At 32.6% G+C, this 72,089-nt stretch overlaps 3 protein-coding genes across 4 annotated transcripts in view; 2 read left to right on the top strand and 1 right to left on the bottom strand.

The window, feature by feature from the left end:
• Positions 1-27,132: 27,132 nt before the first annotated feature.
• Positions 27,133-27,588, top strand: LOC107952209 (uncharacterized). The gene has a single exon (XM_016887484.1). The coding sequence runs from the start codon at positions 27,133-27,135 to the stop codon at positions 27,586-27,588; it is 456 nt and encodes a 151-aa protein (XP_016742973.1).
• Positions 27,589-50,552: 22,964 nt separating this feature from the next.
• Positions 50,553-52,180, top strand: LOC107951150 (NAC domain-containing protein 43-like). Its single transcript, NM_001398470.1, has 3 exons — positions 50,553-50,883; positions 50,954-51,228; positions 51,309-52,180. The coding sequence occupies exons 1-3, from the start codon at positions 50,700-50,702 to the stop codon at positions 52,029-52,031; spliced, it is 1,182 nt and encodes a 393-aa protein (NP_001385399.1). The 5' UTR covers positions 50,553-50,699; the 3' UTR covers positions 52,032-52,180.
• Positions 52,181-69,618: 17,438 nt separating this feature from the next.
• LOC107951149 (uncharacterized protein At5g39865) overlaps positions 69,619-72,089 on the bottom strand; it is a 3,369-nt gene continuing 898 nt past the window's right edge. The window contains exons 1-2 of one of the 2 annotated variants that reach the window (XM_041085791.1): positions 71,655-72,089; positions 69,619-71,334 (exon numbers count right to left, since the gene is read on the bottom strand). The exon at positions 71,655-72,089 is cut by the window's right edge and continues 898 nt beyond it. In XM_041085791.1, coding sequence (XP_040941725.1) covers positions 71,264-71,334; positions 71,655-72,089 — 506 coding nt within the window. In that variant the 3' untranslated portion in view covers positions 69,619-71,263. Of the gene's footprint in view, positions 71,335-71,558 lie in introns of those variants that run through there. The other variant, XM_016886083.2, reaches the window with a different exon arrangement.

Here is a 72,089-nt window from a genome sequence, read left to right as displayed (position 1 = left end):
TTTTTAAATTATCCACTATAATTAAAAATTGTTTTTTAAATCGAATTTTTCTAATACCCCATTAAATTAAAATGTATATATGAATCCATATCAAATAATTATTAAATAAAAAACTATAACTAAAATAATATAAATGAATCTCTCTCCTCTCTCTCTCTCTTTATATAATATATATTATATGAATGCTTGAATAAAAGTTGGGGCGCCAGAAAAGATTTGCAAGAAACTTTGACAACTCAACCCAACCCAACGAAATTTCACATCCAAATATTGATGATGTTGAATAAATTCTCTCTGGTCCTTACACATATACTTTCCATATATAAAATTAAATGTGTTTTAAAAGAGAGCTGAAGTCTTTCTTTTTATTATTTTGATAAGTTCATTCCTTATACATATTTTTTTTTTTTATTTGTGGCTCTCTTGGGCTATTGGAATCAAATCACTGCATCAACCATAACGGTACATCTTATGCGTTAAAGACGGATTTGGAATTTTTTTTACTATTTAAATATATTTATATTTATATTTATATTTATATTAAAATAAAATAAATATTTTTTGGTTATTAAAAAATTATGACCGACCTAAATCTAAAATGTCACATTTAAACCATGTCAAAGATCATCAAACCGAACAAATAACCTAACTTCTATACATGCATCATTCATTAAGTTTCTCCTCATTAAAAGCTAATTATGGTTGCGCTGTCCAAGATAGAAAATGACTGAATTTGGAATTTATACTCCCCCATGGAAAACATATATGTATTAAATCTAAGGAATCACGTAATTATCAAGGTCAACCACGATTAAAGAAGATTTATCTATAGAAAAGGCTTGCATATTTGTATATGTTCTTTACATGAATCGTGAGTTGAATTAATTAAGGTTTACTCATTTCTCTAGTTACATCTTATAGAATCCTTTAGATATCTATAATTGATAGTTGAGTCAAGTTTTATCTAAGTATATGTAAGTAGAGCATTCAATAACTTAAGACGCTTGTCTAGAAGAGAGATTACATCATATTCGTTTATATAAATCTCACTATACTTAGACTTTGTTCATTCTCTACAACTCTATGAACCTCTATAACCTTCACTAACTACTCTCAATATAACCATGTGACATTGATATTCATTAGTTATATTGAACTTTTATTAAATTCAATATCAATTTAGATTAAATCCATAAACAAAAAATAAATTTTCTCAATATTATTTTCTCCACCAAGAAAAATCAAACTCAAAACATTGTTTAAAAAACATCAAAAACTCTCTCCCAATCTGCCCCATAAACGTTACTTGCTCCCTAAGCTTGTTTGTCCAAATATAAGTCAGATATCTGAAATTGCCCTAAAGGGAGGGTTAGCCACACCTTACATCAATAAACATACGTATTCAAACAATAAAACGTGGCCTAATTTTTTGTGCTAACCCTGTCGGGTAAGTGTTTGCGGACTAATTTCATTGTCCTTTCACAAGGTTCCTAAATTGATTAGTTTTTAATATGTTGCATCATCTTTATACCATACGTCAACCTATGATATAATACCTAATCAATTTTTTTCTTATTATTTGCTTAAAACTGGTAGTGTTACCTGTCCAAATCTAATTTATTCTTGCTTATGTACAAGACTTCTAACTATCATTATTATCATGTGAGTAATTGGTTACTAATTATGGTCTTAATGATTTTTTTTAAAAATAATGAAAAAATTAAATAGAAAACTAGTAGAAAAATAACTTTGGGCATTTATTTCAAACATGTCAAGAACTTGGGAAGACATTCGATAACTTGTTCAATTTTCTTTTTTCCTAATGAAGATAAGAAAATCTGATGATAGATTTATAAGATAAAAATAATTGATGTGTTGTAAGTAATATAATTATTGTGAATGCCCATTAAAGTAAGATAAACATTTCATATTTCTAGGATATATCATTTATTTATCAATATCTTTTACTCCTAAACCTAACAACAACAATAATTACATTATCTATAAATTTATTTTAATTTGAAGGCCATAAAGAAGTAGAAGTTTCATCATACATAAATGTCATTCAATAGGGTAGAGGGAAAAATTTTGAGAAATTGAAAATCAATCTAAATTGTAATATTTTGAGGGGTTTTGATTCAAAAGTTACCTTAACCAAACCAAAATCTTTTATTACTTTATAATTATTTTTAACTTTTTATGATGTAAAAATTATTGTATATTTAAAAGTGTTATAATATTATAAAATTTATTTATTCTATCACGATTTTATGCATATTTCATGCTGAATTTTACGGGTAAAAGAATTAATGGTCCAATATATGTTACATTTTTTAAAAAAATTTAGGTTAAAGTGGCAATTTGTTACCATATTTTATTTGAATATTAAAACTTGTCACTATATTTTATTTTAATTGATATTTTTTATTATACATAAGAAAATGAGTAAATGTGTCATTTAGCTGTTATATAATTGAATTTTGCCATCAAACTTTGAATTTTATTGAATTTTATCACCAAACTTGATTTGTTTAATTAAATTTTATCACCCAATTTTGATTTTGATGATTTAATACAAACTCAACAAAAAATTATTCTTTCAAAATTCTTTTAATATTTAATAATAATTTAATTTATAAATATTAAAAAATAATAAATTAACTTAGAATTCGAATTTAGTGGAAGAAACACTTGAAAAGGTTAAAAAGAAAGATAAGTTTTTTTATAAAACAATTTTTTTTTTGCTGAAACCAAGACTAATCCTCTCGTCATGAGCACTATTTGAAGAGGTAAACGGTAGATTATAAAATGTACTCCATTCACATGAGTGGGGATCAAACCCTCAACTAAATGTTAAGGGTTAATGTGAACAACCACCACACCACACCTCATGGTTATTATTTTATTATTTGAATATCATATTACTGTTGTGAAATAATAAAGAAATAATAAACTAAAATGTGATAAAAGAAAGAGTGTAGAGAGAATGTAGAAGAGAGAGTATATCCTTTTTTTTATATATATATTTTTCATGAGTACATGAGCCCCATATATAGGGGTTCAAAGTAACTCTCTAATTATTATAGGGTATGTAAAGGGTCATGACCTTTTATCTCCCATAGTAATGGAGTATAGGAAAAGTCTCATAACTTATGGGGTATAGGAAGAGTTTTATAACTTATGGGGTTGATAATGACATCCACATAAATATTTCATAACACTCCCCCTTGGATGTTCATTATCTAATTATGCCTCGTTAAAACCTTACTAAGAAAAACCCAGTAGGACAAAAACTTAGTGAAGGAAAAAGAGTACATAATTATACGCTTGATATGCTGCCTCATTAAAAAAACCTTACCTGGAAAACCCAGTGGGATAAAACCAAGGTTAAGGGAAAATGAGTACAGCGCGTATTAACTCCCCCTAATGGCTACATCACTTGAGATCTCGAAGGTGACACATTCCAATGTAGTAAACAAGCTTCTGAAACACTGATGTAGGAAGCGCCTTAGTGAATAAATCTGCAAAATTCTCACTTGAACTGATCTGCTTAACTTTTATCTCCTTAATCTTCTGGAGGTCATGAGTGAAGAAAAATTTTGGTGCAATGTGTTTTGTTATGTCACCTTTGATGTATCCACTATCAAGCTGATCAATGCATGCTGTGTTGTCTTCAAACAAGACAGTTGTAGCTTCCTTTCTAGATGGTAAACCACAATTATTCCTTATATGCTGGATCATAGATCTTAGCCATACACATTCACGACTTGCTTCATGGATTGCTAAGATTTCTGCATGATTAGACGAGGTTGTTGCAATTGTTTGCTTCATTGAGCGCTAAGAGATTGCAGTACCTCCATATGTAAAAACATATCCAGTTTTTGATTTTCCATTATAAGGATCTGACATAAATCCTGCATCTACAAAACCAATCAACTCTGTCTTTGATTTATTAAGGAAAAATAGACCCATATTCTTTGTGCCTTGGAGATAACGAAATATCTGTTTTACTCCAGTCTAATGTCGCCGAGTTAGGCATGAGCTAAATCTTGCTAGCAAATTTACAGAAAAAGATATATCAGGTCGGGTATGGCTAGCAAGATACATTAATGCCCCAATTGCACTGAGGTATGACACTTCAGGACCAAGAAAATCTTCACTATCTTCCTGAGGACAGAAAGGGTCTTTACTTGGATCAAGTGATCTTACAACCATCGGGGTAGTTATTGGATGTGCCTTATCCATATAAAATCTCTTTAGCACCTTTTCAATATACGTTGATTGATGCACAAGGATTCCTTCTTTTAGGTGCTCAATTTGTAACCCCAAACAAAATTTCGTTCTTCCAAGGTCTTTCATAATTACATATCTAGATCCAAACCTCTTAATGAAAATGCATGGGCAAATTGGATCATTCTTGTATCCTTCTTTTAACAAATACTCGCTTAGGCGATTATACCACATGCGTCTGGATTGTTTCAATCCATAAAGGGATTTGTGCAATTTGATCGAATAATGTTCTCTAGAACCTGAACTCACTGCTTCATGCAGTTTAAATCCTCCAGGGAGTTTCATATAAATGTTAGTATCCAGTGGGCCATACAAATAAGCTGTTACTACATCCATTAGGCGTAAATCAAGCCCTTCTCTTATAGCCAGACTTATTAAAAATCTAAATGTAGTTGCATCCACCACAGGAGAATATGTCTCCTCATAATCAATTCCAGGTCTTTGTGAGAATCCTTATGCAACTAAACATGCTTTATCCCTTACAATTTCACTCTTTTCATTTCTTTTACGCACAAAAACCCATTTATATCCCACTGGTTTCACACCTGTAGGTATACGGACTACAGGTCCAAACACTTCTCTTTTCGTTAGCGATTTCAATTCATTTTCAATTGCTTCTTTCCATTTTGGCCAATCATCTCTTTGTTTACATTCCTCAATCGATTTTGGTTCATAATCCTCTTTATTATTTATAACATCTAGTGCTACATTGTATGCAAAAATATCATCGACATCGATTTGATTTCGGTTCCATTTTATACCGGACATGACATAATCAATTGAGTCTCTTCATTGTCGGGTACCTGATTTTCTTCTGAAACTATTCTTCCAGTCATGTCTATAGTCTCTTCAGGAGATCCCGATATAATTATTTTTTCTTTGATTTCGCCATCATTAATCTTTGCTCCTTTCTTTTTTCGAGGATTCTTATCTTTGGAACCAATTGGTCTATCACGCTTCAGGCTTGTATTAGACTCAGTAGCAACTAGATTTTGTCCTTCTGGGACATCAAGTTTTATTGGAGCATTCACAGCTGGTATATGTGACTTAGTCACTTTCTTTGGGTTAGAAAATGCGTCTGGCAATTCATTAGCTAAACTTTGTAAATGAATAATATTTTAAACTTCTAAATCACATTGCTTAGTTCGAGGATCAAGATGAGCTAATGACAACTCTTTCCAACTAATTTTCTTATCCAGCTGTTTGATTTCTCCCCCTAATGTTGGAAAATTTGACTCGTCAAAATGACAATCTGCAAAACGAGCCGTAAATAGATTTCCTGTAAATGGTTCTAGATATTTAATTATGGATAGGGATTCAAATCCAACATATATACCCAACCTTCTTTGAGGTCCCATCTTAGTTCTATGTGGTAGAGCAATTGAAACATATACGGCACATCCAAATGTTCTTAGATGGGAAATATTTGGTTCCTAACCATGAACTATTTGTAAGGGGGAGACTTTATGATAACTTGTTGGCCTGATACGAACTAATGCAGCTGCATGTAAAATTGCATGCCCCCAAGCAGTGATTGGGAGTTTTGACTTCATAAGTAATGGCCTTGCTAACAATTGAAGTCGTTTTATTAAAGATTCTGCTAGACCATTTTGTGTGTGAACATGAGCTACAGGATGTTTAACACTTATTCCAATGGACATGCAATAGTTATTAAAAGACTGAGAAGTAAATTCACCAGCATTATCAAGATGGATGGTCTTAATAGGAAAATCTGGGAAATGGGCTCGTAATCGAATCAATTGAGCAAGCAATCTCGCAAACGCCAGGTTGTGAGTTGATAACAAAGATACATGAGACCATCTACTCGATGCATCGATTAAAACCATAAAGTACCTAAATGGTCCACATGAGGGATGTATAGGCCCACATATATCCCCTTGAATTCGCTCAAGAAAAGTAAGTGGTTTGTTATTTATCTTAGCTGGTGATGGTCGGATTATTAATTTCCCCAGTGAACATGCAGCACATGTAATGTTTTGAAGAATCTGTTGGCTCTTCAATGAATGTCCACATGAATTTTCAATTATTTTTAGCATCATTATTGAACCGGGATGGCCTAACCGGTCATGCCAAAGAACAAAGTCAATAGTAAACTTCTGGTTTACTATAGCATGTGTTTCTATAGAACTGATCTTTGTGTAGTACAAACCAGTAAAGAATGCAGGCAATTTCTCAACAATTTGTTTATTGCCTTGAGCAATACTCATAATTTGAAGGAATTCACAATTTCCTTCGTTTAAAGTCTCAATATGATATCCATTTTGGAGAATATCTTTAAAACTCAATAAATTTCTTTGAGACTCAGGGGAGTATAATGCATTAATAATTTCAATTTTTTTTCTCCTTGGTAATAAAATAATTGCTCTTCCAGAGCCTTCTATAATAGTTGTACTACCAGATATAGTGCTCACACTTTCTTCTTTCATTATTAAATGAGAAAAATATCTCTTGTCTTTCAATATAGTGTGAGTAGTTGCACTGTCTGCTAGACATATATTTTCACCATTCATAGCTGATTGCCTTTGCGAGATAATGTTCTTCAAAGAAACAAAACAACCACAAAATGTCACATATAATGGTGAAAACAAGTATTCAAAGTTCAAATTACTAAAAGGTCTATAAAATAAAATTATCACATAAAACATAGCACTAGTAAAGGTTATAACATCATTATTAAAGTTGCTAAATGAAACATAGAGTAGTAGAGGTTTATTTTATTATTTATCGAAATTTATGACCTTAATAATTTCCTTCAGGGGTAGAAAGAAAATCAGCCACTTCTAAGTGGGTTGCATTGCCATCATCAAAATCACCTTTGCCATCTTTATACACAAGATTGGTTTCTACTTTCTTTCCCTTATGTTTTATGGACTGCTGATAAAGATCAACTAGATGCTTTTGTGTGCGACACACACGAGACCAATATCCTTTTCCTCCACAACGATAGCATACATTAGTCACATTTTCACCTTTTTCTTTCTCTTCCCTGTTACCATTTTTTCGATCCCACTTTTGGTAGGAATGTGAATTTTTAAAATGACCACCTCGACCATATCCATTTTCTTTCTCTTCCCTGTTACCATTTTTTCGATCCCACTACTATTTGCATGGAGTGTTTCTTTTAATTCTTGCCCATTGTGTAAACTCACATTTGCTTCAGGGAATGGAGCAGAGCCAGTTGGGCATAATTCACGATTTTTCATTAGCAGCTCGTTGTTTTGCTCCGCCACTAGGAGACAAGAAATTATTTCAGAATATTTCTGGAAGCCTTTTTCACGATATTGTGTCTGTAGGACAACATTATTTTCATGGAAAGTTGAGTATGTTTTTTCTAACATTTTTGCATCAGTAATCTTCTATCCACATAAATTCAATTGTGAAGTGATTCTGAACATGGCCGAGTTATAATCACTAATAGACTTAAAGTCTTGCAATCTTAAATTCAGCCACTCATAATGAGCTTTAGGCAAAATCACAGTTTTCTGGTGGTCATATCTTTCCTTTAGATTGGCCCAAAGAATTTGAGGGTCCTTAACAGTCAAATATTCGGTCTGTAGACCTTCATGGAGGTGATGGCGAAGGAAAATCATGGCCTTGGCCTTATCTTGTGTACTTTCTTCATTTCCCTCCTTAATAGTCTCACCAAGACCCTTTGCATCTAAGTGAATTTCAGCATCTAGTACCTATGATAAATAGTTATTTCCAGTGATGTCCAGAGCCACAAATTTGAGTTTTGTAAGATTTGACATTATAAAACTATAAGACAAAATATACAAGTCAATAATGTAAAATAAAGCATGTTAATATGCAAATGAAATAACACACATGCAAATGAAATAGATCAACTTGTTACCCTTACTTCACCTAAGCGTCCTTCGGCAATCTTTAAGGAAAAATTTGTTGGCCTTGATTTCTTGTATTAGAGACTCGTGCTGATAACGTGTTGTGAAATAATAAAGAAAGAATAAACTAAAATGTGATAGAAGAAAGAGTGTAGAGAGAATGTAGAAGAGGGAGTATATCTTTTTTTTATATATATATTTTTCATGAGTACATGAGCCCCATATATATAGGGGTTAAAAATAACTTTCTAATTGTTATAGGGTATGTAAAGGGTCATGACCTTTTATCTCCCATATTAATGGGGTATAGGAAAAGTCTCATAACTTATGGGGTATAGGAAGAGTTTTATAACTTATGGGGTTGATAATGACATCCACATAAATATTTCATAACAATTACTTAATTTATTATTTTTAGATGTTAAAATAAAATATTAAAAATGATTTTTAATTTAATTTTATCTTCAAATCATTTTAAATTGAAATTGAAAAGCAAAATTCAAAAAATAAAATTAAAAATGAAAATGAAATTTTGAGTATATAATTAAAGTGTAACCGTATATTTAGCTGGCATAATGTCAAATTTAACCCTTAATGTATACATCTTTTGTCATCTTGGCAATTATTCTTTTTTTTTTAGCTAAATTTGGTCATTAATTTTCAAAAAGAGTCAAATTGCTTCTTCTTTTTTAAATTGAAATATTGACTTAAACATTATAAATATTCAAAAATTTTAAGTAGTTCAAAAAAGTAACATAGATACATGTGAATTGTCATGCAGATTGCTATATTTAAAAATTTAAACATCTTAATTAGTATTTTCATTAAGAAACAATATTTAGACTCTTTTTAAAAGGTTAATGATCAAATTTGACTCTTTTTAAAAGGTCGTGGGCCAAATTTAGCTTTAAAAAATAGTAAGGGTTAAATTGACAAAAGATATAAATGTTGAGAGCTAAATTTGACATTATGCCAATTCATTTTTAGCTCAAAAGTATGATAATCAATATCAATCAAAATAAAATAGGGATAAATATCAAAGCTATACGTGAACTTTGATCCAATGGGTAATGTCAAACATGAACATTGATTTTGTGCAATTTTCTACTTGAAATTTTAATTTGATTTAATTTTTACATCACTAACAATATTATAGAATTAGTAACATTTTACATTGATATATTGTATGTAAAGCCTCAAACTTTTAAGTTTATGAATTGCAGGAGTTGGTCAAATAATTTATTTTGGTTTTGTGGGCTGGAGTTGGGTTTATGTGGGTGAGGTCCCGAGTTCGAGTTTTGTTATTTTAAAAGTGAAATTTGTTTTTTTTTCATTCGTTGTGGCCACCCGAGCATTGTTTTGCTGGATGAATTTAAATTGTTAGTAGTTGGATTAAACATTAAACAGTCAATTCGATTTGATTGTATTTATCTTCTTTTTCTTTTTTTTTAAAGGGAGAAATTATCTCAACAACCTCCCTTGCGTGTCGTCCCATAATTCCACTTTTTCTCATTTGTTTTTTTGATTTTTGGACTCTTTGAAACTGTGAAGATTTTTATTCTCTCATTGTTCTATTCCTTGCTATTATTCAATTTTTGTTTCCCCTATTCTAGTCAATTTACTTTTGTTTTGTTTGCTCTCCATTTTCGCGTGTGTGACAGCCCAAAATTGACCCTAGTCGAGAAGTGGTTTCGGGACCGCTAAACCGAGTCACCAAATTGTTTGAATATGATATTTATTGTCTAAAATAAATGTGTGAAAATTTTAAGCTTCTATTTAGTAAGATGCATGTGAATTTAGTCAATAGGACTTATGTGTGACATTTTTGAAATGTGATAGATCAAAACATAAGGACCTATTAGTGCATGTTGAAAAAGGGGGGGACTTGCATGTCAATTTTTCCCCCCATCTAGTAGTGGCCGGCCATGACATTAGGATGGACAAAGGGTGATGGGCAAAACATGTCATAGACATGTTGTGTTGGTGCATCATGGGAGGAAAAAATAAAATAATGAGCATGGTAATTAAATAATGAAAGGGAGGAGTGATGAAAAAAAAATGGTCTCATCCATGCCCCCCCCCTTTGCCGTGAATGGAAGAAAGAAAACAAAGAAAAAAAATGTGTGTTCATCCTTGAACATCTTTGACCGAAATTCAAAAGGAAAGAAAGGAGGAAATGTTAAAGAGGTTCGGCCATGCATGTAACTAGGCTAAGGTATGTTTGAGGTTGCTCCATGAGATTCATGTATATTTTAGTAGTTAGCTTGAGTTCTAACTAGCCCATGGTTCAAATCTTTACTATGTTATGGAGATGATATTCGGCTAAGGTGGATTTGTGATGATATCATTTGCATGCTAAAAGTGAAGCTTTGTAATGGTGCATGTGATGGTGGATTGATGATTCTTGAATCTTCTTTTTAGCATTTTTGAGTGAGACATTAAGTTCTTTGTTTAACCATGACCAAAAATTGAAATGGTATGGTGTTGTGATGCATTCGGCCATGGTAGGAAGTAGAAGGGAAAATATGGTTGTTGTTAGATGAAATAGAGTCTAACGAATGAGCACATATGTGCATTAGTTGCTAGATGGAGAAGAATCGGCTAGCAAGTTGTGTGCTAAGGCCGAATATAATTTTTGTATATTAATGAGTAATGCATGTGTTGAATTGATGGAAAGGGAGAGGATGCTTTACTAGTGTTTATATGTGTATGGGCCAAGTTTTGAACTTGAAACAAAATGGTGTTTAGTCAATACAAGTGACCATACTTGTAGAATGTATTGAGTGTTGCAATCGGCCTCAACATAGACATGTATGTTCGGCCACATGAATGAGTACATAAGTTGATGTGTATGTTCGGCCATAGGTAAGCATATTGATGGCTTTATCTTGACTTAGAAAATTCGGCTAAGGGGAATATTAGCTAATATGTTGAATTCGATTCGTGATTTCGTACATATGCGACTCTAATGTCTAATGTATATATGGGCTAAGTACCTTGAGCTTCTCTTTTGATGTTCGAATGAATTGTATTAAATTGCTTGATGTGATTAGAAATGCGTATGACCATTGTGTATTTGAGCTAAAAGGTGGCCATATGACCAATCAAACTCCTTGTCATATTCGGCCACAAGCTAGCATAATGAGACTTTAATAAGTTAAATTTGTTTGACTTAGCTCAAGAGCTTAGAGGACCACAGTTGGATAAGGGAAAGGAAAAAGTTATCGAATAGCCGCTGAAAACGTTCGACCACATCCAAGGTAAGTTCTTGAGTAATAGAGCTTAAATTATGATTTGATTAGATCATGTTTTAAGCAAATCAAAATCATGCTCTTTGTGTGTGGCTATTGAGCCGAAATTGCAAGAGTAATAAGTGTCTTGTGTTTGAGTTTTGCTAATGAAAATGAAATACGAATGTGTCATGATTTATTGTTAAATGTGCATGGTTATTCGAATGATGTCCGGGCTAAGTCCCGAAGGCTTTGTGCTAAGTGACCATATCCGGACTAAGATCCGAAGGCATTTGTGCGAGATACTAATTCCGGGCTAAGCCCGAAGGCATTTGTGCGAGTTACTAAATCCGGGTTAAGTCCCGAAGGTATTTGTGCGAGTTACTATAACCGGGCTATGTCCCGAAGGCATTTGAATGAGTAGCTATATCCGGTTAAATTCCGAAGGTACGTGATTTGGGAATGAATGATCTTGCTGTAAAAATTTCAGTTAATATGCTTGTAACATCCCAACATTGAGGTATGTTTCGTATGTGCTTTGAATTAGTTGAGCCCTTACAAATAAGTATTCGCTCAGTTGATAAATGAGCTACCGGCCTTTGGCTAAGTTGATCTTTGTGTATGAATAAAAGGGTTGGTAATGTGAAGTAAGTATGATATTGAAAATTTGTGCATATGAAAATTATCCGTTTAGCTACATGAATGCTATACTTTGGTTGTGTCTAAATTCTTTGCTCAAAACTTACTAAGCATTTAATGCTTACTCCGTTTCTTTGATTCTCTGTTTTATAGATTTTGGTTCTTCAGCTATTGGACTCGGGATTTTTGGAAGTCGAAGTCTCCCACACTATCAAAGCCCCCTTTTGGTACAATTTTGGTTGAACTTTGAAATGGCATGTATAGGGCTACCCTTTTGTTGTCGGTCATGTACCCTTCGGTTTTGTGTAAATTTGGATAGCCATGCGAAGATGGCTTAAATATACTTTGATCATAGCATTATAATCGTTTTGTATGTTGTCCGTCGAGAGGTATGGAAATGTTGGTAACGGTTAGCCATGGGAATGGTTATTCATGATCACTTTTAGAATATGTAAGACAAACTCTAGTTGATCCATGGAGGATCATGAAATAGGTAAAGTTTACCTTAAAAATAGATGTGGGCAGCAGCAGTGATGTGGATGTGAAAAATCACTAAAAATAGTAGGAATGGAATTAAATAGTGAATAAATTATGTAAACGAACCTTGATGAATCTATTTTCATAGGAAAGTAATGAAACGATCATATGAACAGTATGTTAAGAGATATTCAGGTTTTCGTGAGACAGGGCTAGAACGGTTTCTGGATTCCCTATTCCGACTTTGGAAATTCATTATAAATTAACCAGAGATAATTAGAAGTCATTCCATATATGCATAGATTCCTTTTTGAGTCTAGTTTCTATAGAAACAAACGGCATCAGTATTGAAGCCCTGTACAGGGAGATATCCAAGTCGTAATGCGGAAAGGTCAGTGTAGTCGATCCCTGTAACATGGAAGACTTTGACTAATAAACTATACTAATTGGCCCAACCAAAAATTCTAGAAAAAATTTGTAGATGCATATATGAGTCTAGTTTCAGGGAAAAATCACGAAGCTGATTTTCGAGTTGTGAAACTCAAGATATGATTTTTAAGGTGACAGTGACGCAGTTAGCCAGCTTGCCTGGAAAATTTAAAATGGATTGTGCAAAGAAGTGATTTAAGTCTGCAAACCCCTCGTGTCCGACTCCGGCGACGGACTCGGGTACAGGGTGTTACAATTTTATTGGTATCAGAGATACGGTTTAGTCGATTCTAGGACTACCGTAATACGTTTGGGTCTAGCTATACATGCCATTTTGTGATTATTTGATAGTGTGGGATTTCTGACGATTGAAAATGTGTTTATTTATAGTAATGGATCCCGATCCCGACCGAGCGGTAGCTGATGATCTTGAGAGTGTGGCGCCTGCTCCCGCACAATGGACAGCTCCGGCGGACTCTCAACCGATTGCTAGTAATCCGAATGACAAAGCTAGACAAGCTTTCTATAGCGTAATGAATGATTGGTTCAACCAATACATTCGAACTAATACGGCTGTTCCACAACCTCCATTCCCAACTAATGCCACCCCCGCACCTACAATACCTCTGGAAACTGACCAAATAAGGTCAAATAAACCCCCAGTTGACAGAATCCGAAAACATGGGGCTACTGAATTTAAAGCTACGGACAGCGATGATGCCGAGCAAGCTGAATTTTGGTTGGACAACACTATCCGGGTACTCGACGAGCTATCTTGCACACCCGATGAGTGCCTAAAGTGTATTATCTCCTTGCTACGTGATTCCGCCTACTATTGGTGGAATACATTGACTTCTGTTGTGCCTAGAGAGCAAGTAACTTGGGAATTCTTCCAAACCGAGTTTCGAAAGAAGTATATCAGTCAGAGATTCATTGACCAAAAATGGAAGGAATTTCTTGAACTTAAACAAGGTTCCATGTCGGTTACCGACTATGAACGAAAGTTTGTAAGGCTTAGCCGGTACGCACGAGAATGCATTTCCTCAGAAGCCGTAATGTGTAAACGTTTCGAGGATGGATTGAATGATGATATAAAGCTGTATGTTGGCATTTTGGAAATCCGAGAATTTGTGGCACTTGTTGAGCGAGCTTGCAAAGCCGAGGAGCTTAGTATGGAGAAAAGAAAAGCTGAGGCGGGAGCAAGGGGGTTTCGTAAGAGGTCTTCGGGGAAGCCCTTCCCATAGTCATCGAAGAAATTTAGAGATGGCTTAGGCCGGTCTAGAGACACTTCGGGCGTTTCTAGACGAGATCACGATCGACCCCTTTCGAGTGCACGAGTCACTCCGGTCGCCAGTGTGGGAAATGATCGTCGAGATAGAACGGAGTGCCAGTATTGTGGCAAATGGCATTCTGGAAGTTGTAGATTCCATGACCGCTCCTGCTACAAGTGCGGGTCAGTTGACCACTTTATCAAAGATTGCCCGAGATTGTCTGAACAGAATGTAAATCAGAGTGGGAAACCGAGTGCTACCACTGCTCGAGGTAGACCATCTAGAAACACGAAAAATGCTAGTGGTGGTCAGAGAGGATCTAGAGATGCTGCGACCAGATCTGAGGCTCGTGCTCCTGCTAGGGCTTATGCTATACGCGCACGCGAGGATGCTTCCTCGCCAGATGTTATTAGCGGTACTTTTACTCTCTTCGATACTAATGTGATTGCTTTGATTGACCCTGGTTCTACTCATTCATATATATGCGAAACCTTAGCATCCAGTAAGACTTTACCTATTGAGTCTACTGAGTTCGTAATTCAGGTGTCAAATCCCTTGGGTCGTTACGTGCTTGTCGACAAAGTGTGTAAGAAATGTCCCCTAGTAATTCGAGGTTCCTGTTTTCCGGCGGACTTGATGCTTTTGCCGTTTGATGAATTTGATGTAATTCTTGGTTTGGATTGGTTAACCGTGCATGATGTGGTTGTGAATTGCAAAAGCAAGGCTATTGATTTGAGGTGCGCAAATAACGAGATAATCCGAGTTGAGTCTACGGACTTAAAGGGGTTGCCAGCTGTAATATCAGCAATGTTGGCCCAGAAATATGTAAGAAAAGGGTGCGAGGCATACCTTGCATATGTACTTGATGACAAAGAATTAGAAAAGAAACCCGAATCTGTGCCGGTGGTTTGTGAATACCCGGATGTTTTCCTGGAGAATTACCGGGTTTACCACCTGTTCGGGAGGTAGAGTTTGGTATTGAGCTTGTACCTGGAACTACGCCAATTTCGATAGCTCCGTATCGTATGGCACCAACCGAGTTAAAAGAATTGAAAGCTCAGTTGCAAGAGTTGACGGATAGAGGTTTCGCTCGACCAAGTTTCTCACCTTGGGGTGCACCAGTATTGTTTGTGAAAAAGAAGGACGGAACCATGAGGTTGTGCATTGACTATCGTCAGCTGAATAAAATGACGATAAAGAATAAATATCCGTTGCCGCGTATTGATGATTTGTTTAATCAACTAAAGGGAGTTTCAGTGTTTTCAAAGATAGATTTGAGATCGGGTTATTATCAATTGCGAATTCGCGATTCGAATATACCCAAAACTGCTTTCAGAACGAGATACGGCCACTACGAGTTCTTAGTGATGCCGTTTGGGCTCACTAATGCCCCTGCAGTATTTATGGACTTGATGAATCGGATCTTCAGACAGTATTTGGATCGGTTCGTAGTTGTGTTTATTGATGACATCTTGGTCTATTCAAGAGATGAGACCGAACATGCTGAGCACCTGAGATTAGTGTTGCAAATTTTACGGGATAAGCAGTTATATGCTAAGTTCAGTAAGTGTGAGTTCTGGTTAAGAGAGGTTAGCTTCTTGGGCCACGTGGTATCCGCATCGGGTATTCGAGTTGACCCGAAAAAAATTTCAGCCATACTTAACTGGAAGCCTCCGAGAAATATTACTAAGGTTCGGAGCTTTTTGGGACTCGCCGGTTACTACCGACGGTTTGTAAAAGGTTTCTCGATGATAGCCACACTCATGACGAAGCTACTTCAAAAAGATATTAAGTTCGAATGGACAGAAAAATATCAGAAAAGTTTTGATCAACTGAAAACTTATTTGACTGAAGCCCCAATTTTAGTGCAGCCCGAATCAAGCAAAGAGTTTGTCATCTATAGTGACGCCTCCCTACTTGGGTTAGGTTGCGTATTGATGCAAGAAGGTCGAGTTGTGGCCTATGCGTCGAGACAATTAAAGCCACATGAGAAAAATTATCCGACCCGTGATCTCGAACTAGCTGCCATCGTATTCGCTTTAAAAATATGGCGACATTACTTATTTGGTGAAAAGTGCCATGTATTTTCGGATCACAAAAGTCTCAAATATTTGATGACTCAAAGAGACTTAAATCTGGGACAAAGACGTTGGCTCAAGTTGTTAAAGGATTATGAGCTTGTCATTGACTATCACCCGGGAAAGGCTAATGTGGTTGCGGACTCCTTAAGCCGGAAATCACTGTTTGCTTTACGAGCGATGAATGTACACTTGTCTGTTCTACCCGACAATGTGTTAGTAGCTGAATTAAAGGCCAAACCATTATTGATTCATCAAATTCGTGAAGCTCAGAAAGTCGACGATGAATTGGTTGCAAAACGGGCTGAATGTGTTCCGAATATGGAATCCGAATTTCAAATTGATGATGACGATTGTTTGAGGTTCAGAATTCGGTTGTGTGTTCCAAGAAATTCAGAACTCATTTCGATGATTCTGAACGAAGCCCATTGTAGCCGAATGTCAATTCACCCGAGGAGTACGAAAATGTACAACGATTTGAAACGTCGGTTTTGGTGGCATGGTATGAAACGAGATATCTCCGACTTTGTTTCAAGATGTTTAATATGTCAACAAGTGAAAGCGGAACATCAAGTGCCTTCAGGATTACTTCAGCCGATCATGATACCCGAGTGGAAATGGGATCGAGTCACAATGGACTTTGTGTTCGGACTGCCATTGTCAGCAAGTAAGAAGGATGCGATTTGGGTTGTTGTTGATAGACTGACTAAGTCAGCTCACTTTATCCCCGTGCGTACGGATTTTTCATTGGATAAACTAGCTGAATTGTACGTTTCTCAGATTGTGAGATTACACGGGGCACCTATTTCTATCGTGTCGGATAGAGATCCGATATTCACCTCACGATTTTGGAAGAAATTGCAAGAAGCTTTGGGTACCAAGCTGCATTTTAGCACTGCTTTTCACCCCCAAACCGATGGTCAATCCGAGCGGATAATTCAGATACTTGAGGATATGTTGAGATGTTGCATCCTCGAGTTCAGTAGTTCATGGGAACGGTATTTACCTTTGATTGAATTCGCTTACAGCAATAGTTTTCAATCAAGTATTAAGATGGCACCTTACGAGGCTTTGTACGGTCGTAAATACCGTACACCATTGTTTTGGACCGAGCTCGGTGAAAGTAAAATTTTCGGAGTTGATTTGATTAAAGATGCCGAACAGAAAGTAAAGGTAATCCGTGAAAGTCTGAAGGCAGCCACAGATCGTCAGAAATCGTATGCGGATTTGAAACGAAAAGACATTGAATATCAGGTGGGAGATAAAGTGTTTCTTAAAGTTTCGCCTTGGAAAAAGGTACTCAGATTTGGCTGTAAGGGCAAGTTGAGTCCGAGATTCATTGGGCCGTACGAAATCTCCGAACGAGTTGGTCCAGTTGCGTGTAGATTGATTTTGCCCCCTGAACTTGAAAAGATTCACGACGTCTTTCATGTTTCGATGCTTCGACGTTATAGATCCGATCCGTCACATGTGATTAATCCCTCAGAAGTTGAAATTCAATCTGACTTGAGTTATGAAGAAGAACCGATTCGTATCCTAGCTCGTGAAGTGAAAGAGTTGCGAAACAAAAGGGTTCCGTTAGTAAAGGTGTTATGGCTCAAACACGGAGTCGAAGAAGCTACTTGGGAAACCGAGAATGCCATGAAAGAACGTTACCCAAACTTATTTACCGGTAAGATTTTCGGGGACGAAAATTTCTTAAGTGGGGGAGAGTTGTGACAGCCCAAAATTGACCCTAGTCAGGAAGTGGTTTCGGGACCGCTAAACCGAGTCACCAAATTGTTTGAATATGATATTTATTGTCTAAAATAAATGTGTGAAAATTTTAAGCTTCTATTTAGTAAGATGCATGTGAATTTAGTCAATAGGACTTATGTGTGACATTTTTGAAATGTGATAGATCAAAACATAAGGACCTATTAGTGCATGTTGAAAAAGGGGGGACTTGCATGTCAATTTTTCCCCCCATCTAGTAGTGGCCGGCCATGACATTAGGATGGATAAAGGGTGATGGGCAAAACATGTCATAGACATGTTGTGTTGGTGCATCATGGGAGGAAAAAATAAAATAATGAGCATGGTAATTAAATAATGAAAGGGAGGAGTGATGAAAAAAGAATGGTCTCATCCATGCCCCCCCCCCTTTGCCGTGAATAAAAGAAAGAAAACAAAGAAAAAAATGTGTGTTCATCCTTGAACATCTTTGACCGAAATTCAAAAGGAAAGAAAGGAGGAAATGTTGAAGAGGTTCGGCCATGCATGTAACTAGGCTAAGGTATGTTTGAGGTTGCTCCATGAGATTCACGTATATTTTAGTAGTTAGCTTGAGTTCTAACTAGCCCATGGTTCAAATCTTTACTATGTCATGGAGATGATATTCGGCTAAGGTGGATTTGTGATGATATCATTTGCATGCTAAAAGTGAAGCTTTGTAATGGTGCATGTGATGGTGGATTGATGATTCTTGAATCTTCTTTTTAGCATTTTTGAGTGAGACATTAAGTTCTTTGTTTAACCATGACCAAAAATTGAAATGGTATGGTGTTGTGATGCATTCGGCCATGGTAGGAAGTAGAAGGGAAAATATGGTTGTTGTTAGATGAAGTAGAGTCTAACGAATGAGCATATATGTGCATTAGTTGCTAGATGGAGAAGAATCGGCTAGCAAGTTGTGTGCTAAGGCCGAATATAATTTTTGTATATTAATGAGTAATGCATGTGTTGAATTGATGGAAAGGGAGAGGATGCTTTACTAGTGTTTATATGTGTATGGGCCAAGTTTTGAACTTGAAACAAAATGGTGTTTAGTCAATACAAGTGACCATACTTGTAGAATGTATTGAGTGTTGCAATCGGCCTCAACATAGACATGTATGTTCGGCCACATGAATGAGTACATAAGTTGATGTGTATGTTCGGCCATAGGTAAGCATATTGATGGCTTTATCTTGACTTAGAAAATTCGGCTAAGGGGAATATTAGCTAATATGTTGAATTCGATTCGTGATTTCGTACATATGCGACTCTAATGTCTAATGTATATATGGGCTAAGTACCTTGAGCTTCTCTTTTGATGTTCGAATGAATTGTATTAAATTGCTTGATGTGATTAGAAATGCGTATGACCATTGTGTATTTGAGCTAAAAGGTGGCCATATGACCAATCAAACTCCTTGTCATATTCGGCCACAAGCTAGCATAATGAGACTTTAATAAGTTAAATTTGTTTGAATTAGCTCAAGAGCTTAGAGGACCACAGTTGGATAAGGGAAAGGAAAAAGTTATCGAATAGCCGCTTAAAACGTTCGACCACATCCGAGGTAAGTTCTTGAGTAATAGAGCTTAAATTATGATTTGATTAGATCATGTTTTAAGCAAATCAAAATCATGCTCTTTGTGTGTGGCTATTGAGCCGAAATTGCAAGAGTAATAAGTGTCTTGTGTTTGAGCTTTGCTAATGAAAATGAAATACGAATGTGTCATGATTTATTGTTAAATGTGCATGGTTATTCGAATGATGTCCGGGCTAAGTCCCGAAGGCTTTATGCTAAGTGACCATATCCGGACTAAGATCCGAAGGCATTTGTGCGAGATACTAATTCCGGGCTAAGCCCGAAGGCATTTGTGCGAGTTACTAAATCCGGGTTAAGTCCCGAAGGCATTTGTGCGAGTTACTAAATCCGGGTTAAGTCCCGAAGGCATTTGTGCGAGTTACTATAACCGGGCTATGTCCCGAAGGCATTTGAACGAGTAGCTATATCCGGTTAAATTCCGAAGGTACGTGATTTGGGAATGAATGATCTTGCTGTAAAAATTTCAGTTAATACGCTTGTAACATCCCAACATTGAGGTATGTTTCGTATGTGCTTTGAATTAGTTGAGCCCTTACAAATAAGTATTCGCTCAGTTGATAAATGAGCTACCGGCCTTTGGCTAAGTTGATCTTTGTGTATGAATAAAAGGGTTCGTAATGTGAAGTAAGTATGATATTGAAAATTTGTGCATATGAAAATTATCCGTTTAGCTACATGAATGCTATACTTTGGTTGTGTCTAAATTCTTTGCTCAAAACTTACTAAGCATTTAATGCTTACTCCGTTTCTTTGATTCTCTGTTTTATAGATTTTGGTTCTTCAGCTATTGGACTCGGGATTTTTGGAAGTAGAAGTCTCCCACACTATCAAAGCCCCCTTTTGGTACAATTTTGGTTGAACTTTGAAATGGCATGTATAGGACTACCCTTTTGTTGTCGGTCATGTACCCTTCGGTTTTGTGTAAATTTGGATAGCCATGCGAAGATGGCTTAAATATACTTTGATCATAGCATTATAATCGTTTTGTATGTTGTCCGTCGAGAGGTATGGAAATGTTGGTAACGGTTAGCCATGGGAATGGTTATTCATGATCACTTTTAGAATATGTAAGACAAACTCTAGTTGATCCATGGAGGATCATGAAATAGGTAAAGTTTACCTTAAAAATAGATGTGGGCAGCAGCAGTGATGTGGATGTGAAAAATCACTAAAAATAGTAGGAATGGAATTAAATAGTGAATAGATTATGTAAACGAACCTTGATGAGTCTATTTTCATAGGAAAGTAATGAAACGATCATATGAACAGTATGTTAAGAGATATTCAGGTTTTCGTGAGACAGGGCCAGAACGGTTTCTGGATTCCCTGTTCCGACTTTGGAAATTCATTATAAATTAACCAGAGATAATTAGAAGTCATGCCATATATGCATAGATTCCTTTTTGAGTCTAGTTTCTATAGAAACAAACGGCATCAGTATTGAAGCCCTGTACAGGGAGATATCCAAGTCGTAATGCGCAAAGGTTAGTGTAGTCGATCCCTGTAACATGGGAGACTTTGACTAATAAACTGTACTAATTGGCCCAACCAAAAATTCTAGAAAAAAATTTGTAGATGCATATATGAGTCTAGTTTCAGGGAAAAATCACGAAGCTGATTTTGAGTTGTGAAACTCAAGATATGATTTTTAAGGTGACAGTGATGCAGTTAGCCAGCTTGCCTGGAAAATTTAAAATGGATTGTGCAAAGAAGTGATTTAAGTCTGCAAACCCCTCGTGTTCGACTCCGGCGACGGACTCGGGTACGGGGTGTTACAGCGTGGATATTAGTAAAGGTATTGGACTTCAATTTTCTTTCTTCTTTTTTTGATGTTGTTCCCCATTTTCTTGTGCGAATTAATTTTGGTGCTGGGTGTTGCGTGGATATTAGTTGTCTCTTGCGCGTAGTTATTTTTTTTATGGTTACGAATTATGTTTTTAATCATTCGGATCTTTTAGGTGAAGTCCATGAGACAACTAATTTTTTGGCAAGTTAGAACTTGTTTGTGGGTGACTATCTTCATTGGGGTAAATGGTTATTCACTGTGTTGGGACTGTGTTTCTGTAGTGACATTGTATGAAGTTGATTTCGTCGATTTTGATTATTGAATTAATGTTTGGGGTGGAGGAATTGTGTTAATTATTTCATGTATATGGTTAATTTAGGTACTAAATACTTGTTATTGAATCAACATTAGAAAATACTCAAGTGTGTAAGGAGAAACCCAAAAATCAGTGAACAAAAAAATTGAAAATCAATAATACCAACAACACACAGTCATGTGCTAGGCCGTGTGCAAACTATTGAGCCACTTGGTCTAGGCCAATTGGGCCGTGTGGGCCACATAAGCGTGTGGGCTCAAAATTTTAAATTTTTCCTTAGGGTCGTAAACAACGTTTGGATCGAATACTTGTTCGCATGTTTGAAATGAAATGTTATGAATAAAATCTGTAATATGCTATGTTTAATCTGAAGAAAACGTTATGTATGTCCTATATCTGTCTTGATAAGCATGCATATCGTAAATATATCTAATATCTGTTAGCTTTGCATTTGCATTTGGAATGGGAAATATGTACTAGAGGAAGTGTAAATAGTTAATTATCTGCCGTAACTGGTGGCACAGCCACATCTATTTCTGTACATGGCAATAATTCGCTTATTGGTTTGGCAGTTAAGCTACAAATATCCTAAAAGTGTCATACCAACACTAAGTGGTGTGTAAGGTTGGATGGGTGTTTCATACCCTATATGGTGTGTTGGGATGGTCGGAGTTAGTGTGTAACAAATAAGTGTAGGATTATACTTTTGCATCTATATTGCTCTAATGTGATCAAAATCTGCTATATATATTTGATTAAATTCTATTGTTTGAATTATATGTTACATACCGAGTTTTAAAAACTCACTCTCTGAATGTTTGTCACTTTCGAGTAACCCTCAAACTTAGGCAGCTAGATGCCACGGGAGCTCGGTTATGATGTCTTATTTTGGGGGGGATTTTATGTGGTTTGTAAAATTTGGATTGTTTTTGGCCATTTTGGGACTGTTTATATTTCTGGACCTTACTTTCTGTTTTTTAACTATTTTATTGTTTTTGGTGGATTTACAACTTGTTTTGCGAAACATTGATTTTTAAATTACAAACCATATTTTCAAAACTAAACTCAAATAAGACTTTCCGTTGTAAACTCGGATGTTTTTAAAATAAACTTTTCTATATAAATAATATTTTTGATAATCGATTAAGAGAGATGGGCTTCCAAAAAATCAAATTTTAAGTAATGAAAGCTAAACGATGATTTTTCAAAAACAAATGAATTTTATATTTTCAATCGATTTATGGTATCATCTCCAGATCTGGCTATAACTTCTAAACCGAGTTTGGGGTGTTATATTTGTGGTATCAGAGCTAGGTTGTAAAACTCAGGCTGTGAAATTTTGGATTTAAAATTTTAGTGAAAATTATTTTCCAGACAAAACCAATTTCTGCTTATATATGAAAAAAATGTCTATAAAATACAGAGTCCCCAGCCTCGATGTTGTAAGTATTTCTACGTAGTTAAATTGCTAACTTAAAAACAAAATTGTAGTATTAGAAATACTAATACTCTAGTCCAAAACTATAGCACTTCTGAAAAATACTTTAATAAGACTTTTTGACATAAAACATTTGATAAGAAAATTTTGAACTGATACATAAAATTCTGTAATGTAGATACCATAATGAGTACACGTGGAACTCGTGAATACGGTACCCGTGGGTGCAGCAGACGCGGAAGTAGGGCTCAGGCTGAGCTGTACTCGATGGGTAATATGCCCAATTTAGATACAAGTAAAATACTAAGGATGCCTACTAGTGAGTCTAGGTCTCAAACTCAGACGCTTGGGAAGACTCATTGTCCCAAGCCATGTTGAGGGTTTTTGAGAGGGTCGTTGGGCCCTATTCTGGATCTGGGAGCCGAGGGTTGGTAACTGAATGACTCCAGTCCAACGGTGCAGAACTATTTCAAGGCGTCACTAGAGTCTCCCCGACTTTGGCCAAGTATTGGTTGGAGGCCACAGAGAGGATCATGAATGATATTGAATACACTTTTGAGAAAAAATTAAATGGTACAATATTCTTGTTTCGCGATGAGGTAAACCGATGGTGGTTGACGATTGAGAAGGGTACTCAGCCTGATTAGATTTTATAGGGTTATTTTAATAACGCCTTTCAGAGAAATATGTATGGGCGAGTTATGTGGATGCTCATAGGTACAATGCTTATAGAAGCGAGTTTATGAGCCTTACTCAGGAAGTTTGGACCGTAGCAGAGTATGAGGCTAAATTTTTTAGACTGAGCATATATGCTCGTGGGCTAGTGTCGACCGATTATGACAAGTGTATTCGTTTTGAGGAAGGGTTGAGGCATGACCTCAAGGTTTTGATAGCTCCGCAAAAAGAGCAGATTTTTGTCGTCTTCGTGGACAAGGTAAAGATTGCTAAGGAGGTTAAGTGTACTGAGCGCTATAAGAGGAACTAAGAGAGGAGTAAGAATAAGGGGATTCAGAGGCTTGAGAAACAGACCAAATTTGATGGGCCTTTGAGAGTTGAGGCACCTGTTACTGTCACTAGAGTACAGTCTTGTGGAAATTATTGTAGACACCATTTGGGCAAATGTGGAGGAGGTTGGAAGCTTCCTTACATTGTGGGTCTATGGACCATCGCATCAGAAATTGTCCACGGTGCTTTGATCAAGTGCAAGTTCTAGCTTCGAGTTTAGTTCAACCTTAGCGAGTAGTTCAGAAGTCGCCTAGGGGTCATGATCCGTCGAGGGTGGTAATGGTATGGGTAAAAGTTAGAGAGAATCGGGCAGAGGTGCTAATCAGATTGAGGCCAGGTAGCCTGCACTCGTATAAGCTACTAGGCACCGCGGGGACAGAGACGCCGCATGTGTTATCATTGGTATATTTTTTATTAATACTACTCCATACTTTATATTGATAGACATAAGATCAACACATTTCTATAAAGCTAGTTCTACTTTTGTGAATCTGGGCATTTTTGTTGAAAGCACTTCTAGTGAGGTTATTGTAATCGGTCTACTAGGTCAGTCAGTACGGGTTAATAAGATTTATAAGAGAGTGCCGTTGGAGATACAAGAGGTTGTGTTTCTGGCTAATTTGATGGAATTGTCATTTTGGGAATTTGATCTAATTCTGGGAATAGACTGGCTTGTGGATCATCGAGTCAGCTTAGACTGTGCTACGAAAATAGTGGTTCTTAGATCTTAGAATGGTGTAGAGGTGGTTATGATCAGCGAACATTGAGATTAACTCTCCAATGTGATCTCCGCTCTTATGGATGTAAAGTTTATTCGTAAAAAAGTTTCCATATGTCTTTCTTGAGGAGTTATCGGGGTTGCCTCTAGATAATGAGGTCAATTTGATATTGAGATTCGACCAAGTACAACTCCAATGTCAATTGCTCCCTACCAGTGGCATTTATGAAATTAAAAGCTCAACTTCAAGAACTTTTCAATAGAGGTTTCATTCAGCCTACTGTGTCTATGTGGGGAGCACCAATTCTATTCATGAAGAGAAAAGATGGTATAATGAGGATGTTTGTAGGTTACCTCAATTGATGACTTGTTCGATCAATTTCGTGGAGCCTCTATGTTCCCCAAGATAAATATCTATTTTAGGTACCATTAACTTAAGGTTAAAGATGGTGACATTCATAAGACTGCTTTTAGGACTTGTCATGGACATTATGAGTTCCTAATCATGCCCTTCAGCTTGACGAATGCTCCACAGCATTCATAGATCTTATGAATGGAGTTTTTCAGCCATATTTGGATCAGTTCGTAGTAGCCTTCTTCAACAATATTCTGGTATACTCTAAGACTGAGGATGATCATGAAGGACATATTAGAGTAGTTTTTCAGATGCTCCGTGAAAAGAAGCTCTACAATAAGTTGGGCAAATGCGTGTTCGAGTTTATCCTAAAAAAATCGAGGCTGTGCTTGAGTGGAAAAAACCTAGCAATGTTTCTAATATCCACAGTTTCCTTGTGTTAGCTAGTTATTATCAGTGATTCGTTGAGGGGTTCTCACTTATCACAGCTCCTCTAACTAAATTGTTGCGTAAGAACGTGCCATTCTGATACTGCCTGACTTTGGAAAAAAGTTTATGGTTTATAGTGATGCATCACACGTTGAATTAGGTTGTGTTCTGATGCAAGACGGTAAGGTAGTGGCTTATGCGTCCCGACAGCTTAAGTAACACGAAGGAAATTATCTCATACATGATCTTGAGTTTGGCTGCAGTTGTTTTCACTTTAAAAATCTAGAGGCATTATTTATACGAAGAGAGATGTATCGTTTACACCGATCATAAGAGCCTCAAGTATCTCCTTACTCAGAAAAAATTGAACCTTAGGCAAAATAGATGGGTTGAGTTGCTTAAGGATTACAGCTGCACTACTGAGTATCAACCCGATAAGGTCAATGTAGTGGCCAATCCTCTTAATCAAAGATCAATGTCTAATTTGAGGGTGATGTTATTCGATTATAGGAGTCTGTTGCTGAGTTGTAAGTTAAGCCGACTTGGATTGATCATATTCGGGTTAAATAGTTAGGGGATGATTCTTTGGTTTTGCGTTTCCATCAGGTTGAGGAAGGTAATAATTCTAATTTTGGGCTGAACAGTGATAGGGTTATGTACTTCCGATGACGGGTTTGTGTACCTAATGATTCTGAGGTGAGGCAGTCCATTCTGCAGGAAGCGCATAGTAGTCCTTATGTTATGCATACTGGTAGGAATAAGATGTATCTGGATCTCTGTGAGTTATACTAGTGGTTTTGTTTGAAACGAGAAGTAACAGATTTCCTCTCTTGGTGTGTAACATGCCAGCAAGTTAAGGCTGAGCACCAACTACCTTTGGGTTTACTTCAACCCGTTAAGATTCCCCTTTGGAAATGGGAATGAGTGACTATAGACTTCATTAGTGGGTTGCCCTTAACACCCATTAAGAAGGATTCTATTTAGGTCATCGTGGATCGTTTGACCAAGTCTAACTATTTTAATCCTGTTAGGACAGACTACTCCCTTCAAAAACTGGCTAAGTTGTATGTTTCCAATATCGTTAGACTTCATGGAGTTCCTATCTCGATTATTTCTAATAGGGATCCTCATTTTACTAATTGGTTTTAGAGGAAGTTTCATGAGGCTCTAAGTACCCGATTGGACTTCAATACTACGTTCCATCCTTAGACAGATGAATAATCTGAGAGGGTAATTCAGATATTGGAGGATATGCTACGGAGTTGTGTCATCAATTTTTGAGGTAGTTGGGAGGAGTTTCTACTATTAACCGAGTCCGCATATAATAATAGTTTCCAGTCCAGTATTCAAATGGCATCTTACGAGGCTTTGTATGGTCGTAAGTGTCATACCCCTTTGTGTTGGACTGAGTTGAGTGAGCGATGAATTTTGGGTCTTGAGTTGATTTTTAAGATTATGGATAAAGTTAGACTAATTCAGGATTATCTTAAGACGGTTTCTGATAAGCAGAAGTCATATTCGAATATGAAGAGGAGAGATATCGAGTATTCTGTGGGTGATAAAGTCTTCTTTAAGGTATCTCTGTGGAAGAAGGTAATTCGGTTTGGACGTAAGGACAAATTAAGCCTTAGGTTCATTAGGCTATATTGGATTCTAAAATGTGTGCGTCCAGTCGCCTATCATTTAGAGCTACCTCTAGAGTTGAATCGTACTCAAAATGTGTTCCATGTCTCTATGCTAAGGTGGTATCGGTCGGACCCATCTCATATCGTGTCTGTTGATGAGATTGAGATAAGACCGGATTTGACTTTTAAGGAGAAGTTAGTTCAGATTCTGGATCGAGACGTTAAGGTCTTAAGAAGGATGTTTATTGCGTTAGTTACTTGGGAACCTGAGGACTCGATTCAATAGCAATATCCACATCTGTTTGAGTCAAGTATATTTCAACGATGAAATTTCTTTAGGGGGAAAGTTGTAACGCCCTAAACTTTTAGTTTATGAATTGGAAGAGTTAGTCAAATAATTTGTTCTGGTTCTGTGGATTGGAGTTGTGTTTGTGTGAGTGAAGTCTCGAGTTCGAGTCCTATTATGTCTAAAGTGAAACTTATTTTTATTTTTTCTTTTCTTTTCGTTCGTTGTGGGCTACCCTAATATTATTTTGTTGGATGAATTTAAATTGCTAGTAGTTAGATTAAAGATTGAGCTGTCGGTTGGATTTGATTATATTTATCTTGTTTTTCATTTTAAAACAATAAGGGAGAAATTATCTCAACAACCTCCTTTGCTTGCCATCTCATAACTCCACTTTTTTCTCATTTGTTCTTTTAATTTTTAGACTTTTTGAAACTGCCAAGAATTTTGTTCTCTCATTGTTCTATTCCCTGTTATTATTCAATTTTTATTTCCTCTATTGTGGTTGATTTACTTTTGTTTTGTTTTTTTTCCCTTTTCACATGGATATTAGTAAAGGTATTGGACTTCAATTTTCTTTTTTCTTTCCTTGATTTTGTTCCCCATTTTCTAGTGCGAATTAATTTTGGTGGTGGGTGTTGCGTTAATTATTGATAACTCGGCTCTTGACATAAGTGACATTATTTCCATTACTAAGGTTTAGTTGTCTCTTGCACGCGGTTATTTTTTTAGTTGTTAAAAATTCCATTTTTAATTGTTTGGGTCTTTTAGGTAAAGTCCACGAGATAAATAATTTTCCAGCGAGTTAAAATCTGTTAGTGGGCGACTATCTTCATTGAGGTAAGTGGTTATTTGTTGTGTTGGGATTGTGTTTTTTTAGTGACTTTGTATAATGTTGATTTCGTCGATTTTGATTATTGAATTAATGTCTGGAGTGGAGGAATCGTGTTAATTATTTTGTATATATAGTTAATTTAGGTACTGGACTACTTGTTATTGAATTGACATAAAAAATACCCAAGTATTTAACGAGAAACCCAAAAAGCAGGAAACGGAGAAAGCCAAAAATCAGTACTGTCAACACCACACGGCCGTGTGCCGGGCCATGTATGAGTTGTTGAGCCACACGATCTGGGCCAATTGGGCCATGTAGGCCACACGGGCTGACCATTTAGGCCATCTGGGCCAAAAATTCTGAATTTTTCCCTATGGCCATAAACAACATTTGGATCGAACTTGGGCCTTCTATAGGGTCAGTTTAAGTTACAAAACATGAATTCTGGTCATCTGTTAGTGTAAAATTGAATATTTGTTCGCATGTCTGAAATGAAATGTTATAAGTAAAATCTGTAATATGCTATGTTTAATTTGAAGAAAATATTATGTATGTTTTGCTTTTGCCATGATAAGCATGCACATCGTAAATATATTTGATATATGTTAGCTTTGCATTTGCATTGGGGATGAGAATTATGTACTGGGGGAAGTGTAGGCAATTTAATTATCTGTCGTAACTGGTGGCACAGCCACATCTCTTTCTGTACATCGCAGTAATTCACTTATTGGTTTGGCAGTTAAGCTGCAAATATTCTAAAAGTTTTATGCCGACACTAAGTGGTGTGTAGGGATAGATGGGTATTTCATACCTTATATGGAGTGTTGGATGGTCAGAGTTGGTGTGTAGCGGATGGGGGTATGATTATATTTTTGCATCTATACTGCTCTGATATGATCAACATCTGGTATACCTGTTTGATTAATTTTTGTTGTTTGAATTATATGTTACACACTGAGTTTCAAAAACTTGCTCTTTAAATGTCTGACACTTTTAGGTAACCCTCAAACTTAGACGGATCGATGCGATGGGAGCTCAGTTATGATATCTTACTTTTGGGGGGGAGGAGGATTTTACATGGTTGTAAAATTTAGACTGCCTTTGGCCATTTTGGGACTGTTTATATTTCTGGACTTTACTTTCTGATTTTTAATTGTTTTATCATTTTTGGTGGGTTTACAACTCGTTTTGTGAAACGTTGATTTTTAAATTACAAACCATGTTTTCAAAATTAAACTCAAATAAGACTTTCTACTACAAACTCAATTTTTTTTAAAATAAACTTTTTTATATAAACAACATTTTTTTATAATCGATTAAGAGAGATGGGCTTACAAAATCGGATTTTAAGCAACGAAAGCTAAACGATGATTTTTCAAAAACAAATATTTTCAATCAATTTACGGTATCATCTCCAAACCTGGCCATAACGTCTAGGCCGGGTTTAGGGTGTTACATTGTATACACAAACAATTATATTAATCCAACATAAAAATAAATATATACATTTATTTCTTTAAATGTGTATAATTGAATCAAAATTAAAGTTTCAAATATATATATGAACTGAAATTTAAATTTTATATGTATAATTACACTAAATCAAAATTTATATTGATATTTATCTCAAATTAAATATAATGACAAAATTATATATAAACAAATTAACTCATTTTTTTTTTTTGAAACCGTGGATATTGTGCTATTATAATAGCAATTTCTATAATATATATGAAATCTACAACATATAATAGCAATTTGTGTGTATGGAAAAAAAGGGGTCCCATTAATCTATAATCTTTCATCTGTAAATAAATGATTCAATAATAATTGCCCTATCAATGCCGCTTTTGTTTAAAGCTGCTTTATTCAAGATTCTTCTTCATATATATATCACTGTTAAATTTGTAGAAATTTAGTGGTTGTTAAATCATCTTTAATCAAAACTTTTATTTAGGTTAAAATGGGTCCTTAATAATATACTTGTCAGCTAGCTGTGACTGAACTGAACTAACACCTCTTTTATTTTCCTGCTAATCCATGCCAAATATATATATATATAAATCATATAAATGATGCATGTCAAATTTGATATAAATTAAATGTTTTAATTATTTAATTTATATAAAAAATTTAAATCATTCAATAAGTATTAATATAGATAATATTTTAGATCAATATACTAGAGATATCAAATCGACTATAAAATTTACATGCATGACAAGTACAATTATATCGATAAATTTAACGTTGAATTGTTAAATTATTAATCGTATAAAAATATATAGAAAAGTATAAAACTAATATAATTTTACACCAATATAAATAAATTATTTCCCTTTGATTACATAAAATTTATGCATCAAAATAATATTTGAATCTTGACAGGAGAATTATCAAACAAGCGTAAGTCTTGAACGTTGGGGAAGACCATATTTGCTAAGGTGATTTTTTGTCTCTAGGAAAATAAATTTACGCTATTATTAACGTGAGAACCACTTTGAATATAATTAAAAAAGAAATATTTTTTGAGCAAATAAAGTGAAGATTTTGGTATGGAAAGAAGTAAAAGTTTCCTAAAATACTTCCTTTATATTTTTTATATTAGATTAGATTTCTTAATATAATACGGAAACTAAACATATTTAACTACTCTTACTATTGTTTTATGGAATTTAATTATAGAATTAATTGGGACCTATTAATTTTAATATTAAATTCACTAAATTTGTTGACGTGTCCATCATTAAAATATTATTTTATTTTAATTCATGTCAATTTTATTATTTTTATTTTTGTTAAAGTATTTCATATCCTATAATTTATTTATAAATATTAGTAGTTCATATCATATGATTTATTAGATACATAAAATTGATTTGAATGAATATTTTGAATTGAAGGTAAAAGCACCATAAAATTCTATGTATTATATCTTGGATTTGCATTTTAATCCTTCTATTGAAATATGGGTAGATTAGTCCCTGTAAGTTAGATGAGTGGGCAAAAAAGCCCTTTCGCTAAAAATGTGATGTTTGTATATAAAATATAGTAACAAATTTGGTCCTCAACATTTACACATTTAGTCAATTTGACCCTACTCTTTTATAGAAGTAAATTAAAAAAAATAAACTAATAAGGCTAAAGGGTCAAAAATGCCCTAGTAACAAATTAAAAAAAAAAGCCAATTAAGCCCTTTTAAAATTTGAAAATCATAAAAATTATAAAGAAAATTTACTAAAAAAAGTTACAAATTTTTTTATTAAAAATAAAAAAATACGGACCCATTAAATCTAATGGCTATAAAACTTTTAAAAAAATTGACTTCTAGTCTTTTATTGGGTTGATATTGTTATTCTTTAATAAAAATTTTATAATTTTAAATTTTTATAATTTTTTATTATTTTTTAAAATATTTTAAAATTTTAAAAGGGATTAATTGATTTTTTTTAAATGTGATACTAATGCCTTTTTAACCTTTTAGCCTTGTTAGTTTCAAAAATTTCTAATTTACGTCCAATAAAAGAATAGGAGCAAAATTGAATAAATGTGTAAAAGATTGAGGGCTAAATTCGTTATTATACTTTATATATAAACACTAAAAAATTGAATGAATTGACTGTTTTACTCATTAATCTAATGCGCAAAGGCTAATTTACTCATTTTTTAGTATAGGAACTAAATTATAATCCAAAGTATAATAGAGAGGGTTTTATTATAGTGAAATTAAAAATTCTTAAAATTTAAAAGAGAATCAAATTTTAATAAATGCGAGTGAAAGTTTTTTTATGCATACATAATGTAATACCAATTAATAAATTGTATTAAAAATTAAGTTAAAAGTTTTTTATCCATAGTTATACAAAATATATGTTTGAGAGCAGTATTAAATTACACATGGTATTGCACTGTTGAATCATTTACCGCACATTTCTATTATTTTATTTTCCAAGTAATTAATAGTTTTAGTAAATTCCAAATTAAAAAAAAATCATAATAACGACATGAATTACAATAATTCTCCTCTACTGTAAATGTGGCTCATTATGAACATTTGTTATTTCGAGAAACCAAGTACTCTTCAATAAAACCATATTTCATTAACACAAAACAGCTCATCAAGACTTTTTGGAGGTCATCTGTAATGAATAGCTAATTAAAAGGAAAAAGCCCACATAATTTTTTTAAAAAGAAAAACTCATGTTTATCTCTTTTTAGGTATAATGTTGGTTGAAAGTAAGTCATTAAAGGCTTTGCAAGAAGGAAAGTAAGTTATGGTACGTTAAAGTTTGTGTTCAATACATAAACAAGTGAGAAGCAAGCAAACAATGGAGTAAATTTATTTTAATAGAGTAACGGTTAAGTGGAGAAAATGACCAAGAAGACGGAGATACCTAGCTTTATTCTTGACTAGGAGGTTGTATTGGGACCATCCTATCGCCCATTAGTGTGATGAGATTGGTCAATTCCTTTTATCCTTAGCCAGCAAGTTTATCATAGTTGTATGCATATTAGTACTAGCTTGCCACATATGTTGGCGGTTGAAAGCTACGTGCTTTAGGCCTTATGAACCATGTGATCTTTGGGTCTTTGGCTATTTGTGTAGTGTTACTATAACAATAGTTTCTCCTGTAGGTCCGAGGTAAGTTATTAAGTGGTCTAGTGAAGAAATATCTTGTGGAGAGTAATCTTGAGGTTGCATCAAATGTTTACCCTTATGAAGATGGGAATGGAAAGTGTCAACAATTTTTTTTTATTTGTAAATATAAACAACAGATTACATGGACAAATTTATAGCTAGATTGTCTCTAGTGTTTTCTTCTTATAGAACTTCTTGAATCTCTAAAGGTGGATCATAAAACATGTGCAATACTTCATCATTCAATAGGGCCATTTTTGCTAATGCATCAACAATCTTGATAGCCTCTCTAGGGACATATCTCAACGACCACTTCTCTTCTTTAGCTAGAATCTATTGAATCCTCCTAACTAAAATAGAGGTCGATCCTTCAAGTTTACTATCACTAATGGTATAACGAACCTCGAGATTATTTGATTGGATGGTGACTTCATCATATCCTTGTTTTTGTAGTAGAAGTAGGCCATCCAATATACCCCAAAGCTTAGCAACAACGACCAAACACTTTCCCAAGAAGTAGTTGTAGCCCAAGACCCAATTTCCTTTCCCATCACGTATTACTCCACCTACAGCAGAGAAACCAAAAACAAAATTAATAGCATCATCAGTATTAAGGGAAAAGCGCATACCTGATTCCGCATTTTTAGAAGTCTACTACATCTCCATCACTAAAGCTTCACTATAGACTTAAGAAAACTGTTTCACCCAACTGCAGGAAACTATAATAATTTCCTCCAGACTCATTGATTTTCCTTGGAAGATGAATAAATTATGGTTTTTCCAAATATGCAATAGAATTAAGCTAAAGAAGCAAGCCCAAGTTGATTCTTTTATATTATTGTCCGATTGGTCTTGCAAATTCGAAAGTAGCCGCTACAAAATATTTCCTTCAAAGAACTGTCTAAATTGATTCGGAGGAATTTTGATTTCAAATGCCCCTTGCCCAAGGCAAGTCCCTAAGAAAATGCAAAGCATCCTCAACGTTATGACTATAAAGTTGACAAGATTCATCTTGTCTAATTCCCCTTCAAACCCTTTCAAAGTTAGTTAAAAGTCTCTACGTCAGAATTAGCCAAATGAATTATCTAACTCTTTGAGGGCCAGAGACTTTCCAAACAATATTCCAAGTACCATCCTTCGGACTCCAAAACTCCTCCTTGAGCATTCAATAAGCGCTTTTAACTAAAAAGATACATGTCGTAGTCTTAAACCAAGATAGAGTATTTGGGCCTACTGATTTCATGGGAGGTGGAATACTAATGATGCGTTAGACGATTTCTTCTGGTAACTAAACCCGAAATAAATCAAGGTTTCATACACTATGCACCATTCCCCATTACCATCTCATGCACTTTACAATGAGGATAGATATTCGCATCCTGAAGAACATGGTTAAGTAAGGGTCCCACATTATGAACCCAAGAATCCTCCCAGTATCAAACGGTTCATCCATCACCCACTGACTAAATCATTTTGCTACACAATAAAGGCCAAACCTTGGCTACAGATTTCCATATAAACAAATATCTACTCCTCATAATACAATCCGAAAAACCTTTAGTAACTCCATATTTTGCTCTAAAGACTCTGACCCATAAGGCTTCGGCCTTAGTGATAAGACTGTAGCCAATCTTCATCATAAAAGCTTTATTGTAATCACCCAAACGATAAAACTCGAGACCACTACATGATCTAGGCTGACAAATATTATCCCAACCAACTAGGGTCATTTTCCTTTTCTCATCAAAAATACCCCAGATGAATTGCCTTGTCATTGCTTTAATTGAATCACAAATGCCCTTTGGAACCAAAATAGATTGCATAAGATAATTCGAGATAGTTAATAGAACAATTTGTGCTAATGTGACTCTCCCTGGAAATGAAATTTGTCGGCATACTAGATAATCGACTGCGGACTCTTTCTACCAGAAAATCCAATGTACTTTAGTCACTCTTTTGTGAAAAAGAGGAACCCCCAGATAATGTCTCAGACCATCAACTTTTTGAAAGCCAGGGATGTTGTTGATACCCCTCCTTAAATATTATTTAACACCAGTAGATAAAAAGACGTTGATCTTTCTAGTATTAACCTTGTGACTCGAGAGTTCACAGAAATTACCTAGGAAATTTTTTAGAAGACCACTGTGTTTCAAATCAGCTTTACTGAAAATGACTAAGTCATCTACAAAAAATAAAGGAGAGAGATTCGACCATGTGCATGATAAACGAATAGGTTCCCATTCTCCTGAAGAAATAGTTGAGTGGAAATAATGACCCAACCACTCCATGCAAAGGACAAAAAGGTAAGGGGACAGTGAACATCCTTGTCAGATTCCCCTTACAGCTTGAATTTTGTAGTTAGAGCTCCATTCATAAACGTCAAAATAGCATTCATAATAACATTTATTAAACAAGAAGTAATATGTGTTGCTTTAAATGACACTTCTATGAAATCCTACTGCACTTTGTCTTAAGCTTTCTCTAAGTCCATCTTGACTGCAATCCATTGGAGATTCTTCTTTGTTCTTATAGAGTGTAAGACTTCCTGCACAATAACTATATTATTAATGATGCTTCTTCCCGTAATAAATCTCGCTTTCTCTTTATCTATAATATTCGGGAAAATACTTTTGAACCTATTCACAATGACCTTCATAACCAAATTATATAATACAAATTAGAGGCTAATGGGTCTAAATTGTGAAAAGTTTCAGGATTGGAAACTTTGGGAATTAAGACAAAAAAAGTATTGTTAAACTCCGAGTCTATAGTCTTACCTTCAAAAATCTTTCTAACCCATTCGCAAATTACTCCTCCTAAATTATCTTACTGATTTTGAAAAAACAAAGCGTGAAATCTTGTGTATAAAATTAAAATATGTTAAGGTATTTATACAAGAGGATGATAATCTAACTAAGGTAACAAGCAAAGCTACCGAGTGAATATTACATAATGAAATCCCTAAAAATAAAAATTAAACTCGTTGAAGCTAGTAGCTAATATTGCACAATCAGTTGTTAAAGCTTCTCTATAGTCAACACAACCCCTCAAGTTGTTGCATAAATATCATAAATGCTTAACTTGTAGACCATATTATGATAAGTTTTTTATTTTTAAGTCTTTTGGTAATGACAATAACTAGTTGTTTGCCTAATATCATACGGACTAAGTTCAAATCGCTAGTAGTTAACTTTTCTTTGATAAAATGTTGATTGATCTCAGCGTGTTTCATTTGATCAGGTTGAACTGGATTTTGAGCAATACTGATGGTAGCTTTACTATCACAATACAAGGATAATTTTAATCCCTCTAGTAATTTCCATAACTATAGTAGCTCACGAACACCTTGAGCCATGACTTTACATTCTACCTTTGCATTTGATCGAGCAACTATACTTTGCATATTACTTCTTCAAGTGACAAGGTTTCCTCCCACAAGAGTGCAATACCCATATGTAGGCCTCCTATTATCCAGAGAACCTGCCCAATCTACATCTATAAAGGCTTCTATCTAAAGGTGACCATGTTTAGAGAAAAAGAGACCTTTTTTTTTAGTAGGCTTTAGACAACTTGCATGTGATATTCTCAAGGATTATGCATGAATTGGCTTACCAAGCTGACTACATATGTTATGTTTGATATAGTGTATGAGAGATAAATTATTTTTCCAACCTATCCTGGATACCTCTCCTTATCAACTAACTCTCCAATCCCAACTTTTAGCTTATGATTGCTCTCTATAGGTGATTCTACTAGTTTACATCCCATTATACCAATTTTTGCCAAGAGATCTAGGATATACTTTTTTTTAGAACTGAAGATCATTTTTTTCTAATCTAGTAACTTCAATTCCCAAAAAACATTTTAGCTTTCCAAGATCTTTGATTTCAAATTTCTGAGTCAACAATCTCTTTAGTTTAAGCATTTCTTCTCTTTCATCACTAGCTTATGATTGTTCTCTATAGGTGATTCTACTAGTTTACATCCCATTATACTAGTTTTTGCCAAGGGATCCAAGATATACTTTCTTTGAGAAATGAAGATCATTTTTTTTCTAATCTAGCAACTTCAATTCCCAAAAAATATTTCAGCTTTCCAAGATTCTTGATTTCAAATTTTTTAGTCAACAATCTCTTTAGTTGAGACATTTCTTCTCTTTCATCACTAGTCATTACAATGTCATCAATATATACTATAAGAAGAGTGGCCTTACCCTGGTGATGTTTTATGAAAGAACTGTTCCATTTTCATAAATCAAATAATGACAACTGACCCATAGTAATATAACCAAAATATCAATTTTTATCTCACTACTTTGAGAGCATAGCTTTTCAATATATCAAAGTACATAAGTCATTCACACATAATCATTCACTTGCTCAAGATTTAGATAAGTTACACTATAAACATCATATGTGAATTAATATAATAACGAATTTAGGAAAATCAACTTGCTTCTAGATAATCATATCATAGGCCTAATATGAGTCAATACAGCTCCGATAATCAAGACAAGATATCTCCCAAATTGGACTTATAAATAACATAATAGTCCTAACATGAGACATTTCCTCAATTTGACCCCTATGAACTCTATACTATTTAGATTACATACTAATATAAGTTGTCCTATACATTACGATCGATCCATATAATGCAACTTAATATTAGTTAAACCTTAGGTAATTAATGAAATAATATTAGTTCAATTATCTAATGGATGCTAGGTCCCCCTCCAAAATATAATAACATATAATGTGTAACACCCCAAACCCGGCCTGGATGTTATGACCGAATTTGGCGATTTCACATGAGAGTGTTTTTGAAAATGCATTGACCTTCAAATCGTTCCAATTATTAACTTTTACCTAGTTTGGAGAAACCGTGTTCTAATTGATTTGATTTAAAACATTTCTTTTACACGAAAGCTTTTGAAACCCAAATAATTTTTGAAAACCATTTCATTTATGAAAAATCTTAGTTTATTTTATGGAAAACCATACTTTGCTGCGTTGCAGCTTATAAATCCATAAGCAACAGTTCAAAATCCCAATTTAAAAACCAAACAGTTCCAAAGTCAATCATACATAAAATACTAACAAGAAATAAGCGATGTAACCGTAAAAACTGTATATAAGCAGTTCGATAGTGGTGGTCACAATTGAGCCCTCCGCTGCACCGATCCGTCAAGTCTGGGGATTACCTACATAGATTAAACAGAAAAGGGTGAGTTTTCGCAAACTCAGTGTATAATCCCCATAGAAGATATACAAAGTAGCAGAAGTCAGCTATATATCTAAATAATAGATAATTCGGGCCTGAGCCCTTTACAGAATCGGTGTGAACCTTAGTCCACTTAGATACAGAATCAGATACGAACTGGACCTTAGCCCATATCAGATATCACATGCATAACAGATCAGAATAACATAATCATGCCCACCAGCCCTACACACCAACTTCGTCGAACCCAACACACAATATGGGGATAAAATCGACCCACCCATCCCAACACACCGTGCTATACCGAAATGCGGCACATAATCAGATAATTGTAACTGTGCTGCCAGATATCAGGCTTAAGAGCCTTTTAAAACATTCCCTTCATTATAAGACCAAGTCCACGCCGATGCAATGCATCATACAAACATGGCATGCTATAATGCAACTTAATAGATCATACAATTGGTCATATATACATGCTAAGAGTAACATGCTTAATACATACATCACATAATCAGATCACAGAATCAGGGGTCTAAGTAATGCTTACCGACCCTACGGTAGGTCACAATCGACTTGGGCGACTCGTGCAACCTTACAGATTATTTCAGAAAAATGGGCTCACACGCTCATGTAGCCTGCCCGTGTGGGCTCACATGCCCTGTGACCCATACGGCCTATATTGGCTTTGGCCGTGTGGATCACATGGCCTGGCCCAGAATTCCTTACGCTCGTATGGTTCACCCGTGTAGGTCCACATGCTCTTATAGCCCACAAGGCCCTATTGGTTCGATTCTGTGTGTTGCACACGACCTCACCTGGCCATTACACGGCTGTGTACTACTACACGGCCTACCACACGGGCAACCACACAACCGTGTGGCGTTGACAGAATCATTTTTCGACTTTCGTTGTTTCTCATTTTTTGTGTTTTCGGGTACACACCTGGTTCATTTTCGATGCGTAATCACTCCCGAGCAAAACCCAAGCCTATAATTGAACATATTTTACTTAGTTAATCTCTTAAACGATCGAACTGAACCAAAATCCCAAAACAGATTAGACATTTCCTGAGCATAAAACCCTTACCTTGCGAACCACGAACGCTTCCTACTACGATTCGGCACTAGAGCAACCTCTCACACCAGATTTTCAACTGTCAAAATAGTTAACAAAAAAATCCCAATTATTAACTTAAAAACCAAAACTTCAAGGCAACAAAACCACTTACCGAATTTGCATGATACTCGATTGGACAATAAGGAACCGTTGTGAACAACAAAGACGAAATCAGGAATGGAAAAAATGAAAGATAGAAGAAGAAATTTCAGCAGAGATGAAAGGGAGAAAGGCAACTAACGTTAGAACTAAAAGAGAATTTCGGGAAAACTAAAGTTTGAAAAAAAACAGAAACTAAATCGATTTGGTAAATCCCTTCAACCCCTTAATTTCCTCCACTAGACCCATCTTTGGTAACTACTCAAAATTCTACTACCTTTGGAACTCTATTGCAAAGTCGAACAAAAATAAACCTCCATCACTCGCATAGGGTTCGAACTCCAGACCTCCAACACACTAACACACGTCTTAACCACCAAACTAGCAGGCCCATTCTGATATGAAATTACAAATATTTTAATATAAGCTTGCTGACTAGAAGTTAAGGCTTAATTCAGGAAAAAGCCAAAATTCACCAAAGCTAGGGCTTGAACTTGGGACCTTTCATACATACCCAGAACACTTAACCACTGAAGCAGATACACAGTTGTGTGTCAAAACTTACAGAAAAAATTAATAAGATTTGGGGCGTTACATTATGCCTCATTCTTTGTAGATAATTGATTATGTGCTTCATTTCTTTGCCAACACCTAGGTCTAGGATTCATCTGATGTTGACTCACCTGTAAGAAAACTTCAATTCAGTTGAGCTATGTAACATTAGAGCTTTGTGCTCCTAGATGTTATCTGATGCTTAAGCAAATGAGGAGCTTAAGGAAAATAGAGGGAGTAGCGATATTTTAGGAGAGTAACAATTAAGTGAAGAAGATAAAGGTAGATACCAAGCATTATATCCTACTTTTAGGTTAATTTAGGGTTGTTTTCTAACCCATCAGTGTGAAGGATTTGGTTAACTCTTTTTGTCCTTTGTTGACAAGCTTGGTAAGGTTGTGTGCATGTCAATCCCGACCTACAACATATATTAATGGTTAAAAGCTTTATACCTTAGGCTGAGTTATTGCCGATTGCCATTCAGCAATGTTCTAAGTCTTGTGGACCATGCAATCCTTAGACCTTTAGCATATCTGTGAAGTGTTAGTACAACAACCTACATGTTAAAAATTAAGTTTTAATACTAATAAATATTGGTGTAGTGATAAAATACATTACACTTCAAAAAAGAAACTCATGTGGAGAAAACATGATTGAAAAAGATAACAAACTTCAAAAAATTAATCTTCATGAGCTATATAAAATGAAGATAAAAAATAACTTAATTCCACTAAAATATTTAATATATTGTTTTTTTTTCTTTAAATCTTGTAATTGCAATTCCCACTACGTCCCTACAAAGTTCACTTCGAAAAAGTAAAATTACAATAAAAGTCATAATTTTGAAAATTTGAAATTATTACAAAAGTTTAATATTTCGATATTTCAAGTTATAATTAAGGTAAACATAATTTGTATTCTTTACAGATTTTGTCTAGGGTTAGAATGTTCTACACATGGTTTGCTTTTTTTTAATATTTTATTTTTGGTAAGGCACAATGCTTGCCTAATACATGATGTGACAAGCAAAAACTCCAACGTCACTATAAACTACATTTCGTCACCATTACCTTACAAAGCTTTTAAACCATGTCTTTTGTTTCTTAATCACAAGATTTTCCACCTTATATGTATTTATATATTAGTTTTAAACTATAATTCTGATTTTCAAAGTGCTACTTAATTTCGTGATAGAATAATCAATATTTTATGATTCAATCAAAAGACTTAAGTCAAATTAATTTTAATCACTGAAAATTAAAAAAAATCATAATTCCTAGAAATTGAGAGCAATGGAGAGTATTTTTTATTAATAAATATTTAAATAAATTTTCAACAAAAGTATTATAGAGGGCCTTATACTAGGAGTTAGATAGCATTCCGCATCATCTACTAAAAAAAGAGTAAATTAATTCATGTATGTTATATCAAAAAGTAAACGATCCTTTTGTTAAAAGTTTTCATCAATTTCTATTGTTAAAACAGTCCATGTAAGTCGATATGAGGTATATGTGACATGCCATGTGTAATTGTTTGATTATTGCGTCAACCAAGCCAGTTTTTAATAGTAGAAATAGATGAAAAATTTAATTAAAAAGAATATTTTACTTTTTTAATTTAATGTACACGGACTAATTTACTATTTTTTGAGTAAATGAGACAAAATATAATATAAGTCCTAACATAAAAAAAACCCTTTAATATTTTTACCATAAATTTTCTAAACATCCTCACTTTATTCAACAATTTATTAAAAATATACCATTCTAAATATTTTTTAAAAAAGATAAGTTATTAAATATTGAAGAGGGTATATATATTAGACAAAAGCAATGGGTTCTTAAGACTAAAAAGATTGCTTCTCATGCAAACTTCAATATGACCTACCAAAACTTTGCCATACAAAATCATTTGGTTGGTCATGCTATATGTTATATATAATGAAAAATAAATTAAAATGGCAGTCGCTGCCGTCACAAAAGACGTCATTCACAACCATAACGACATGGAGCAATTGGCAACTAAGGTCGTAAATAAAAATGGAATTTCGTTACTCTTTAGATTAAATATTAAATTATTAAGGTTTATAAATATAAACAAAATATTCGACCACGTTACCAAATTACAAGGAGAGATTTGATGTGTGAGTGCAGGTTAGTAAAAGAAGTGGTTGTTCCATCAATCGTTGCCCCTCAAAAATAAAATCATGATTAGCCATGGAATTTTGTGAATTAACCTTCATGATTAGGGCTACGACACTAATCTTCCTCCCATCACCCATAACAGATTATATGTAGTGCTACCGTTATCAACAGGAAATATATATATCAATTACCACCTACTTTTTCATACATCTACAATTTAACTAAATTTCATTTTCATACTCCTTTTTAAATCAGATCAAATTGGTCCATTAAATTGAAAATTTATCGATATATTAATATGGAGCAAGGTAAAAACTTATTTATCCTGTAAATTAGTATAAATCAATTGAGCCAGGTTAAAAATTAGTTTAATCTAGAAGTTATGCTTTTAAAATTTTTATTTTTTAATAGTGGACAGATTGGTTTAATCAAATTAAAATTGATGATTTAATCAGTTCAACCACTCGTCTGGTTCCAAAAATATTGATAATAAAATTTCAACATTGAATTTTGAATGCTAAAAAAAAAAAGGCCACTTGTTTGTAGAATTTAATTAAATTGATTCTTAAAATTATTTTTAATGATAAATTAATTTAGAATTTGAATTTTTATAATAAAAAATGAAATTTTATTAGCTAAAGTGTTGCTGACATGTTAAAAATAGGACTGTTATATGGTTTTACTATGGTATTTTTATAAAATTTTGCTCTATTAAATAAATTAATTCATTTGAATAATATTGGTCAATGCTAAGGTGACACAATAGTATAGAATGGGATGGAGATATGTGTCAAAAATCACAGTCACTATTAAGTTAAATAATTAAAATTTTAAAAAAAATAAAATAAAATATGAAATTTATACATAATTCAAAAATATTTCAAACAAAATGCGTGAACTTTTTAAATTTATGAAAATGTTTTATTATATATAAGTTATAAAAAGTCAAAATAATAAATTTTATGAAAATTTTATATTATTTTGTAATATGATAAATTATAAAAATTCAAACAAAATTAAAAATTTTATCGTATACAAAAAGCATTTAAAATCCAAATATATATATAGAAAAATATAAAAAATATTTTCTGAACTTTGAAAAATTTTATAGTTTTCCCATGTTATTTTTTACAATATAAAAGTTATATAAAATAAAAAAAATGAATTTTCTAAAATTTATTATTAATCCACCTCATTGACTAACACATAGAATCAAACAAAACAAATAATTTGAGATGCCAAAAACAAGTGTTTAATGAAAGAAGTAGCGTTTTTCTATAAAGAAATGGATGCACACTTTTTCATTTTCAAATTATATAATACAACATCTCTCAAGTGCTGCTCACATGCGGAGATTGAAAAACTTTTTAGTGCCCACTGGCCAAGGTTGTTAATATGGGATTTGACTTCCATACATATATTTATAAATAAAAGGGGCCTTAACTTTACTACTTTTATCACATACTATACAATATATTATAATCTTTTGTCCTCAGCTGCTCCAAATCTTGGTCTCTTCTTTCTGTCTTTTTTCTTTTCATAAATCTTCTTTTTCATCTACATTTTTGGTAATCACTACCACCAATACTTTTAATATTAGATTATATTTTATTCGATCTACTAAAAAAAAGAAAAAATTTGTCATTGTACATTATATTAAAAAATAAATTAATAATTTTTGTTAAAAATTTCATCCATTTCCACTAGTTAAAGAAAATTGAATAGTGAGATGTGACATGCTATGTGTACCTTATGCTGACATACAAGGATCAATTTGTAACAGAAAAAAGTAGATGGAATTGTTAACAAAAGGACCAAGTCTGGTCTTTGATGTAACATATAGAGACTAATTTGTCTAATTTTTTTAAATAGATAAGTAAAATAGAATCTAACTCTTTGTATTTTTATAGATATTTTTATAATATGAAATGTTGGAGTGATGTGGTAAGATATATTATATTTTTAAAAAGAGAATTATGGTTGAAACCCTAAAAATAAAATAAAATTGTTAAATGATTAGTTTTGCGTTAAGAAATATAAAAAGAGAAGGGATTGGTTTTGGTAATGAAATTCAGGTGAAACTTTTACAAAAATGAAATAATATTGATTTTATGTTAGGTGGAAAGTTGAATAAATGTATTGTAGCAGGAGAAAGACAATGCATGTAAATAGAATGATGTCTTCAACTTCACAATATATCTGTATCAACCCTAAATTGATTTAAAATTTTAAGTACAAGGCAACAACTTTTTTTTTTTTTTATTGTTGTTAAGAAAGGTTAATTTCCCCTACTGTAAATTTTCTATCTTTCTCAAAACTTCTCAATTATAGGTTATATTCTCACTATTTCGTCTCTAAATTATACTACTCAATTCAATATTTAAAGTTTTAATTTTGTTCACCAATTTTAGCCACGTCACATTTTTTTCCTATCTAGTATGATGTGATTTTCGCATGACTTAAAAACTTTAAAAAATTATATATGAATTATAAAAATAACAATTTTTTAAACATTTTACAAAAATCCAACAAATATATAAAAATAGAAAATAAAAAATTTATTAAAATTTCTCGAAAATTAAAAAACACAAGTATATAAATTCTAAGAAGCTCAAAGTTATAAAATTTTGGGAAAAATATATATTCTAAAAAAATTAAAAATCTACTGAAATTAATCAACGATGATAATAATTTGATAAACTTTGATCAGTGTTGATACCAATCAAAATTTAGTCAATAACCAACGCCAATAAAAGTCAATCAAACTCTAGTCAGAATCCGATCATTCACAGTTTAACTTTTAATTTTTGTAGAATAATCTTTTTTCTTTTTTCTTTTTTTAAATTTTTCTAAAAGCACTTTTTTCCCTAAAATTTTAACTTTTTTTAAAAAATTTATATATTTATTTTTAAAATTTCTATAATGTTTAATTATTCTTTATATATCCGAATTTTTATATACTTTTTGGTTTTAGATTTTTCTAAAATATATTATTAAATGTTTGATGTTTTAAATTATTTAAATATTTAAATAATCTTTATTTTATACATTTAAATTTTTTTATATATTTAATTGAATTTTTATGGTTTTTTTAGGTAACTTTTTTTTTATAGTTTTTTTTAGAATTTATATATGTAGATCTATATATACATATATAATGTTTCTGCCTGAGTTGATGTCACTCATAATTAATTCTAACTTAATTATTAAATTGTCAAAATATCTGTATTTTAACAAAGTAATCAATATTAATTTGAGTCTATTTCTTTTTTATTTATGAAATCAAAATAAATAAATACTTCTAATCAAATTTGAATCCAAAACATCATAACATTTACTTTCTTAATTTTATTATTTCAACCAAAGTATTATTTAATAATCATTTTAACTTAATTGTTTTTTATCCACATTGTGATGTGCTATGAACTAATATTTTTTAAGGTTTTGAATCCATGTGGATACCACTTTATGTTGGAATAGGAAAAAAAACACTACGCCACGTGTTTTAATAGAACTGATATTTTTCTATATATATATAATTATGTTCATTTCAGAGATTAAATCTATAGACAAAATTAAACTTTAAATATCAAAAAAGAGGAAAAAAAGTTCAATATCAAAGTTAGAAAAATTGTACAATTTAAGGATTAAATAGTAATTATATGCAGAAATTTGTCTAAGATTTTAATTAATAGCATCATTTATGAATCTAGTGAGTCGATTGGATAATTATTGATTTTCTTAATTCTAATGTATACTAATTGTGACTATAAATATAGAAATTTTATTCTTCCACTAAGAGGTAAAAATGTGCTAATAAGTGTTAACTAATGTCTTGATTTGAGAATTTATGATATTCCCTTAAGATGATCAAGATAGAGATTCTACAAGACAGTATTGGTGTTCTTATTATGGCTAAATGTATTTTAGCTTCCTCATCTACTAAAAAAAATAATAATGAAATGCCCCCATAGCAATGCTGCCAATTTTTTTTTTTTTTTACTTTAATACAAGTTATATTTTTTTTTCTTTTGTCCAGTCGTTTTATGCTATGGCAGGAAATCATGAGCAACTTCCTTAATTTGTTACCATGTTGGACACCATTTTTTTCCCGCAATTGTTTGTACCAAAATTTAATCTTAAAGAAGCAAAACTACCTATTTCAGTATTTTCTTTACTCTATTGAAATTGAGTTGCACCCAAGAAAGAAAAAACTGCAAATAAAATCATCTAAAATTTGATTCATTTTGGGAACTGAAGCAGCTGGTTTCACCTACGGAACTATACTCATGCGTCGTCAAGCTTTACTTCTACAAAATAATGACTATTCCCTTTTACTTTTCTTTCTTTCAAAAATGACTCTATATAATTTTTTCTCTATTTTTGTACATAAACTTGGTAACTAAGTCAATATTAATCCCTAAACTTGAAAAATATATAATAGTTCAATGACATAATACTCTAAAATTATATCCTATAATTACTTAAAAAATTAATTTAAACTAATGATATGACACAATTTTAAAATATCATGTCATCAAACTGTTACATTTTTTTCAAATTTTGATGTCAAGATGGATCTTATTTTTAATTTTATGTAGTAAAATGAATAAAAAATTTATATATTAAATTCAAAAGCCAAAAAATACATTAACTATTCTAAAATTAATCTCCATCTTTAAATAGAAAATGATTTGATCTAGTGATAATATATAATTTTACATCGAGAATGAAGCAGTCTTCTTCACCTACCCCTCGTGGGTTCTTCAAACGCCATTGGAGAAGTGGGTTAGGGACAAAGTATAGCTTGGTGAAAGAGGTTTAACGAAGTTGTCTGTGTTGATGTGGGACCATGAAAGCTCAGTGGCTCCGACCCCATCATCTATTTTTTTTCTTTGCTATCTTGTCGTTGAGGTAGTTGCACTAGTAAAACGAGTTACAGTTTTGTAATAATATATAATGAAAAAAAAAAAGTGAGATTGTTTTAAGGGATAGAGATTAGAGAGAGAAAGATGGTTTTGGAATAGATATATTAAGGTCGAGAGTCATATAGTTGAGATGTGAGCCTGCCCCCCGCTACCCTCTCCCTCATTTAAGCTCCCCTTCTTATTTTTCAGGGGTTCTTTTTTACCACCAAATTGTTGTACCTACATTCCCCATATGTTCCAAATTCTTTTGGAGGATTATTTTTATTATTTATTTTATGTTATATGTTTGGGTTAGATTATCGCTCTCAATAATATTATGTCTAAATTTCGAATTTACATTATCTTTTGAGATTATAATGTGCTTTACTGTTATTGAAAATTAATGGATACAATTACTTTTACAACAATTAAAAAAGTGTACATTTATACACGTTTAAATACATATTCTCTCCTTATTTAAAAACGAGGAGTGATTACTACTATAAATAAGCCTACAAAATTGTCTACTTCTATATATCCTAATAAACATCATTATCAATACATCATTAAAAATAAAATAAAAAATTAAAATTTATTTTTGAATTTTAAATAAATCCAAATTTTATTTTAAAGAGAATTGAAATGTGGGATTAAAAATTGAAAATAATACAAATGGATGATCCAAACAAAGATCGTATATATATTCAAAAAGGAAAGAAAAAGAGAGATCCTCTGCCAAAAATTGTGTCTGCTTTATATTCTAGGAATCTTTTTGGACCACGTGAATATCATGAATGTTATAATCTATGTATATAATTTGACATCTAGTGCTTTCTTAATTTATTTTTCTTGGATAAATTCCATTAACTATCCCAAAATAGTTGTGTTAAATTATAAATTGTTTCCTCAACTTGAAAATATTATAATTGAATCCTTAAAATATTAGAATTGTATCAACAAAATCCTTTTGTCACTCTAGTTGTTAACTTAAACATCAGATACTAGTCCAGATCTGTCATGGAGTATATCTTAGACACGCAAATCAAATTAAAAACATGTTAGTATATATTACATGGAAAACTTAAATCTTATGTGTTAAAAAATAGATTGTATCAATAAAAATTAGGGAGACTATTGTTTTAGTATGATAGATTCAAGTTATTAATTAAATAGTTAAGCCTTGTATTTATAATTTGATCAACGTGTTTTAAATATGTTCCACGTTGGATTTGAAGGGCATTTAACGATCAAACTAAGGATGAGGGAGACAAAAGAACTTGAGGTGATACAATGTTTATATTTTTACAGATTTATTCAAAATCTTTTGAAGTTGGAAGAAATAATTTAAAATTTAAGTAAAATGAAATCAATGTTGTGCTTGTTTATTTAGATTACACAAATTGAAGTATAAGTTCATTTAGAATTTATTTCTCCTATATGAATGGAGTAAATTGTGTAGAAAGGGAGATTAAAGTATGTGATTAGACAATTCGAGTCTAAAGGTCATAGGATTAGACATTTTCATAAATTGCATTGAAATGATATTAAAAGAATAGTAATGGTTTCAGCTTTTACGTCGACAATGAATTGGTCAGCAATTTGTTTTAGGAAACATCTGACATATCTAGAATTGACCCTCAAACTCATACTTGTTGTCTGCAAATCTGTTAGTAGTAGCCGAGTTTCAAGGTAATCAAACCTTTATGCAGCTATGTTCTCTTCAACTTTGTCTAATTACTCACAACAATATTATTAATACAGAATACACTGAGAAAGAAATTAAATAATGCTCACAATAATTAGTGATCACAACAATATTATTCTATGTATTGTTCCACTATTACTAAATATTTTAATGTAATACATAAAAGATTGATTGAAAGCACACTTTTTATGATAATTTTTAATACTAAATATTTATGAGCTTGCAAGTTATATCTACATTAACCTAAGTGCTTCTTAAGGGAGGCAAATCTTCCGAATGGGACAATACTTTTTTTAAGGGTCCGATAGCCAACTCTCTCATCACTTTTATAATAAATTTGTAGATAACAATAAAATAAAACAAAACCAAAAAAAACAAGCAAAACTAGGAAAAAGGGAACTATTAGCTTGAGATGTATATCCCTTTTAAAATGACTTGAAATGTGGTGTTTGAATACATAAAACGACATGGTATTCGGAAAGCAAAAAGTGGCAAATATTTTTTATTTCGTCAAATATACTATTATGAGATGCTTTTGCCTCTATACCATCTTCAACACTCCATACATAATTTATATCACTAAATTTCTTTCTCCTAAGTATTTTTGTTTTTGTAAAGTAATTTAAATCTACAAATATTTAAATTCCACTTAAAACATCAATTTCATCATTTCTAACTAATATCTTATTTATTTTTTACATAAAACTTTCACCTAAAAATAACCTTCAAATCATTGTGGAATTTACTTCTTTAATCAAAACAATATATTTTTAATAGCTATAAATAAGTTACAAGCAAAGGACAAACTTACAAATTAAAAACTAATCTTAATTTTTTTTTAAATTAACTTTTTACATATTTATTATTGTTCATATTTATATTATGCTCTAAATTTTAATTTCTTAAATCAAATCATTAACCCAGTGACCCGATATTCCTTGATGGTTCATTATTGCGAGCTAGTAATTGCATTGGATACAAAAATAAAAATGAAAAACTTTAAAATGGTTTAAGTTATATATATATATATATTTTACATTTGGAATTTAGCTTTTTTATTTTTATTTTAAGGAATTTAATATTTCTTAATTTTTTCTAAAAATATAAATCTAATTGTTATTGCTATTAAAATTCTTTTGTTAAATTAAAAATTATTATAATTTTTTTTCGTTATACAACAATCTATATATTATTTCTTTATTTTAAAATGTTATACTAATAAATTTAGCATAAAAATTTAAATATTTGAAATTCGTGAAATAGAAATAAATTAATTTCTAAAAATAAAAATAATAGACTAAATTCTAAATATATAAAGAATAAATGAGAATAGATGAAATTTAGAAACTTCTATGTGTTATGATTTAGAGTTGTTATGCCCTATATTTATCTAATACTAGAAGAATTCATTGGTAAAAGATTTAAAATTTTAAAAAGTTATAAACAAAATAAATTTCATATTGAATTAGTATTAAAATTTGGAGTTTATAAATAAAATATGATGTATGTGAGTGTATTGAATATTAAAAATTAATTTTGTTGTCTATGTAAATATATGGATGTAGGGTGGTTTAGTTTTTAGGTGGTTGGGTCTTATCAATGGCATAAAACCTCACGCTAAGTACATCAATGGCCATGATACCCAAACTTTTTTCATGCATATTTGGAGCATTCCATTCCCTACCACCATTATAAATTATCATGACTGCATTACCCTTTACGCACCCTTCTCTCTCTCCTTGTGTTATTGCTCTTCCTTTTTTTCTCTTTCTGTTATTCTCTCTCTTTCCCCTCTGCTCTTTACCTTTAATTTCTATGATTTAAAGCTATATACATACATATATATATATATCTGCAAGGAAAAGCCAGTTTCTTTCCTGTTTAGCTAATGTCAGAAGACATGAATCTATCAATAAATGGGCAGTCTCAGGTCCCTCCTGGTTTTAGATTTCATCCCACAGAGGAAGAGCTCCTTCACTATTATCTTAGAAAAAAAGTGGCTTACGAAAAGATTGACCTTGATGTTATCCAGGAAGTTGATCTCAACAAGCTTGAGCCTTGGGATATTCAAGGTACATACTAGTCAACCTAACCCTCTCTTTTTAATGCAATTTTTTGGTCTAATTTGTGGGTTATATGCAGAAAAGTGTAGGATAGGATCCACTCCACAAAATGATTGGTATTTCTTCAGCCACAAGGATAAGAAATACCCGACCGGGACTCGAACCAATCGTGCTACCGCTGCCGGATTCTGGAAAGCAACCGGCCGTGATAAGATTATATATAGTGGATTTAGGAGAATTGGGCTGAGGAAAACATTGGTGTTTTATAAAGGCAGAGCTCCACATGGTCAAAAATCTGATTGGATTATGCATGAGTATAGACTTGATGATAACACTACCACCCATGACTCTAATGTAAGCAAGCTATATTTCTCTTTCAATATTTCCTATATGTATGTATGCATGCATAGTATAATAATATTGAATTGGTCCAGGGTTCGAACCCCATCGGAGATTCGGTGACGGAAGATGGGTGGGTGGTTTGCCGTGTGTTCAGAAAGAAGAATTATTTGAAAACCCTAGAGAGTCCTAAAAGTAATTCGTCCTCCACCGGTCATGATTTAAAGACACACATGCTTAGCTCAGGAGGCAACGATGGTGTCTTGGATCAAATCCTTCATTACATGGGAAGGACTTGTAAGATGGAGAGTGATTCATTGAACAACATCAACAACATGCCCATCCCCAACAACAATCCGAGGATGCTTGTTGGAAACAACGCAGGAACCAACGATGGGTTCCATGACCATGAAAGGTTCATGCATCTCCCTAGGCTTGAAAGCCCAACTCTCCCTTCGCTTTGTTACCAATCCATCGAAGACATGCTGACCGAAACCGAACACCAAGGTGGAGGTTGTGGCGGTGGTGGTAATAATGAGACCAAAAATGGGGTAAATGACTGGGTCACACTGGACCAACTGGTGGCATCCCAGCTAAGTGGTCAAGTAGAGACAAGCAAGCAACTATCATGTTTTAGTGACCCTAATGCGGTTTTTAGTCTTTGTCACGATGATGGTATTCAATTATCGCATTTAAACTTACAGAGATCAAATCAAAGCTCACAGGTCTACAGCAACAACGACAATGATCTATGGAGCTTGACCAGGCCATCGTCTTCACCGTCTTCATCTGATCCCTTATGCCATCTGTCGGTATAATACAAGTACATGTCATTGTCAAAAACAAGCCTTTTGTTTCATTGCTCAAGTACTCTCTTTAATTAGGTATATGTTGACATATTATATATATATATACACACACATATGTATTTTGCATTAATAAGTATGAAATATGAGATGGGATGGCATTGTCAAAGTCATTACACTTTACTTAATAACGATGCCATCGATTTAATCATCTTAGGGAAAGGTTGTTTATATATATATATAACTATCTTGAAAAGCTTTGATTGATCATAGCAAAGTGCTGACTTTTAGGGTATGGAATCTGGGGGTCATGTGTCTAATGGGGTCTCACACACACAAACAAATAATGATAATCCATTTGGTTGGAATCACATGGAAAAGTGGTGAATGATATATATCGTTAATTTGTAAATTAAAAACAAAAAATAAAATAAAAATCAACAAATCTTTGAATGATGGTGTCGAGGAAGATTGAGAATTGTATGTTACTGTTGTCTTCACCTAACGTACGAGCGCCTATCATGGTTTTTTTTTTTTTTTTTGAGGGAAAAAAAAGGTGGCCATCTTCAAGGAATTAGGATAAGATGTGTTGCACAGAAAAAGAAAAGCACGTACCATCCTTGGGCCAATTTCAATTTTTTATACACTGTATTTCTTTTGTCCTTTTCTTCTAAATATCTCAACTTCAACTCCAATTAATTATTTTCATTATCTTTCTAATAGAAAGAAAAATAATATTGGTTAAGTATGTTTTTAAGTGATTAAGTTATCGAGGGGTTGTCTTATTTAAGGTTACAACTTACTACTGGTGTAGACAGGACGGCCCAATGCTTTTTTTTTTGGACTGATCTGAAAAATTATTTATTATATTTTAGTAAAATATAATAATATTATGTAACTAGCTAGGCTTTGGTAAAAAAAAAAACATTTACTTTGTTTTACATCACATTTATATATTATAATAATAAGATTTATGATTAGTTTGCTGTTGCATCTTTTCACTTTAAATGCCAACTTTAATGACTTTCCTAACACATAAATGTCATCTTTTAAAAAGAAATAATAATTTAACACAAGTTGAAACACATGCGGTTAGAGAATGAAATTAGTGTAGAGATGTTAATTAATTTCACTTTAATTTTCTTCTAATTAACTAATTATTATCACTAATATAAATACCACCATTCAGTTTTATTTGTATGCAAGCAATAATGTAGTACTAATTCACACCAATATATATTATAGGGTGACGAATTTCAAATAGAACCTTGAAAAAAGCTGGTGATGGATTCAAATGGTTGGTTCATGCGGCATAGCAATGATGGATGTACCAGAAGTGATTTTTTTTTTTTTTGGAATATGAGATAGCACAAAGTGTTATAGTTATACTAATTATCAATTGGAATGATCCACACGAAAATTTAAACTTAAATTGTTATAAAATAAAGCAAAGTATTTTAGATCTTCTTTTTCTTAAATAAATCTTATTTTTGGTAGAGCAATGGTTTGAAGATGATGGCTCCTGTCTTCATCTCGTTTAAAGATTCATTAGGCTTTCCTTCTCTTCTTTTCACCGTTATTTGTTCTGTTTTATCAAGTTTGAAAAGCTAGAATCAAATTACAAAAAAAAGAAAAGAAAAAACAATCTGCAAAATGGGTACACCACTCATATCTAACTTCGGGAGGCGGCTATGTAAAATTATCAATTTCACTGTGGAATTTAGAGACGTCTACTCCCTCCACTATTGGTTGAAGTAATACAACGGTGGAAGTGCTTCTTTGTATGATGTGGTGACATTAGCTTTTTATTCAATATTTGGGACACTGGATCATTCTTGGTGGAATTTTATCGGGTCGTTGCTTGACATTTTTGTAAAATCTTGTAGTTGTTTTTGTTGATGTTTCTTTGAATTGGATCTGAAAATTTCATGTCGTTGTAAGTCGAAGTATAGATTAATCGTCTTCTTGTTTCTAGATACCTTACTAGCACTAATCATTCAATATGAAGTCTCAAATATCTAATTTACAAAATTAAATATCTATATTTTGAGTTAGTGATTATCAAATTTAAGTATGTATTGAAATCTAGAATTGATTAGTCTCTTAACTTAGTTTTGCTAAAAAATAGTTATATCCACCAAAAAAATCTTAAAATTTTCATTATATCTTGAAATAAAATCAAGTTAAAAATCTTTCAATATGCACAAGCATAACTTTCTTTGACTTTTTGGTTTAGGTTAACTAATTCTGCTAGAGTTTATAGCAGATACTACTCTATGTATGTGTATAAGTACTCTACCTTTGTAATCATTCAGATCAAGCAATAATAATCAAGATTATTCAGTGTTAGTTTAGTTTCTTTTCTATAGTTCTTTCATATCATTCTTTCATCGTATCAGCCGCTTCCTCCTGGTGTGTTTTCGCTCCCTTAGATGGATACATCGTCGCCCATTAAGTCTGCCAACGATGGAACGTCCCCAAGAGCCTTTGATCTTGGTCACAGTCCCACATCACCATGTCTCTCCGATGGTGAAAGATTTTCTCGTGTGATTCATACGTTTCCTAGACATGACACAGTCAAGCTCGATGAGAATAATTCTGTGCGACGGCAACATCAGTTGAAGCTAATCATTGATGGCTACGATCTTACTGATTATGTTAACGGTACTCTTCCGGTGCCACCTCAGTTTCTGCTGGACCAAGAAGGGAAGTTACTCTCAAATCCTGACTTTGTTTTTTTTCGTTAACAAGACAAACTGGCTGCTTCTTGGATTTTATCCACCATAAGTGGCTCCCTTTTGTCATGTCTTACAGTTGCTAACACTGTTCATGATGTGTGGAGCACGACGTGTCGCTTATTTGTTGCAGCCTTTGGAGCCAAAGTTTCTCGATTAAAGCTTGAACTTCACTTACTAAAAAAGGGTTACCTGTGACCTTCTTGGTGCTTCTAGTCATCTGATCTCTGCTGCTGAGCAAGTTGATATCGTTATTGTGAATCTTTCAGTGGAGTTTGATTCAATTATTACAGTGACTTTTTTTTCACCGAAACGTCTTGAAATGAATCGTCTTGTGGAAATTCTATTGGAGTGTGAAAATAGGTAACGACGGTTTGTCTCGGAGGTTCCTCCTTAGTCCAATTTGGTTCAGCATTCGTCGGGTTCTGATTCAACGTTGGCTCCTCCGATAGGTTTGGTGCCTGATTCTCGAAGCATGAGTACATTCTCCATAAGGGTCGCAAGTCTTATAGTGGTCGTGGTCAACCTCAAAGTCAGATCTGCAGTCGCATTGGACATCTCGCTCAATGCTTTTACTATTAGTTCGACCACTCGGTTGATAGTCTTCTTATAATATCTTTTGGTTCTTCGTCGTTAGTGATTGGTGGTTCTCTAGTTTCATCACATGTTTGGTCTTCTTAAAGAAATATGGTACTTGCCCCAAACCTTCCTTCCTATTTTCCTAATAAGGGAGCCTTTGTGAATTATGAGTCTCCATTTCTTAGGTCATTTATTTCAGCCCATCTGCGTTTGTCCGTTTGATAAGCCATAAAAATAACATATTTTTAATCCCATTATTGATGCGTTTTTTGATGATTTATTATATGAATTAGTGAATTTGATGCTCCTAATCTTTTAAATTCATGTTTCTATACTTAGGTGAGCATAGGATAGCGAAAGGAGCTAAAAATTAGCCAAAATCGGGCAAAAAGAGCTGTTTCCAGGATCCACACAGCCTGGACATTTCCACACGGGATGGCCACATACCCATGTGTTAGCCTGTGTCGATTTCGCACCCTGCTTCCCTGTTACACAAAAAAATCCAATTTTTAGGGTTTCTTAGCATTCTAAATCTAGAAATACACACTAGAAGAGGACCTAAAGGGGGCACGTAGCGTAGAACGCTGAAATTACTCGAAGAACGCCGATGGACTCAACTCAGAAGCAGGATCTCCTTCAAGACTAAAGATCTCCATTCAATTTCTTTAGAATTTTTTGGGTTTCTTTACGTTTTGTTGTTTTTCTATTTTTGAGATGTTTTCCTTTCCAAATATGAACTAATTTCCTTAAATACCTAGGGAAGATGAAACCTATGACAAATCTTATTATTTTATTTTTCTGAGTTACATGATAAATATTTTTTCTTGATCTTAATTATGTTTACTTACCTTCATGTTTAATGTTTTAAAGATATTAATTCATGATTAATGTGCTTATTCAGTGGAGCAAAAGACCCTATTTAAGAGTAGATCTGGCATAATTGAGTGAAGTTGCATGCAATCCTAGAAATAGGACGACATAAATCTACCGAATTAGAGTCAAATCTAATAGGGGAATCAATAGATCGAGTTAATGCGACAATAGGGATTTTAATTAGAAAGAGATTTCAATTAATCAACCTAGAGTCAGATATTTTTACTCTCGAAAGAGATATTAATATAATTTAGGGATTTCTACGGATCAAGTCAAATGAACAAATCATTTAATTCAAATTTAGAATAATAAGTGAAGTCTAGATGGATTCTTTCCTGGGTATTATCCCTCTCATAAGTTTTCTTCGATTATTTTCCCAATTTGCTCTTTGTCGCTTAGTAATTAATTTAGTTTAATTTTATATTAAAAACAACCCTTCAATTTATAGGCTAGATAATAAAAAGATAGTAATTACTAATACTTTTAGTCCTCGTGGATATGATATTCCTGACTCACCGTAGCTATACTACCATTCGATCGGTGCGCTTGCCTTTGTCGTATTTTAGTTAGTTCATGACGTCACCAAGTTTTTGAGTCCAATGTTATCTATGTTGTATCTGTATGGGCAGCCTTCATTTGGGCTATCTACTATTAGGCCTGTTGTTCACAATGTTATGTATGGGCCAGCATCTTGGTCTCATGTTGCTCCTTTTGTTGGGCCTGCTTCTAGGTATACTCATTTTGGGCTGCACACTTCCACTACTCATGTTACTAGGCCTAATTCTGCAAATTTCGTTAAGTCATATGTCCCTTTGCCAATTAGTTCTATTGAGCCAACCATGTGGTATCCTGACTCGAGTGCCATTAATCATGTTTGTCAAGAGGCTTCCTCGTTGAATAAATCAATCGAATATTCAGGTAATATTCCTCTACTTATAGGTGATAGTATGAGTGCCCATATTGAGCGTTTGGGGCATAGCACGATTTCTACATCCAGTAAATTATTGCATTTGAAAAATGTGTTACATGTACCTAAAATATGGAAAAATTTGCTCTCGGTTTCTCAATTTGCTCAGGATAATAATGTATTTTTTGAGTTTCACCCATTTCATTGTTTTGTTAAGGATATACAGACTCAGGCAATTTTGTTCAGAGGCCACACACATGAAGGGTTGTATCGATTATCTCTGGTATCATCTTTCGATAACATGGGGTTCGTTTGAGGTGCTGAGCTATCTCTTCATAACACGGAGTTAGCCACTAAAACCAAATTGTTTGAATTGTGGCATCATAGACTTCGACATCCATCGTCAAATATTATCCACTTGATCTTGAAATATTGTAATATTTTTGTTGGTGATAATAAATTGTAACATGTATGTACGACATGTCAACAAGAACAATTTCACAAATTACCATTCTTAGATTCAGTCATTGTATATCGTCATCCGTTCGATTTAGTAGATTCTGATTTGTAGGGACCCGTTGCTATTAATTGTGGAAATAGTTAGTATTATGTTTTTTTTGTCGATATTTTTAGAAAATTTACTTGGTTATTTCTTATTCAACGCAAGTCCCAAGCTATTGATCATTTTATTTAATTTCAAAAAATGGTTAAAGTTCAATTTGGAAAAGACATCAAACAGTTTCAGATTGATTTGGGTAGGGAGTTTCGTTCTTTAACATCTTTATTAGCTCAACATGGAATTTTACATCGTGTAACGTGCCCACACACATCCGAACAGAATGGAATTGTAGAACGAAAGCATCTTCATATGTCAAAGTTGCGATCACCTTACTTGCTCAAGCCCATTTACCGATAAAATATTGGGGCTATACGTTTTTATGTACAGTCTATTTAATTAATCGGTTACCCACTCCAGTTCTTCAACATCGGTCCCCGTACTTGGTTCTTTATGGTACTCATCCAACATATGATCATTTTCGTGTGTTTGGATGTTATTGCTACCTGTATCTTTGTCCTTTTAATCGTCACATGTTGGAGCTTCGTTCTCAACCTTGTACTTTCCTTGGTTATAGTTCACAGCACAAAGGTTATCAATGCCTTGCATCAGATGGCTGAATTTTTGTGACTTGACATGTGGTATTTGATAAAGACCGATTTTTGTTTCTTGATAGTAGTCCGCCTAGTCACCAATTTTTCCCCCTCGTGTAGTCCAACCCGCAATGCTTAATGCCCTCGAGTGATGTTCTGCTAAACCATTTACAAATCTCTATGCTTGCACATGCTCATGATTCTTCTCCTTCGGATAATGATACCACTAACTTGGGCCATGACTTCAACACTTCCTCTCCCACCCCGCTTGTTCCTGTTACTACTATTGATCCTCTGCCACAACTTGGTAATACTCACTCTATGGTCACTAGGTTAAAGGCCAACATTTTTAAGTCGAGAGTGCTCACGGTTGAGTTGTATGAACAAGAACTGCGCACTATTGATGAAGCTTGTACTAGTAAGAAGTGGAAGATGCCGACTCAAGATAAGTATGATGCTCTAATCCGAAATCGTACTTGGAGTTTGGTTCCCTTACCTTTGGGTCGAAAGGCGATTGGTTGTAAATTGTTGTTTAAAATTAAACGAAATCTTGATGGTACTATGGCTCGTCGAAAAGGACGATTGGTCACAAAAGAGTACTCATATGTTCTTAGGGGTGGCTTCCATGAGACGTTCAGTCCCGTTGTTAAATCAGCTACTATTTGCACCATTCTGTCAATTGTTGTCACCAAACATTGGTTGTCATGATAAGTTGATGTGAATAATGCTTTTCTCAAAGGTGAGTTAATTGAAGAAGTATATATGCAGCAACCTCCCAGTTATGTTCAAAACAATGCCAATAAACAACCTCTTCTTGTTTGTCGGTTAAACAAAGCTTTGTATGGCCTCAGACAAGCTCCAATGGCATGGTTTGATAAATTAAATGCCTTTCTTGTATTTGTTGGTTCTGTGCTGTCTAAATCCGATGCTTCTTTATTCATTCATATCATTGATAAGTCATGTATGTATGTCTTAGTGTATGTTGACAACATCATTATTACAGGTGACTCGCCTCTCAAGATTGATACGTTTGTTTATCGATTTCACACTGAGTTTTCATTCAACGACATGTCATCACACTGAGTTCTAATGATACTCTTCATTTGTGCCAACGAAAATACATTCTTGACCTTCTGGACCGCTGTCATATGGTTCAAGCTAAAGGTATTCATACACCCATGATTAGCTCATCTCCTCTGTATAAACATGTGGGAAGTCCGCTTGATGATCCTCGTGAGTATTGCAGTATTGCTGGAGCATTACAATATGTTGTTCTCACTTGACCTGACATCACATATGTTGTTAGTCGTATCTGTCAGTTTATGTATGCTCTAACTGATGTTCACTTTGTGGCAATAAAACGTATCTTGCACTATTTCTGTGTAACTATTGACTATGGATTGCTCATACGACCATTCGAGATGTTGTCGCTAGTTGGATACGCAGATGCAAATTGGGGATTAAGCTTTGATAATCGTTGCTCCACCATCGGGTACTATGTGTAGTTTATAGGAATCATGTCTCATGGTGCTCCAAGAAACAACAAGTTGTGTCCCAATCCACCGTTGAAGTTAAATATCGGGGGTTGGCTGTTGTTGCTGCTGACGTCACGTGGTTAGGATCCTTATTACGAGAACTTCGGTATGATTTTTTTGATACACTGACCATCTAGTGTGATAACTCCAGTGTCGTAGCGGTTGCATCCAATCCTGTCATTAATTCAAAGTTTAAACATGTTGAACTCGATTTATTTTTTGTTCAAAAGAAAGTTGTTGATGGTTCTCTCGTTGTTGGTGAGGTCTCTGCCTGTGATCATGTTGCCAACATCCTCACCAAACTGTTATCTACCTCTTATTTTTGTTGTCTTCGGTAGTTTATTTGGGCCTAAATATTGAAGTAGTTGGGTGAATGTTAGAGTTTGTAAGTCAAGTTTAACTAATTTTGTCATTAGTTTATAGTAATTACTACTCTATGTATGTGTATAAATACACTACCGTTGTAATCATTCAAATCATGCAATAATAATCAAGATTATTCAATGTTAGTTTAGTTTCTATTCTATGGTTCTTTCATATCATTCTTTCATCTTGAAATAAAAATAACTTGAAATTTTTAATATATTTTTTAATAGAATTTAAGATATATATTCATAATCTACACATAAAAAAATTAATTTATCTAAAAGCTAGCTTTCAATACGGATAAGCATAACTTTCTTGACTTTTTGGTTTAGATTATGAATGTAACAGCCTAAAATTTCAGTGGTGCCAGAACAATGATTCGAGATCACTAAATTCGATGACTGGGATTAGGAAATAAAATAAAATAATATTTAGAAGTGAGAGATTTTAGAAATATTTTAAATAGGTGAAATTAAAATTTAAAGAGAAATTATTAAATAAATTAAGTTGAAAACGAGGTATCGAGACCTCGATCTCATAAAAACGAGCTGAAAATATTTTTATAAATATTTATGGAGTGTTAGTAATATGATGGTAAGATTTTGTTAGAAAATTTTATCGTTTGGGTGGTTAATTAAATATAAAGGACTAAATTGTAAAGGTATAAAACTTGTGAAAGTGATTAAATAGCTTAAGTGTCTAATGAGGAAGGGCCTAAAGAGAAAATTTGCTCAAGTGAGATATTTTGGACTTCAATAGCTGAGAAAAAGTCAGGAAATTAGTGAAATAAGGGCAAAATTAGAATATTTCCAAGATTAACTAAATAAAGTTAGGACTAAATTGGAATTATCTAGGTTTTTCTTCATTTTTATTCTTTCTCATCAGCTAAAAATGCCATATGAGGCCTGGGATTTTTATATTTTTGCATCATGTGAGTTTAATTCTTGCTTTTTCTTTATAATTTTTGAGTTTTTAAGACTTTTACAACTAGGTCCTACTATTAAATTCATTTTTTTTATTCTATGAGTGAAATTGAAAGTTTCGATGAATAATTTCTATAATTTTATAATGATTTAGCATGGATTTGAAGTTTTAATCTTATTATATGATTATTTTATTAAGCAATTTTAGTGGAAATTGATTTTTAGGACCTAATTGTGAAAAAGTTTGGAATTAAGGTCTAATGCTGAACTTACGATTTACAAAGGTTATGAAGTAGTTTAAAGTAATAGAATAAAGTGTTAATTGAGAAAAATTAGTTCAATTGGAGGGTTAATTGAGCAGGGACTAAATTGTAAAAATTATAAAATTTGGGATAAAAGTGAAATTTAAAAATTAAAGTGCATAAGCTGTAAATTAGAGTAGAATTTGAATAAATACTAATGAATAAATGGAAAATTTTTATATTATAGATCAAGAAATCAAAGGGAAAATTCCGAAATAGTTCCAGAAATCTCTACAACTACTGCAAATTGTTTTGGGTAAGTTCGTACGGTTACATTATTAAATTTCAATAGTATTTTATGAATGGTGATTAATATTTATGTATGTTAATTGTTGAAAATAAGTAAATTATGTATAAAAGTTACGAAACCAAACTAAGTATTTCAGAGGAACGGAACGAAGGAAATTAGTATGATCGTTTAGTAAAAAATATGAATTGACAGTAAATTACTCAAGTAAACCGAGATTCAGTATTTGTTGCAAATTCTCGTGTTTGCTTTCTGTTTAGCTCTTACGAGCTTCCGTTAACTCATATGAGTTTCAGTTAACCCTTTTGGGGTTTCAGTTCAGCTCTGATGAGCTTTAGTTAGCCTTCGGGCTTCTATTTAGCACTTGTGTGCTTCAATTAGTCTTCGGGCTTTCGTTTAGCACTTATGTGCTTCAGCTAGACTTCGAGCTTCAGATCACGATGTACTCAAATCAGTAAGCTGTTCCTTGAATGGACAAGTTGGTAAGTCGTAAATGTAACGTGTGGAAAAAGAAATGTAAGTAATGTTATCATTATTATTGAGCGCAATTAAGTAATTTTTTTAAATGAAATTATGACTTACAGGTTGAAAGTAACTTACTTGAAATGTCCATATGATTTGAATTTTGGAAAACTAATATTTGGTAAGATTTATAGTTAAAGCAGACGAACTTACTAAGCTATAGTTAGCTTACTTGTAATGTTTATTGCTCTTTGTAGACTAACAGGAGGGTCAGAGGATCGGATCATCACGTTCAAGTCACACTATTTCGATTTTCTGGGAGATTTTGTTATAAATACTTTAAATGGTTTATATGGCATGTATATGAGCTTATATGACTATGTTTTGTATTAACTCATGAATATATTAGTTAAGTTAATATAAGTTGATATATGATATGAATGGAAATTAACTAAGATGTTTAAATACTACTTGAAAGTATGAATGGATATAACATTAGATAAAATAAGGACCAATGATATTGTCATGAAACGAATGTGATTTGGATGAATATTGTATTTATTGAGTTGTTGTTTGTGTTGAATTGGTTGCAAATTTGAAATTGCAAGGAAGGTTAGATGTTTCTAAAGGGGTTATATTGAGTTTTTATAATAATAATAATAATAATAAATATAAAAAAGTAATTATATTACGAAAAATTTTCGGAGTACTTGAATAAGTCCCTATTCATTTATAATACATGATTTAGGCCTCGAGGGTTCATAAAAGAGACTTAATGATTTTATTTTAATATTTTTGTTGTTTATTCATGAATTGTTTGTAAATTAACCAATATGTTTGATAATGCCTCGTAACCCTATTCCAGCGGCGGTTTGGAGTTAGGGGGTGTTACAGTGAACTTATGATTGTATTTGATTTGAGACCAACTAGAGAAGCTCGAGTCAAAATTTGAAATTCAAATTAACTTCACTTAAGTTTGAATTTTAAAGTTGAAGTTAATAAGTTGCTCAAATCAAATATTATGTCGCTACTTTTTAATAGCTTGATCTTAACTCAATAATTTTGTAGTTGAATTTAAATTTTTTTTTAAATTAAATTCGAAAAAATTGTGATTGAAATTGGTCATGGATCAAGTCAAAGTTTTAAATTAGACTCATATATGGCGTCAATACTATGTATGGTTGTCTAAACTTATAATCTAAGTCCGAATATGAATCTCAAATTATATACAAATTTGTCCATATTTTTAAACTACTTATATTTTATAAATTTGTCAAATTTTAAAATTTAATAATTTCATATATTTTTACTTTATTATAATTTTAAACAATTGAATATATTTTTTAATATGAACTTCAGTGTTAACCCATATTTAAGCAACCTAATTTTTTAAATTTACAATAAATAACAAATATTTTGCAATTTTTTTCCTCCTCACTTATCAACACCTTCACCTATATCTCTTAATTGCTTGCACATTTCCCCATTGATTATCACATGGTTCAAACTTAATACTGGAGGCCAATTTAATACGAGGCAAACGTATATATACAGTTATAACACTGCAACTCTAATGAAAATTATATTGTTTAATTATTCATATGGTCCGACTTTCCCAATAGGGAAAATTAAACAGTAAAGTTGGGTGGATTTCTCCCAAATTATCGCTTTGGTTAAAACGAATAAAACAATAAAATCAATACATCATTCTGGAGGTATTGTATTTTGTTTATTTTATTGAAAATATGAGTAAATTAGGCTATATACATTTGATCAAAAAATAAATTAGTCTTTTCTATTAAAAAATTTATTTATTTTTACTATTAAAAACTAGTATGGTTGATAGAATAACCAAATTGTGACACGTGACGTGTTATGTGTACCTTATGTTAACATACAAAAACTATTTTTTAACGGTAGAAATATATGAAAATTTTAACAAAAAGATAAATTTAATTTTTGATCTAACGTACATGAGTTAATTTATAAATTCTTAAATAGGAGTAAAATATAATTCTACTCTTAATATAAAGGAACACATTCTATATTACAGTTTTATAAAAGAAAAAAAAAGAATATTTTTCATTTTATCCCCAATTAATTTTGAACAAGTACAAACTCAATGCACATTATTTACAATAATCATTTAATGTAAAATGTATATATAGCTATCTATGCTTATTACAAAAAATAAAAATAAAAAATTATTGAGTTAGTACTACATATTAATCAAAAATTAACTCAATTAATATTTTTTAAATAATAATTAATATTATTATGATGAATTTTTTTAACCCTTCACCTATAATTATTATTGAATATATTTAAAATATTTCTTTTTACATAAAATGTTGTCTCCCCCAAACCCTAGGTGTCATATAATCTAGTGTATCATAAAACACTTGTTTAAGACCTGATTACAAATAATAAAAAAATCTGATTTAATCCAAAACATGAATAGCTTTTCTTTTTTAAGGTTTAAAACTACAAATAAAACATACATAAGTACAACATAAGTGTAAATATGTTGTATAATATATATAATAGAATTGATCATGCCCTGGTAACTGCCTAAGCTTGAAAATGTATTAGAAAAATGGGAGGATTTAGGTGAAAATACAGGTTCGAAAAATGAGTTTGGACAAAAATTAAGATCATTTTCTAAATAGGCTGAGCCTCGGTTAGGATTTTTTGCCTGGGCTTGGCCCGAATCAATTGTTTTTATGCTATTTACTGTTGTTTTGCTTTCATTTGACTATTATATTGCTATTATTTTGTTATTATTGTTTGAATATTGTATAACTCATGTTTTATTATTAATTTTGCTACTATTTTAGAGGCATTTACTTGATAAGTTGCAACTATCTTAGTGTTATTTAAGTATAGACCTTTTTTAATGTATTTTCAGTTTGTTGGGAAAGATTTATTTTAATATTTTTAGTATATTTGATGTATTATATTTTTTAAATTTGTTTTTATATAAGAAAATAATCTAAAAACTTTAATACGGGCGAGCTGAGTCGGGCTCGAGTTTAGCTTTTTTAATCTGGGTTAGACTTGGATAGAATTGTAGGCCTATTTTTTGGCCTAGGTCAAACTTAGAAAACGAGTCTAAAATTTTGCATTGACCATAGCTGAACCTGACTTGGCCTAGGATCAAGTCTAATATATATGTAGATATTATATTTTATAAAATATTTTCAAATAAAATATATATTATTAAAGTTTTATGTTATTTATAATATATATATAATGGAAAAGAAAGAAAGAATATGATATCAAATTAAATAGGTGTCTATATTTTAATGGACACAACTATTCATAAACTTTTCTAAAGGAAAGGTAGAGTCCTTTCAAATAGACACATAGATACCTCTTAGTATTCTATATATATGAACACATTAATCAAAATTGAAATTGAATTGAGTTAATCAATTTCGAGTGAATATTTCTTTCTTTTCTTTTAAGTGTTTTTTAAATTTATTTTGATTTTTTAGAATATTTTGAGTGCAGTTACATTGTTCTAACCTAAGATAAAGGCATTGTATAATATTTCCTGATTATCTTGCACGTTAGAAAGTATTGTATCATGAAAATAGTATTTCTTGATTGTCCTGCACAACAAAGAGAAAATAAATTATGCTTAAGTCAGTTTCTACAAAAAAAAAACACTTTACCTTTATAACTTTTTTTTTTTTTTTGCAATTTTTAGATCGAACCAAATATTTTTATACAAAAAAAAATACATATCCGAACAATTAGAACGTAAAAACTGAGCATGCATAGTAAACATACATAATGAAACTAAAAACTCATATTAAAACTCAAATCTAAATCAACTTTTTAAGTAGCGAAGTGAAATCGAACATATGGATAAGCTAGAGGAATGAGGAGAACATGAGATGTTTGATACCTTGAAAGTCGCCCCTACGTCTGTTGTGGTTAATAAAGAAAATCATTAGTGTTCCAATTTGGTGGTGAAACCAATTCGAGTGATTTTTGTCGTTGAAATTTCATATATTTGCTTACATTCTGAACGAAAAGTTCAGTATGTTTGTAAAATAGAAATTGTAAACACCCTGGAAATTAAGGGAAAATATTATTATGATTGAATTAATCCTTGTGTAATTCAATAATCAAAATGATCTTAAACTAATAAAATCTAGAAATTTTTCATTTTATTTAAATAACCCCTTAAAACTTTAATTCATACCTAAGCAAAATCAATATTTTATTTGAAATAAAGGGTAATTTATATACAAATCATAGACACTTATTTGAGTAAAAGAAAATGCTAGGAAAATATTAATAGTTTACCCTAAAATTTTAGAGGCAAATCTATACAACCTAGTGTGTACAAACATTCACTCTCTTGAAACCCGTCCCTAAACAAACAAAGCTTTTTTCTTTACATTTTAAAACAATGGTATAACTTCAGTTTTACTCCCTAGAGTATGTTAAATTTTATACACCTATATATAAAAGGACCTTGCTGGCACATTGCTCTTTTTTTATTTTATTAAAATGGTTCATTTTCAGTTTTGATCCTTCTAATATGCCTAAATTTAATTTTTAATACTTATATTTTAATTTCTAACTTAATTTGGTCTATATTTTTATACTGTTATTAATTAATTATATAGTTAACTTTTCAATTAAAACGTTATGTAGTTATATATAATTTTAAAATAGATTTTTAAATAACAAAAGTAGAGCGATTAAATTATTGCAAACAAAAGTAGGACTATTAATTCTAAACATACAAAGTATAGAAACTTAGAATCATGGTTGTTTAAATTGGACTAGCGAGCAAACTAAGAACCAATCGGGATGTAGATCCAAAAAGAGACACTAGACTAGTTGATCTGTGAATAAATTAAACTGCTTGAATCAAGTTAAAAAACCAATTAAATTAGATTTTTTTATGATTTTTTTAATGGTTTCTAATCCAACCATAGAATATATTTTAATCTTTAAATGCTCACTCTATAATTTAATACAAACAAACAATCAATCAAACGCAAAGGGATGATAAGATTGTAAAAGATAGAGTTTGACAATATCCATTATCAATTTGAGATATATTAAAAGAAAAAATCGTTTATAGTAATTTGGTACATTAAAAAAAATACAGAATTTTGGTACATTTAATTAAAAGTGATAAATAATGAGATGAAAATAAGAGTGATCGAAAAAGGAAAAATTGTATATGCCACACAATAAATGTGTATATGTTTCAATTCACAACATTAGGTTTTTTACTCGTAGAACTGTACACATCAATTAAATCACTTTTAATTTAATTATTTTTTAAAAAAATTTCTTAAAAATATTATAACATTTCATAAATAATATAATTAAAAAATTAAAACACAATAATACATATGTCTATTTTTAAAATCTTGATAGTTGATATTAAAATGATTTGAACTAAAAGAGAAATTAAATTTTTATAGAAGCAAAAAGGCAACGTAAAATAAAATAGTACATCAAAAATTAAAAACCTACAAACTATTAAAAAAATACTCTAAAAATTATAATGTACAAGAAGATATATACCTAATAGAATTATTCCAATATTAAATTAATTTCAAAAATAGATGAAAATATCATTTATTGTGATTAATAATTAATCTTAATTTTTTTATGTAAGTGAACAGTATATTATAATGGGATAAGGAACAAAAAAAATCAAACCCTCAACCTTACACCAATTAACTTAAAATCCACACAATTTTATCAATAAGCCAATCTTAATTATTACTTTTTTTTATATTATAAAATGCTAACTTATCCATCAATGAGTTGCACTATGAAATCCCCTTAAGATTGTTTCTTATTTTGTATGAAAACTTACTTTAGATAATACTAGTTTCATTTCCTACGATTTACCGGTTTATTATAGTTATAAATACAAAATAATAATTTGTGTAATTCAAAAATAAATATCAATTTAAATTACAAAAAAAATTGTTTTTTTAAATACTTGTAAAATTAAAATTTAGGGTAAATTACACTACAAGTCACCCTAAAATAATATCATTCCTATTTGATCACTCTTTTTTTTGTGTGTGTGTGTGAATCTAATCACTCTAATTAAGATAATTGCTTGATTTGATCACTACCTTTAAAAATTCCGTTAATCCACTAACGGATTGGTAACATGCATTTTTTCAACTTTTTACCAAAGCTAGGGATCTCTCTATAATTAATCCATTTTTATTTTTATTTTTTGTTTATTTGCAACATGAAGATTTCAATGGTGGCATTGCTAACATTTGAATTCTCTTTAAAAAGAGAATCTAAAAAAAATGACAACGAACCATGACCATGACGCCACCTTTTTTATGAGCCCACCTACCAACATAACACCACTGACCACCTTATTGCCACTAACTACCACGACTAGGCTAAAGTCAAATATTAAGCAAGTAGCCATTTAACCTTTAGCTTGATTGTGGTAGTCAATGATAATAAGGTGATCGATGAAGTTATGCTAGCAAGTGGACTCATCGAAAAGGTGGCATTATGGTTCGTTGTCGTCACCTTCATTAGATTCCCTCTTCTTAAAGAGGATTCAAATGTTGATAAAATCATCATTAGAATCTTCATGTTACAAATAAACAAAAAAAAAAGTGTTTAGGACTAATTATAGAGAGATCCCTAACTTTAATCAATAGTCTAAAAAATGTCACGTCAACAATCCGTTAATAAATTAACAAAAATTTTAACGAAAGTGACCAATTCAAGCAATTACCACAATTAGATTGACAAAAAAAATTAGAGTAACCAAAATAAAAACAATACTATTTTAGAATAACATGCGATGTAATTTGCCCTAAAATTGATCATAGATAATGTATAAAATACTATCCTATTATGTATAATTATAATATTATTACTATTATTGTTTCCACGTTCCATCGGCTACACTTATACTGTTAGGAGGAAACAAATAAGTCCTAATTTTTTATTTAGTCCACAAATAATGCGGTGGAAGTATGAATGAACTAGCATACAAAAATAAAAAGAGGAGATACGATGGAAGTACGTTGGGTTAAAAGAAGAAAATGAAAACTGGTTAGGTGTGTGGGGTCTGATTTATAAGGCCGAATGTAACATCCAGGATGGTACCAACATTTCATATTCATAATCATCATCATACTCTACATTTTCAAATTAGGTATGCTTTTTTTTTTCTTCTATCTCTCTTACTCTTAAGAACCTTACCTTACCATTCGTTTCAAATCAAATATAATGCCAATGTCATCACATTTCAAAAACCTACCTTCTTTTTTTATACTCTACTTTCTCCATCTTTTTATTTTTCACAAATACTGATTCAATCAATCAAATCGAAAATTGTACAAAATATCAGTTTGAAAAAAGACAAAAAATTGAATCATACAAACTAGTTGAATCAAGAATTAATTATCTGATCAATTCAACTAGCTGATCCGATCAGCCAGTACATTGATCCAAAGAACAAGAACCAATACATTCCGGACAAAAAAAAAACAATTCAACCAAAATTTTCTTTTCTAGTATTTTTCTATTTTTTAAATTTTTTATTAATTTATATAATCAAACAGGAACAAACCAAGTGAACCAATAAACCAAAAACCAATGGCCTAGCTGGTCTAAACTCCTATCTACTTACAAAAGTATTGTGGTTCAGTTTTCATCCGTCAAACACAAACCTTTTATGAAGCCGTGGGCCTAAACGCTTAGGCTCATTCTTTATCAAGAGGCTAGCTCACTAAGGCCCAAATTCATTTGCCCAGTACTCAGTGGAATCCTTCAAAAGTTATCAACAGTCCATCACTGCCCATTACTCAGCAAGTGTATTTACACCCATAAATTTATAACAACACACAATATAGACAATCAAAACCTAACTCAAACCGTAATATTCTATTTAATTTTTTATTGAATTTCTGATTCAAATAATAATAAAATTTGCCTGAAAAGAAGTAAAGACAATCAATAATATATTGTGTGCTAAGTAAAAGATGCTAGAAAATCTTAATGAATAAGACAGGCTCTCAAATAGATTTCCAAGATGATGAGAAACCATGTTAGCAAAAACTTAGGATCATTTAGGGTGGAAATAGATAGACAAAAACATGGAAGTTATACCAGTGGATCTGTACCATAGGTCCATAAATAGTGTTTCATCTACTACTTAAAGCTTATCACTTACCAAGCTCCTTAAAACTTCAGAAAATTTTGCATTTAGGGACAAGAGTACAATAGCAAAAGCCCTCTCCAGCAATTACAATAAGATAGTTATTTCCATGTTTACATAGGATGACTTGAAGAAAAGGAAAATAGAACCTTTTCTTGGTATAACGAATGTGTCTTCCATATCTGTTTTACGGTTCATGAAGGCTAATTCTTTCGAGATTCATGGCTACCAGACCCAACAATGTCATCTCCAAAGTTTGAACCCGAGTTCTTCCTTTAGGAGTGTGCCTTATCATTGCACCCAACAATTGTTGGTAAAAAAGATATAGAACTTTTAGGAATATAAGAACTAAACTCATTGACCTCATAGGTAACAAGTTTCATGCCTAAAGCCCCACTAAATATATTTGTAATCAACCACATCCTACTCTCCAGCCCTCCAGATACCTTATGTTATCAAATGTCCTTCATTACTTGCCCTTCTGTAAGGCCAATACCAATAGCAGCTCCACCTAGTTCATCTCCTGTACAACTTAAGCCAACAAGCAACGTTGCTACATTCTAGTTGCCTATTTTGCAAAGCTACTTCAAGTACCAGGAGAAAATATAGCTAAGAAAAACTCAGCACATGTCCCTATCAGCTAGCCTGTAAAGTAACTCAATTCTTGCCACACTAGACAAAACCACCTCGGTTAATAAAAGATTCAACCATAATACTAGCTTCAGGCCCTGAATTATGATGTCAATAACATTTAGTTTATAGAATTTAGCTACATATTCAACAGCTTGGAATCAATCCATCAGTACACTTGATAAGAATAGAAGATTGCTCAACTTTGTCTTCTATGATGATAATCCCATCTAAAGTTCAGCATTCTTTTCAAGCATCTTTCTCTAACATGATTCTGTACACTTCTTCATTCGTAAACAGGTTAAATTGGAAATATGATTCTTGAAAACAACTTGACACATTATCCTCTTAAATATGTTCAACAAGCTCTTCACTTTGTCTGCATATAGAGAATTTCGACACACTCTTATTTCTGATAGCTTCATTAGAAGAAAATTTTATTTAAGTTAGCATCTGCTCTAGAGTATAATAATGTAAACTTAATAATCCACAAGAAACCTAAGTAGTAAAAAGATTTTCAGCAGCAATTTGTCAGATTAATCTTCTTAATATCCGCATTGCTAACATTACTAAAACTTTAACATAAGGCAACATATATATAGATTTGATCAAAAAGAGAGGGCAGCAAATAACGCTAATCATGTAAGCATGAACTCAAACACTTCACCATTAGAACTTATTAAATTACCAAAAGTAACCCATACAATCTATCAGCTACAAAGGGGGCAAAGGACCAGACCGTTCTCATTGCAGTCCGTACACCTGACCACCACCGTCCTCCTACCCTCCTCCGCCGCCGCCGCCATCTTACAGCTACCGTTGCAACGAAAACACGGCAAGAACTTCACATCTCCACAGCCATCACAAACCTCCCCTGCTTTTTTCTTCGGCAGCCCATTAATTAAATCCCCAAACCAACCTTCGTCCACAATCTTCATCACTTGTTCGGCTCCCCCAATGTACCTTCCCTGAATAAAAACCTGAGGCGGCGTCGTTTGGTTCGTCGCTTCCATCAATTCCCGTAACTCTTCTTTGAACCCTCGATCCATCGAAATGTCCCGTTCGCATATAACAACCCCGTAACTCTCAATCGCTGATCTAACCGCATTGCAGTCTTCAAACGTCTTACGGATACCCCTTAACGTCGTCGTATAAATCACCACTCTGTTTTCTC

Source organism: Gossypium hirsutum, chromosome A02 (genome assembly GCF_007990345.1).
Source record: "Gossypium hirsutum isolate 1008001.06 chromosome A02, Gossypium_hirsutum_v2.1, whole genome shotgun sequence".
Lineage (NCBI taxonomy): Eukaryota > Viridiplantae > Streptophyta > Magnoliopsida > Malvales > Malvaceae > Gossypium > Gossypium hirsutum.
This window is presented reverse-complemented; position numbering and strand designations above follow the sequence as displayed.

Excerpts from the sequence above, each read along its gene's own strand:
- LOC107952209 (XM_016887484.1), top strand. The coding sequence starts at position 27,133 with ATGGATAAAGTTAGACTAATTCAGGATTATCTTAAGACGGTTTCTGAT.
- LOC107951150 (NM_001398470.1), top strand. The coding sequence starts at position 50,700 with ATGTCAGAAGACATGAATCTATCAATAAATGGGCAGTCTCAGGTCCCT. Across the intron at positions 50,884-50,953 it reads TGAGCCTTGGGATATTCAAG|AAAAGTGTAGGATAGGATCC; the intron begins GTACATACTAGT and ends GGTTATATGCAG. Across the intron at positions 51,229-51,308 it reads CTACCACCCATGACTCTAAT|GGTTCGAACCCCATCGGAGA; the intron begins GTAAGCAAGCTA and ends GAATTGGTCCAG.